Source organism: Lepidochelys olivacea, assembly GCF_965140295.1.
Source record: "Lepidochelys olivacea isolate rLepOli2 genome assembly, chromosome: 6".
NCBI classification, from domain to species: Eukaryota; Metazoa; Chordata; order Testudines; family Cheloniidae; genus Lepidochelys; species Lepidochelys olivacea.
This window is the reverse complement of record NC_140416.1, coordinates 112,153,093-112,225,004: the sequence shown is the minus strand read 5'-3', so window position 1 is coordinate 112,225,004 and position 71,912 is coordinate 112,153,093. Positions and strand designations below refer to the sequence as shown.

Below are 71,912 nucleotides of genomic sequence, written 5' to 3'. Positions count from 1 at the left end.
CATAAAATCCCTCCTTTACCTGTCAAGAGTTAAGAAGCTCAGATAATCTGGTTCGCACCTGACCAAAAGGACCAATAAGGGGAGAAGATGCTTTTAAATCTGTGGGGGGAAGGTTTTTGTTTTGTGTTTCTTTGTGTTCTCTCCAGAGACAAAAAGAAAGACCAAGCAAGTAATCCTAGCTCCTATTGAATGATACATCTAAACTTATAGAAATAGTAAGTAATAGCAAGGAAATGCATTAGAGTATCTTTTGTTTTAGCTTGTGAATTTTTCTTGTGCTTAAGAGGGAGGTTTATCCCTGTTTTTTGTAAATTTGAAGCTTTGCCTAGAGGGGAATCCTCTGTTTTAAATCTTATTACTCTGTAAAATTACCTTCCATCCTGATTTTACAGAGGTGTTTCTTTTTACTTTTTTTTTTTCTTTATAATAAAGTTCTGGGTTGTTTTGTTTAAGAATCTGATTGGTTTTTAGTGTCCTAAAAACCCCATGGTCTGGTCTGTGCTTACCTGGTTTACCTATTTGGTTGGTAGATTATTTTCAAGCCTCCTCAGGAAAGGGGGTGAAGGGGCTTGGGGGGAGATTTTAGGAAAACAGAAACTCCAAGTGGTCCTTTTCCTGAATCTTTGTCTAACTCACTTGGTGGTAGCAGCAGTACCCATCCTTGGACAAAGAAGGATTTATGCCTTGGGGAAGTTTTTAACCTAAGCTGCTAGAAATAAGCCTAGGGGGTCTTTTATGCAGGTCACCACATCTGTACCTCAGAGTGGTACCTGACAGGGGCTCAGACCCATTCTGGACCTGTGAGGTCTGAACCAGTACATGGTGAAACTCAAGATCCGCATAGTTTCCCTGGCTTCCATCATCCCCTCCCTGGATACCGGAGACTGGTATGCTGCCCTCGATCTGCAGGATGTATACTTCCACATCCACATATTCGAGGGGCACAGGCTCACTACCAATTCATGGTCTGTCCACTGCCCCCGGTGTTTACGAAATGCATAACAGTGGTAGCGGCCTACCTCAGACGCCCGGGGGTCCAGATTTTTCCCTATCTGGATGATTGGCTGGTTAAGGGTACCTCCTGGTCACAGGTGAGGGATCATGTGGCGCTCCTACTGTCCACGTGCACTGCCTTGGACCTGTTGGTAAACAGCACCAAATCCACATTAGTCCCGGTCGAATACATAGAGTTTATTGGGGCACTCCTGGACACAGCGTGGGCCACAGCCTCTTTCCTGCCAGGCAGATTCGAGACCCTGAAAGGTCTCATCGACTCTGTGACAACAGCCAGGGTTTGCCTGCAGCTCTTGGGTCACATGTCGGCGTGCATGTACGTGGTGCATCACACCAGACTCGGGATGAGGCCCCTCCAACTCTGGTTGGCCTCTAAGTTTTCCCAGGCTACGGACAGGATGGACAAGGTCCTCACCATGCCGGACTCTGATCACCTCCTTACGGTGGTGGTCCGACCCCAAACAACATGCTCCAAGGGGTCCTGTTCAGGGACAGTGCCTCATTGTTGGAGCTGGTGTCAGATGCATCAGACCTGCGGGGGGGCTCATGTGGGGAACTTTCAGACCCAAGGCCTGTGGTCGGCCCAAGACCTGACCCTACATATAAATGTCAAGAAACTTAGGGCGGTGCGGCTGGTATGGCCTTCCACTCGCACCTGGAGGATCCTCACGGACAACATGGCCTCAATGTTCTATATTAACAGGCGAGGCAGGGCCCGATCTTCTGCCCTCTGCCACGAAGCCCTCAGGCTGTGGGACTTCTGTATTGCCCACGCTATCCACCTGAGGGCCTTCCACCTGCTGGGCGCCTGGAACAAGAGAGTGGATCGCTTGAGCAGGGATTTTTTCCTTGCAACACGAGTGGTCCCTCTACCTGGAAGTTGCCCACCGGCTCTTCCAAAAGTGGGGAACTCTCCAGGTGGACTTATTCATGACTCGGCAGAACTAGCAATGTCCCCGGTTCTGTTCCGGGGCTGGCCTGGGGAGGGGCGCTATCTCCAATGCCTTTATCCTGTCCTGATCAGGCCTGCTTCTCTACGCCTCTCCCCCACCCCCAATTCCCTCTAATCAGCAGGGTCCCGGAGAAGATAAAGAGGGACAAGGCCCGGGTCATCCTGATTGCCCCGGCGTGGTCCAGGCAACGTTGGTACGGGCCAAGCGGTAGCTCCGCCATGGCCGTTGACGCTCCGCCCGGACTGCTCTCTCAGGACTAGGGCCGCCTCCTCCATCCCAACCTAGTGGCTATTCACCTCACAGAGTGGCTGCTCAGTGGTTAGGCAGAGAGGAGAGGACGTGCTCAGAACAGGTTCAGCGCGTCCTCCTTGAAAGTAGACAGCCCTCCACTCTCTGCGCTTATTTGGCAAAGTGCCCCGTTTTTCTAGATGGGTGGCGGACCATGGTGTCTCTCCCATGACCGCCCTGATCCAGCTTATTCTTGACTACTTCTGTCAGGGTTCCCTCCCCACTCTGAACTCTAGGGTACGGATGTGGGGACCCGCATGAAAGACCCCCTAAGCTTTTTTCTACCAGCTTAGGTTAAAAACTTCCCCAAGGCACAGATTCTTCCTTGTCCTTAGAACGGTATCGCTGCCACCACCAAGTGATTTAGACAAAGATTTAGGAAAAGGACCATTGGGCGTTCCTGTTCTCCCCCAAATATCACCCCAAGCCCCTTCACCCGCTTTCCTGGGGAGGCTTGAGAGTAAACAAGGTGAGCACAGACCAGACCCTTAGGTTTTTAGCACACTAAAAACCCCAATCAGATTCTTAAAAACAGAACTTTTATTATAAAGAAAAAAAAAAGTAAAAGAAACACCTCTGTAAAATCAGGATGGAAGGTAATTTTACAGAGTAATAAGATTTAAAACAGAGGATTCCCCTCTAGGCAAAGCTTCAAATTTACAAAAAACAGGGATAAACCTCCCTCTTAGCTTGTGAATTTTCCTTGTGCTAAAACAAAAGATACTCTAATGCATTTCCTTGCTATTACTTACTATTTCTGTAAGTTTAGATGTATCATTCAGTAGGAGCTAGATTACTTGCTTGGTCTCTCTCTTTATCGCTGGAGAGAACACAAAGAAACACAAAACAAAAACCTTCCCCCACAGATTTGAAAGTATCTTCTCCCCTTATTGGTCCTTTGGGTCAGGTGCCAACCAGGTTATCTGAGCTTCTTAACTCTTGACAGGTAAAGGAGGGATTTTATGCTACCCTTAGCTGTATGTTTATGACAACCTTCTCCACCTGAGAGCCCAGGGACTGGCGCCTTCGTCAGTCAAGGTACACCTGGCAGCCATATCGGCTTTCCATCCGCCGGTGCTGGGGCCCATGGTATTTTCCCATGCTATGACTGGCCAGTTCCTCAAGGGGTTGGACTGTCTTTTCCCATATTCTAGACCCCCTGTCCCACACTGGGACCTGAACGTGGTGTTGGCTTGTCTCACAGGGCCCCGTTTTGAACCATTGGCCATGTGCTTCTGGTCTCACCACTCATGGAAGGTGGCCTTCCTGGTTTCAATCACGTCAGCCAGGCAAGTCTTGGAGCTCAGGGCCCTGACCTCCGAGCCGCCGTACACGGTTTTTCATAAAGATAAGGGCCAACTCGGCCCACAGCCCGCTTTCCTCCCGAAGGTGGTCTCCACTTACTACGTGGGTCAGGACATTTTTGTACCTGTCCTCTGCCCCAAGTCCCACGCATCCAGTGAGGAGCATCATCTCCACACGCTCAATGTGCGACGGGCTCTGGCTTTCTACCTCAAGTGGACTAAGCAGTTCAAAGTCCTCACCACTGTTCATTGCCTCAGCCGAGTGCGCAAGGGCCAGCCGATTTCCACTCAGTGGCTTTCCAATCGGATCACTTCATGCATCCGCTCTTGCTATTGTTGGATCATATTTAAAATGAGTAACTGTATTTTCTGCTACAGGGCTCAACATACCACCAAGCAACCTTAACTCTGCATAAATGTAGGTTTATTGCATTGAATTTCCCAGTTTTTTGGAAAAAGAAAAGATATGTTAGTAGTTATTCAGATAGTTCTACATATCATATCCTACCCTTAGCATACAGAGCCAGCCAGCCTCCTCCCCACAGCATCAGCTGGGCTGCATTAGCACCAGCCCTGCTTTGGCACATGGCCCCAGCCATAGTCCTGACCCATTCACTAGGCCTCCATCCTGGCCCCCTCTCCACAATGGTACCCAGCACCCCAGAGTAAGAAAGGAACACAACTCCCTAAAGTCTTCATTCCCTGGTACACAAACATTTTATTGCCATTCCTCCCTCCCCACCCATAACCCATCTCACATGCAGAGTCTGGAGCAAAGGAAAGCTATGTTACAGTGGAATAGTCTTCCTGATCATATTTCAGAATGGCTGGAGGGTGGAATTTGTTGCAGGGCCAGTGAGTGGAATCAGACCCTATTTCTGTTCCAAAATACTGTCAATTTTATGTTTGAGAGAAAGATCATCTGACCCTTAGCCAATGGATGTACCCCAACTTTGAGAAACAGTGAAGGTGTCAGTGCTTGTAATCTTTCTATAAGTACAGTATTATATAGTACACATTTTCTGCTCAGCCATGAACAGAACAATAGCCTGACTAATGTTCTTCTAGAGCTTATTCATTATAGGCACCGACTTCATGGGTGCTCCGGGCTGGAGCACTCACAGGGAAAAATTAGTAGGCGCTCTGCAATCACTGGCAACCAAGCTCCCTCCCACCCTACCTCCTCCTCCTTCTTTCCCCCCACCCAGCGTGTTGTGTCCCCTGCTCCTCCGCCTACCTCCCAGCGTTCCCCACCTGGCCACTGCCAAACAGCTGTTTGGCAGCATTTTAGCATGCTCCTGGAGGGGGAGGAGCAGGAACGTGGTACGCTCGGGGAGGAGGCAGGGAAGAGGCAGGGCCGGAGTGGGGATTTGGGCAGGGAGTTGGAATAGGGGCAGGGAGGGGGCAGAGTTCGGCGGGGGCTTTGGGGAAGGGGTTGGAATGGGGGCAGGGCAGGGCCTCATGGAAAGGGTGGAGTGGAGGCAGGGTCAGGGGCAGAGGCAGGGTTGAGCACCCAGGGGAAAGCAGGGAAGTCAGCGCCTATGTTATTAATAGCTTTCAAAGTGCTGCTGTACCAGTTATTCAGATGCTCAGCCAAATCAGAGAAGACTATCCCAGTGTCTTGGACACACATCTCTGATGTGGTCCAAATCTGCTTCTATACATTGTAGGAGATGTACACCAGGAATAAGTGTGATGCTTTCTGGGTGTACCCAGGGTTGTGTGGCACCTCACTACCATCTGCCTTTAGCTTGAGGAGACTGTTCCAGCTAGGGGTCAGCTCCCCAACTCCACCAGCCATGGCCAACACAAGCACTCCTCTGTAGGCCTTGCAGACACCACTGTCACTCCAAGTTAGGATGAGCACAGGTCCAACCCTTGTCCTCTGAGCATCTCCCTAGTAGTATCCAGCACCTGGTCCACTGAATGCTCGCAGTATTCAGAATTACTACTTCCAAAGCAACAGTACACCCCAGCTTATCAGTTCTACCTCAGAGGAGCGCTCTGCTTACTCATAGGACTTAGATAAGCTGACCGTGAAATCAAGTATAAGTTTATTTAACAAGCTATAGAGATTCAAGAATTTTTGGAAGCAAATGGCTACATATAAAATAAAATCATAAGCATTCTAGAGCCAAGACTTTAGAAGATATGAGAGTAGTTTGTTGAACGCTGCTCACCCAAAATCCATGTAGCACTTTACAGCAAGTCTGGCTATTATTATTTGGCATATGCAATCCGGTCTGGCCAAGCCACAGCGTTCTTATCAACAGTGTTCAAGGCACAAAGACCTCCAGGAAATTGAGTCATTTTGCAGTCCTCAACTGTGTGTGTCATGGTTTGTGGCTGCCCACATTGACCTATGGACTGTCTATAAAATGCCACCGAAATTCTGCTGCAGCACAAATTCCATGTCCGGTACAAAACTGGTTAAGAAGGCTCCATTGCCTTCATGGTGAATCAAACCTGGGTTGACATTGAGTGGGGTCCGAGAGAGAATTTGTAGCTTTCTTGACAGACCATGAAGCTTGCCATGCATACTCTACTGTAAATCCCTCACCCGGTAAACTTATCCACAGCAGGTGCCATGAGGGCAGATGACCATGTGGTGGATTAAACAAGTCTTTAGTTAATGGTGGATGTGGCATATTGCGCAATTTCGTCACAAGGTTTGCTACGTTTTACTCCATGCGAACAGTGGGTGGAGCAATATTGCAGGTGTAGAACTGATCAATGAAATTGTTTTTAATTGTTCACTTTATTAATATAACTTCATAAGCAAAGTTCTATGAATGAAACAACATTCATTCATAAAACCGGTTACCCCAATAACTGGCTAATTGAGTTTCACTTTCAATCCAATTGCTGCTTAAATCGCTGAAACATGCACTGTTTCAACATTCTAACTTCTGCTCCTGTTTGTCATTTATTATACTTGTCTTTATTGGAACGTCTGTTCCCTGTTTGCCATTCCTTACACTTGTCCATATTGTAACTCAAACTCCATTTTCACTTGTCCCAAACTCCATTTTGTAAAAGCTTGCTGCAACCTTCATTTTTACAAAACCCTGCTGTAATCTTATTAGTTTAGTTTAGATGTGTGAATGAGGTCTGGATGGATAATGGAATCAACCTCCAGCCCCAGCCTGTCCTGATGAAATAAAGTGTAAACACCAACAGCTGAAGATGCAGACAACAGCCCTGACAAAGCAAGAAGAGTCCACCCTAAAAAAGAAAAGAACAAAAGTACAACTGAAGAAAGTACAAAGAAAAGAAAAGAACAAAAGTACAACAAAGCCAGGTCCTACGCTGAAAGTCACGTCTGCAATTGACGGGTGATCAATCACACCGAACCCAGAGGCAGCGTGACACAGCGAGACATCTAGACTCTGGATTCAAACTAAAGCCTACAAAAAGGATGGGTGAGAGGGAAGACTTTGGAGGGTAACATTCTGCTGCCAACATGGAAGGGCATCAGTGGATGCCCAATAGAGACCCAGCCCCTCCTTGTGCTTGGCTTTCCTGGCCAGTTAGCCGCCACAAGCTACGAACCCAAGCCACGAACTCAAGCTACATTCAGGACTGGTAACTCTACAGCAGCTGCAGAACATTTGGGGGTGTGTGTGTGTGCGTGTGTGTATACATAGGTATCAGATATTAGTTATTGGTCTTAAATCAAATTGTGTTATTATAATAAACATAACACCTTGTCTTGTCCCCTGAAACGATCCTGAGCAGTTTTGTCTGTATAACATAGGGAACCAATAACCATGGAAGACCAGTAGATTTAAGTGTGCCTGAAATAAGACGTATGGTGGAATTAAGTTGATCATCCTTGTGTGAGATCAGTCAGTCCACACTGGACTGCAGTACTCCGCTGCTGAGTAACAAAGTGCCACGTATGAGGTGCGCAATGTTTGGGCATTGGAACTCCATGTCATTCTGGCCAGTTTATCGAGCTACTTGTTGAATGTTTTGATCTCACTTGCCGTCTTAAAGATGGTCACAATATATGTGAGTTCTATCTTGCTATGACCCTCCTCAATGTCAGTTTGCCTCCTCTATGATGGACCCCGTGTATCTTCTCTGTCCCCGCATCCACTTCACCCACCCACAACGTCCTCTGTCTCTGGCTGCTCTGCATCTGCTATAACAAAAATTTTGGTTAGACTGGCTGCTGACTATTCTGCTATGTTCACAAGTAAATCTCCCCATAAACTATCTTGCATTATGTCATACATATAAAGGGAAGGGTAACCACCTTTCTGTCTACAGTGCTATAAAATCCCTCCTGGCCAGAGGCAACATCCTTTCACCTGTAAAGGGTTAAGAAGCTAAGGTAACCTCACTGGCACCTGACCCAAAAGGACCAATGAGGGGACAAGATACTTTCAAATCTGGAGAGGGGGAAAAGGGTTTTTGTCTGTCTGTGTGATACCTTTGCCGGGAACAGATCAAGGATGCAACCCCTCCAACTCCTGTAAAGTTAGTAAGTAATCTAGCTGGAAAATGTGTTAGGTTTTCTTTGTTTTGGCTTGTAAATTCACTGTGCTGGAGGGAATGTGTATTCCTGTTTTTGTGTTTTTTTAACTTAAGGTTTTGCCTAGAGGGATTCTCTGTGTTTTGAATCTGATTACCCTGTAAAGTATTTACCATCCTGATTTTACAGAGGTGATTCTTTTACCTTTTTTTTAAATAAAATTCTTCTTTTAAGAACCTGATTGATTTTTCATTGTTCTTAAGATCCAAGGGTTTGGGTCTGTGTTCATCTGTACCAATTGGTGAGGATATTGTAATCAAACCTTCCCCAGGAAAGGGGGTGTAGGGCTTGGGGGGATATTTTGGGAGAATAGGACTCCAAGTGGTCCTTTCCCTGTTCTTTGTCTAAATCACTTGGTGGTGGCAGCATACTGTTCAAGGACAAGGCAAAGTTTGTACCTTGGGGAAGTTTTTAACCTAAGCTTGTAAAAATAAGCTTAGGGGGTCTTTCATGCGGGTCCCCACATCTGTACCCTAGAGTTCAGAGTGGGGAGGGAACCCTGACATATTGTAAGAATCAACTTCTAGCAAGCAACATGCATTATTAAATTATACAGGTGTACGAAGGTTCACCCTACAAACAACAGAGGTGGAGTGTTCATTGGGGCAATGGCATTGGCACATTCCCTCAAACTACCCAGGAAAGCATAAAGTGGATGAATAGAAACCCTCTCATATGTTTTCTTTATTGATGCATGCGTGATGTAATCTTTCCAGACTGCACATTTGTGCAAGTAAAGAAATGAATATGTTCTTAATTTCTCAATTTGGGTCCCTCAAAGATTTAGTAAGTGCCATGCACTACCTTGGATAAAACTCAACAGATTGAAACCATTTTAACTTACATCACATCAAAAGTTTGAGCTGTAACTGCACACACAAAAAACACCTGCAAACTTTTTTGAAAATGGCTATTTGGCGGTGGTGACTTATATCGCTGCAACCCATAGCCAAATGATCCTAAATTTGGATAACTAACCTTACCCTGCATCCTCCCGAAGCACACCAAATTTCAGAGGAATCCAACTAAGCATGTCAATTTTAGGGGACTTAGGTCAACATTTAAAGAGAAGTCATGACACCACCTTAACTATAATGATGCCATCACATCACTGTCATTGAAATATTTTTGTGATGCAAGTATCTTAGTCTCAGTCAGACTACCGTACACCTTCACCACCCCATAATAAAAAAAAACAAACTTCCACATCTACTAGGAAAAAATGCTTCATATATAACTTTACCTATCCTAATGGATTAATGTCTATGGATTTTTTTTTTTTGTTGATTATTGTGTATGGTAAAATTGACATTTACAGACATTTACCAATGATCTAAGCCTACCTAACAGTAAGGTTCCAGACCTGTTTTTTCAGGGATAGTCCCTAGCATGTGGTAGAGGTGTATCCTGTTAATGCTTCTAGTTATCCTTGTGACAAGGTGGGTGAGGTAGTATCTTTTATTGGACCAATTTCTGGTGGTGAGAGAGACAAGCTTTCGACCTGACACAGAGCTCTTCTTCAGGACTGGGAAACTAACTCAAAAGGTCACTGCTAAATACAAGATTTGAACAGATTGTTTAGCATAAGTAGTTAGCACATATTTCAAGGTGAAATGGCATGTTAACTTCCCTCCAGTCATAAAGAGGAAAGGAAGGGGGAGGGGGACAGCTAGGGGGGTTGTCAGTGAGTTACAAAGTACACCGGACCCGTGCTAGAATGTGGGGTTCGAGATCCAGGTGCGGTACCGCGTTAACACATGGACTGCTTTACCATGGATCCCACTTTAAATATTTAAATTTGGGATCCATTGCCGCGACCACGCTATATGCGAATCCGCGTCCAGCGATGCACGCTCTAGCTAGGGTCCGCTGTATTGTAATCCATAAATCCAGTGTCTTAAGACCACGATTTTTAGTGTCTAGCAAAGTTATGAACTTAAGATCCCAGGTTCACCTTTTGAAAGTGTTGTACAGGTTTCCCTTGAGGATGAGAACTGACAGGTCAGATATAGAGTGATTGCTTTGTGAAAAGTGTTCACCCAAGGGTGAGATGGTGTTTTTGTCTTTTATCATTTTCCCGGGTGAGCTCATTCAAAAGCATAGTGATTGTCTGGTTTCACCCACACAGTTGTTTTTGGGGCATTTAGTGCACTGGATGAGATCCACCACATGTTGTGACAGGCATGTGTAGGACCCATGGATCTTGAAAGGAGCGTTGGGGTAGGGGGCGAGGGGCACGGAATGTTGGTCATTGTAGCAGTGGAGATATGTCTGCAAGTTTTGCATCTGTTGTTCTGGCAGGGTCTGGTGCCGCTTTAAGTTGATGCGTCCTGATCTGTGGGGAGCTTGCTTCTGATGATGAGCATGGAGAGTTGGGAGGTTGTTTGAAGGCCAGAGGCGGGGGTTCAAGACAGATTTCTCTCAGGATGGAGTCCCCATTCAGTCTGGGTTGTAGTTTGATACCCTGTATGGGTTCCAGCGTGGCATGGTAGGTGACAACTGTCTTGTTCGGGCTGCCATCTATTCATCTTAGAATGAGTTTCTTCTATTTATGTTCACCTGTGTGGTGAGGGGGAAGCTGTATGGATGGCAAATGCAGCTACTTCCCCTCAAAGCTGCCACCAGTTCCTCTGCATATACTCAATGCAGCACATGGACTGTGGGGGAGGGGGAGTCACTGAACAGCCATTCTAAGTGGCATGTGCCTCTCCAATACTGCCCAAGTAGTGTGTCGAAAAAGATTCATTAACGTTGCTTGCAGCAGCATTTACTCTCCTTCTGTGCTCTGTGACCCCCAGCAGCGAGGTCAGAGCACAGCTGTGGTCCAGGAGGAGCCAGAGGCATGTTGAGGGGAGAGAGGAAGCTGAAAGGAACCTGGAGGGACAGTTCTTCTGCCTCTGACAAGGGATTTTACCTGGTTTGGTCATGGTTTGCTGTGCCTCTTTGGCCTCTGCCCTTCTTTCAGGCCACAGCCCCGGCCCCTCACCTCACTGTTGCCCATCCAGAGATGCAGCAGGGGTAACAATCTGCTGGAGCAGAGGGTCCTGCAAACTGTCTATTGTCAGAGAAATCCCAGTTTGCTTACAAACTTATCTATTTAAAAAGTTTAAATTTTTTTAAAAGATTTCTTTAGCGTTGTATTTTGGATCTGAATCAGTTTCCTGGGGCTTATATCTTAAATGTGAGCAGTGTTGCTTAGCTGTAATTTGTAAGGTAAAGTCATAGTATTGGTTAAAAGAACTTCAAATCGATCTTTCAAAACTGCACACGCAAGTACTTCTATTTGCTTTGCACAAACGTTTGTGCCAATATACCTTGATTACGCAAATGTTCATGGAAAACAAATATAAAAGACGCGTGAGCATGTCCAAAGAAAACTCATTTTAAAAAATCAAGTGAATGTGAACGGCTTTTGCAATATTTGCCCAACTCTAGCTTCATCCCAGAAGAATGTGGGTGTCTTACTCCACTGCACTTACAGAAAAAGGAAGACTACTAATGGCTGTTTACTGACACCCTTGCTATTCATTGAATTAGTGATCATGCTTAGTCATGGCTTGCTGCCCCTAATTCTGTTCTTTTCGGATTTGGGAAGAGACAGTGTTGTTGGGGAGGCAGTACCAGTCAAAGGCTGTGTTTTAGGTAAGGTCAGAAGTTGGCATGTGTTTCAGTAGTTGTAACACTAACACTGTAAACCGATTTTAGTACAGCAGTTGAGGAGCTTTGGGTGTCGTTCAGGCAGAATATCACTGCAGCCTTTGTACTTCTGCCCATTAGCCTGTACAAATAACGCCCTAACTCGCTACCAACTACTTACAATATGAATAGGGCTGTCAATTAATCACAGTTAACTCATGCGATTAACTCAAAAAAATTAATCGCGATTAGAAAAATTAATCATGATTAATCACACTTATAACAATAGAATACCAATTGAAATTTATGAAATATTTTTGGATGTTTTTCTCCATTTTCAATATTGATTTCAATTACAACACAGAATATAAAGTGCACAGTGCTCACTTAATATTATTATTTTTGATTACAAATATATGCACTGTAAAAATGATAAAGAAAAGAAATAGTATTTTACAATTCACCTCATACAAGTACTGAAGTGCAGTCTCTTTATCATGAAAGTGTAACTTACAAATGCAGAATTGTTTTGGTTACATAACTGCACTCAAAAACAAAACAGTGTAAAACTTTAGAGCCTACAAGTCCACTCAGTCCTACTTCTTATTCTGACAATCGTGAAGACAAAAAAGTTTTGTTTGCATTGAGGGGAGATATTGCTGCCTGCTTCTTATTTACAATGTCACCTGAAAGTGAGAACAGGTGTTCTCATGGCACTTTTGTAGCCGGCGTGGCAAGGTATTTACATGCCAGATGTGCGAAACATTTGTATACCCTTCCATGCTTCGGCCACCATTCGAGAGGACATGCTTCCATTCTGATGATGCTCATTAAAAAAATGTGTCAATTAAATTTGTGACTGTACTCCTTGTGGGGAGAATTGTATGTCTCCTGCTCTGTTTTACCCCCATTTTGCCATATATTTCATGTTATAGCAGTCTCGGAGGATAACCCAGCACATGTTTGTTTTAAGAACACTTTCACTGCAGATTTGACAAGACACAAAGAAGGTACCAATGTGAGTTTTCTAAAAATAGCTACGGCACTCAACCCAAGGTTTAAGAATCTGAAATGCTGTCCAAAATCTGAGAGGGACAAGGTGTGGAGCATGCTTTCAGAAGACTTAAAAGAGCAACACTCTGATGCAGAAACTACAGAACCCAAACTACCAAAAAAGAAAATCAACCTTCTGTTGATGGCATCTGACTCAGATGATGAAAATGAACATGCGTCAGTCTGCACTGCTTTCGGTCGTTATCAAGCAGAACCCAGCATCAGCATGGACGCATGTCTTCTGTAATGGTGGTGTTCTCACTTTCAGGTGATGTAAACAAGAAGCAGGCAGCACTATCTCCTGCAAATTGTAACCAACCTTGTTTGTCTGAGTGATTGGCTGATCAAGAAGTAGGACTGAGTGGACTTGTAGGCTCTAAAGTTTTACACGGTTTTATTTTTCAATGCAAGTTTTTTTTGTACATAATTCTACATTTGTAAATTCAACTTTCATGATAAAGAGATTGTGCTACTGTACTTAGGTGAACTGAAAAATGCAATTTTTGTTTTACAGTGCAAATATAAAATGAGCACTGTACACTTTACATTCTGTGTTGTAACTGAAATTAATATATTTGAAAATGTAGTAAACATCCAAAAATATTTAAAATAAATGGTATTCTGCTGTTCTTTAACAGCGTGATTAATCACGATTCTATTTTTAAATTGTGCAATTAATTGTGATTGATTTTTTTAATTCCGTGACCGCCCTATATATGAATAACAACTTTTCAAACATATCTTCTTGCAAGCCCTGTATTTGTATCTACCCTAGGTTTGTAGCAGCAATAATTTTTCATATTATGACTTTTTAATGTTTTCAGTTTGCCTTTAACAAGGGCGAGCATTTATAAAATTGTGGAGCTCTTTTTAGAGGCAGGAGGCTTTTTATGGTGACAGAGGTGCAGCACCAAAAGTAAGTGGAAGGAATGTCCATTAAACTAGATCTTATGCTGCTGTATTACTGTGGTGCCATTACCTGTTAAAAAGGTGCCTGGCGCTGAAAAAGACGCGGAGGGGCCCTAGGTCTAAAGGGCACCTGGGCTCTATGGAAAGGAGGGCCTTTGCATTGCCTTTACCAGCCAGGCGTCCAAAAGCCCCCACTCCGGCGCTGCTGTAGCTCACGAAAGCTCATGCGCAAATAAATTGGTTAGCCTCTAAGGTGCCACAAGTCCTCCTTTTCTTTTTATAAACCGTTAGTAAGAAGAGGTGGGTGGGTCCTTTTGCCGGTTTGCTTCAGTGTCACAAGCGATGGGCGGATCTTGAGGCTGGCTAATGTATGGGGCAGCAGATCCTTACGGGAAAACGGACGGGGCACCCTCAAAGAATGGGGCTCACCTACCCTCCGCCTGAAATCAGAGGCGCGACAGCCTGCGTGCAGCAGCCGGGGGCGAGCGGCGAGCAGCAGCTGGAGGGTAGAAGTACTGCTCGCCCCCGCGTCGCTGCTGCCTGCTACGCGCAAGGCACCCAGCTGCCGCGGGGGCTCAGCCGGGCGCTAGGGCTGCCCGGGGACTGCTGGCGGCACAGCCCCGCGCGCCGCGCGCGAGAGCAGCCGCCTCCCACCAGGAGAGAGGAGCGGGCGGGGCTCGCGCTGCGGCAGAACTGCGGCTGCGCCCATTCCAATTGGCCCAAGGGGAGGGGGGGAGCCGCCCCCTCTGGCTCCGGCGGCTTTGGTCGCTGCTGTTGGGTCGGCAGAGCCCACCCCCCCAAAGCTAGCCGGCCAGTGAGAAAATGGTTGCTGGGCTGGCTTGAAGAGCCGCTGGCCAATGGGAGCAGGGCTAGCTGCCGGCGGGCGAGGCGCGCGCAGTTGCTCCCCACCCCCACCCCCCCGCGGGCTGGCCGCGGTGCTGCGTGCGGAGGGGAGGAGCTGAGGTGGCCGCGGCCCGGCGGGGGTGGCGCTCGCCTCCTCCTGGAAGGCGTCCGAGTCCCAGCCCCGCTGAGGGAGCCCGCCCGCCCGGCTGGCTGGGGAGGGCAGAGCAGCCTGCGAAGGAGCGGGCGGCCCCGCTCGCTCTTCTCCCAGGTGAGGGACCGGCTGGAGCGGGGCGACTGAGCAGAGGCCGGGCGCGGGGGAGAGGTGCCGTGCGGGGGGACTTGGAGGGAGGGAGGGAGGGAGTGGGGGGCGGGGGGGGGGACCTGATCTGTGGGCGGGGAGGACCTGGGTGGATGGCTGCGGGGTGGGGCTGGGACCTGCGGGGGGGCTGGGTGACTGGCTGGCTGCTTGCAGGGACTCGGGCGGGTGGGAACCGGGCTGGCTGCGGGCAGGACCCTCTGGGAGGGGACACCTGGCGGGCGATATTCAGTCGGGGCTGGGCTGAAGCGCTCAGAGCAGTTATAATTAGCCTGGCTGGAATCTCTGGAAGTCGGGGAGGAGAGGAACTTTTCACAGTTCAGGAAGCCCAAGGTTATCTTTGGTTTTACTGCTGCTCATTGCTGCTGGGGGCGGCACAGGCAGCCGATTTCAGGAAGTACCCAACTTGTCTAGTCCCTTTTCACGAAGGCCAGATGGTGGCAGGCTCCCCTGGGCTTTATTATAAATGGTGTATTTGCTATAGTAGCTGTAGGGATGGCGGCAGGGAAGAGACTTTCTTGGTCCCCGTCTGTGTGTGCTCTATCATTTGCAATTATTTAGCCTTCTGAAAAATGCTAGTTGCAGCCGCTACATAACTGCTTGCACCTTTGTCGTATGTCTTCTCGTGTCTATTTTATAAGCTCCCAAGTTTGCCTCAGTTTCCAGCAGATGGCTCATACTTACTTCTCATCCTAGTCTCTTATATGAATATTGCAAATTTGCCGCACTAACAAGCGTGAGCAATAATTTCTGCTCAAGATAGGGCTGGAACTTATTGAGAGAGGCTGCAGCCATTTAGAATTGAGGTGCCTTCACAGAGCTATATGAGAAGCTTGCATGGTGGCTTTTTCTTTTATATCCGATTCAGCCAAGTGTTAGATCTCTCAATTCTGTGGGCACTAAATTGAGTTCAACTGAGTTGAAATAATATAAAAAAATAGATACTACAGTGTTTTTAAGTTAAAAGTGGACCACAAACAAATTGGTACTGAAAGAATGAACATAGAGTTGGAGGGGGACAGAAAAAAGAGGAATATATTTTTATAGTCTATAAAACTGGTAACTATTTACAGAATAAGCAGTTAGGTTCCCAGCATATGCTAAAAATGAATGCTTTCTAGTATATAGGCCACTTGTGTTTGATAGTCTTTTTGGTATTTTGTACTGTCTCTCATTGCATACCAGTGTGAAATGAACTAAGAATGGTAAACTGGTGGCTTAGAGCATGAAAATGAGTTGTAGTTAGGAAAAAGATCCTTTTTCCAATTAGCTAATCCTCTTTAAGGTCTGTATGTAAAGACATTAAGATCAATACATCTTGAATTCCAACAGTCTTTCCAACCAGAGATCAAATTTTAAAGGACATTACATATTTTTCACTTTTGTTAAAAATCACTGTTGCATTATGAAAACTTTTTATTAATCTCAAGTTTGAAACTAAAATCCATTCTGACATGAGTGTGCACACTCGTGTTTCCAGAGTGAAAGACTATAAAGACTATGAGGAGTACTTGTGGCACCTTAGAGATTAACAAATTTATTTGAGCATAAGCATGGCCTATCAACCATGTTAGTGCTTTTTTAAAACAAAAAAACTAGTCATGCCTTTTAATGTTAAACGCCTACCCAATGTTAAAAACAACTCTCTAGTTGTTTTTAAGCAACCTATTTTAATTTCTTGTCAAGAATGGCGCAGACCTTCAAAAAGCCAATTTATGTGTGTAGTAGGGAGTTGTATCTGAATAGTTGTCTTACTGTTCGGTCAAATTGGCAGCCTCAAATGGAGGGTATCCTCCTGCTGGATTATTACTTCTCTTTTTACCAGCTGGTCCTGTGTGGTGGAATTTTGAGGTGGAAAGGCAAACAAACCCATACGTTTTACAGAGCTCTCTGTTGCCAGATGCTAATAAAGTAAGGTGTTCTCTGTTAATAGAATATTAGAACTAATTACTAAGTTAAATGTACTTACAGATAACAACAAAAATATTGGTTTATGAATAATTAAGTATGATTGTTGAAATGAAGATTTTGAACTGAAAAGCTAGTGCTTGATTACAAAGGAATATGTTTTCAACTACATATAGTGTTGATATTTACTCTAGTGCCGAATTTTCTAAATAGACAGACTTCTGTGGCTAGGTCCAAGTTTGAAGAAACATTACAGCCACAGGCTGAAAAAGCACTCTGCTACCAACAGCACATGGGATTCCAGGGGGCAGATAGCCGAAGTCAATGGAATTATGACAACTTACATCAGCAGAGGATCTGCTCCCAAGAATAAATGAGACTATCAGAGCACCCAGTTTGTGAACCTCAGTGGAGGCTGAACAATCCCTTTTACTACACCCTCAAGCCTTCGCCTAGTCCACTAGCATCACTTGAACTTCAGCCACCAAGTTGCAGTTTCTGTTGTGCACTGACGAACCGTGCACACTGTGCTCTCTGGATATGATGAAAATAATACTATGTTGTGTGGTGTTTTGCAAATTTATGGCTCAGGTCAGTTCACTGTATTCCCTAGTGGCCTCATATGTACTGAAGATGAGGAAATTTGGGTAATTACTGTGAAAAATATTTTCATTAAACTAAAACTTAAGAAAATCCAAATCTGGATGCCTAATGTCATCTCCCAGTAGATAACAATCAGTTTTGAAAATGTATGTTGTTCAAAAAAATTTACTTAACTTGGTCTGCCTGTTGTCTTTATGGTCATATTAGAAATCCTCTGAAAGAGAGCAATTTGTTGCAGCATGTTGGATGAGATGATGCAAAATTAATATAGCTGAAACTGGTACTTCGTGGTCAGTTTTCTTTGTGTCATGTTTAATTATGGAAGGTGATTACCATTTAACATCTGCTGACAAAATATAAATTAGAATTTTAAAGTATGAGCCCAAGGCATCGGATGAACTTAATTTTGACTCTTATATCAATTCAGGTTTTTCAGTTTTATAGTTGTCCTATTAGCACTGACTATCTAAAATGTCAGTTTAAGAAAGTTGTCTGAAATTTCATGCCGGTTTGTCTTTGTTTTACAAAACAAAGTCTTAATATACTATGTCATAGTAATAGAACATTTTTATAATTCTGTCCTAAAGTTGCATCATTCTACTGAAGCGGATGACTTGGGCTGTTATCACAGTTGTATAGTTCAACACCATTTCGGATGAATGCGCTTTAAACAAAATCTAGAATCTTCCTACCTTTCTAGCTCTTGTAAAGGTAATGTTTTTTCTGTGAAATCTTATTTTTACCTGCACAGTTTCTGTTATGCTTGTAGCTAGACTCTTAATATCCAGCTTCTGAATAACTTTTTGTGGTAAAATCAACAGTCCAAAATGACAGTGGGCTTCTTTACGCTTAGTGGATAACGTAAAATCTTCAGATTATTTGCTTTGAATAGCATGTTTTATGTGAGGTTTCTGTTCGGTTAAACATTATAGTGTTACAATAAATTGTTTGCATAAGACCCCATTTTTCTGGGTTTTAATAACTAGGGCCCAAATCCTGCAGTGAGCTCCATGGTGCATGCTCGTTGGCTTCAGCTGCAGGAATTGGAGGCCTTATGGGGTAAGTCTACAGTGCAAAAAAATAAAAATAAACTGTCCAGGACTACAGACTCCAGCTCACACTAGAGCAGTGGCTCTCAACCTTTCCAGACGATGGTACACCTTTCAGGAGTCTGATTTCTTTCGTACCCCCAGGTTTCACCTCACTTAAAAACTACTTGCTTAGAAAATCAGACATAAGAATACAAAAGTATCACAGCACACTTACTGAAAAATTACTTACTTTCTCATTTTTACCATATAAAACAAATAGATTGGAATACAAACATTGTACTTACATGACAGTGGATAATATATAGAGCGGTGTGTGCAAGTCATTGTATGAAATTTTAGTTTGTATTGACTTCCCTAGTGTTTTTGTGTAGCCTGTTGGAAAACTAGGCAAATATGTAGGTGAGTTGATGTACCCCCCGGAAACCTTTACATACCCCTGCTTGAGAATCACTGCCCTAGAGCAGTAAAAATAGCAATGTAGATGTTCCCCCTTGGGCTCAGAAACTCAACTCTCTTGCTTAGTTTCAGAGCCCAAGCTCCAGCATGACTACAAACATGTACACTGCTATTTTTAGCTATGTAATGTGAGCCCAAGTCTGTAGACCCAGGTTCTGAGGTTTGTTGTTGTTGTTTGTGTTTGGTACTGTGGACATACCTATGTTATGTTATTACTGCGCTCTCTTGTGAGGCAGTATTTCTGATATATGCTGCTCTACCATGAGATCTTGGGTGTGATTAAAAGAATGAATCCCAGTTTGGCCGGATCAAATGTTTTAATGCACTTTAGTGAATTATGTGAAATATTGAAATGTTTCTCCTCATACATAAGGCCATATGCTTCCTTCTCCACCCCTCCGATCAGTTGCATTTATTTATTTTGGTGGTGGAAACTTCTCTGATTCTCTGCCAAATCCACATACTAGCATTTCATCATTCTGAATAATCTGAATTCTCTTGACAATGGGTTTTCATCTGGATCACTGAAACTTATATGCAGTTTCTGTCTGTAGTTTTACATGTGTGATCACATGCAATAGTTTTGCATCTTCAGTAGATAAGTGACTTGAAGAAGGAGCAGGTTTTTTCCAACTGTTTTCTATCAAGTAAGAAAAACTGGTAATAGGCATTACATCAAATCTGCTGATCTTTTAATTAGTTTGTCAATCCAGCTGTATTTTGCTTTGGTGAACCACAGTTAAAAAGTTAAAATTTAATTAAACTTTTGCTGCAGTTTCTAGATTTACTAACTTTTGATCATGTTTGGTTCAGCTGAACTGTTCTGTTATGCCTTAGCTTAAATGACAGCCCTCCCCTTCTTCCTGCTGAAACCCTTCACCCAAAATCTCAGCTGAAATGTAGCTGCTGCAACATTTTATATACTAAGGGTACATACTTGCAGGGTTCACATCTGAAAGTGGAATCATACACACAGATGACACAAGTTTGGGCACAACATTTTTAAAAGATGGTTATGTCTTTTTTTTTTTTTTTTTTTTTTTAAAAAGCCATGCTACCTCATTACACTCTCCTGCAAGTGACTCTAGTGATAGATGTTAGATGCTAAGAGTACTTCTTGTTTGTTGCTATAAGCAGTCGCAGAGACATAACACCATGCTGTTTTAGCAGGTAAAAATACAAATCCTGACAGAGCTGCTTCTTTCCCAGAATGAAATACCAAAACTAATAAGGAGCAGTAAGTGAACAGCTGTTCGTTTTCTGTACACAGAAAACTGATTAGCGTTGCTTTACAAAAAATGATTTGTGAATGACGTACCTTTTAAGTGTAGAAAGTCTTAGCATAATCTTTATTGCTATACTTTTCCTTTTCACCTCTTATTTTTAGATGAAGGTAAAACTTTTCACTTGAGTAGCACTTTCTATCCAAAGGACCTTAGTACTTTACAAACACTAGTTTAGCTTTGTAACACTCCTGTGAAAGTCTGAATTATCCTGTGTCTACAGATAGTGAAACTAATGCAGAGAAGTTACGAAATAGAACTGAGGATTCCAAACTCCCAGTCCTGTGCTTTATCAAGGCTGTCGTTTCTCCGTTTATTTCATTTAGTGCTCTTTAGACTCTTGCTTCTATATTAAAAACATTGTTTGGAAGGTGGATTGTCCTTGTTTGTAGTTTATGAAAATCTTAACAATCTCTTGTTGTTGTGTTCAGATAAGTCCCGCTATTACTATTAAAAGTTATATGAAGCATCTGTCAGTATTTGGGGACCAAAAATATGTCCTGTTCTAAAATCACTTCACATTATCTGTTTCCCTTTTTGAGGAGCTATTTCCTTTTGGATTCTAGCTCCAGTAAATAACTTCACTGCACAAGAGCTTAGATTTTTGGAAGTAACAAAGATTCAAGGCAGTATGTGTCAATATTCCTCTTTAAACCATTTCAGACATGCATACCTCCTATCTCATCTCATACCGGTTAGCTAAAATAAAAAGCAAAATGCTTTTAAGTAAGTCTCATTCTGTCCATAAGGCTAGAGTCATAGCTTATCATTTAGTATAATATGTTGAATCCTTCTTGTCTCACTTCATAAAATGACCCAGCCCCATTGTTAATAGAAACCTGAGTTGAACTGTAAAATCCTCAGGAACCTTGGCTAGCAGGGCACTAGTTGTGATTATCCAATCATGCCTTGCTGTGTTATGTAAGCTATTTTGGGTTGTCAGTGTAAATCCATTCCTAATGTCCAGCCTGGTCACTTCTGTTTTGTCCCTTGATCTCTGCTCCATTAACAACACTAGCTTCTCTACCTCTTTGCTGCTCTTGTCTCTCTTTACAGGGGGGAAGGGAGGGAGGAGCCATTGCAGGAATACTCAGCCGCCAGTTGTCGGGACCTTACTGTGCTAGGTGCTGAGATAGAATGTGGGTAGATATGCTCCCTTACCCTTGGATGTTTACCGTCTAAGACTGGATGCAACAAGTACATTAGTTAATACATTAAAGATTGTCATGCTCAGATACTACAGTGATGGGAGCCAGAAAAGTACCACATATTGATAGGTAAGTGGCAAATAGTAGGCAGGAAGGAGAAAAGATGAGGATGACAAGTTCACACAGTTACATATACTAGCTGTATGCACAATTTGGTTCTGAATTATAACTATTTCTAAAAGTCACCTACAACAAACTTCCTTTCTAGATGCCCACTGTTAATTTGCTGACTTACTGTAGGTACCTCTATGTCTCTGTCTCCATATCTCCTTCTATGTTGTTCCTAGTGCTTGGAACACCACTCTTTCAGAATCTATTCAAGCCCTTAACCCTCACCTAATTCAAATTATTGCTAAAATCTCACTTCTCTAGTATTGCCTACGTTAAATGAGTCTTTACAAAAAAGAAGTATGAGAACTTAAACTGGGTCATCGTGTAAAATCTCCATAACCTGTGCCCTTTCTTGCCCTATCCTCTTGTCTATCAAGTCTGTCACTTATGTTGTAAGTTTGGGGCAGTGAGACTTGTCTTTTAGGTTTTTTATCTTAAGTGCCTCATACAGTCATATGGGCACTCTAAAATCTGACATTTTGAAAGCATATCAGTCAAACTATATGCCGTATCTGAATGAGTCAACAACATGATGCAGTTGTGAATAAAGCTAATATAATTCTGGGGTGTATTAGCAGGCGTTTGTATGTAAAACCTGGAGGTAATTGTTCTAATATGCTCGGCACTGCTGAGGCCTCAGTTGGAGTACTGTGTCCAGTTCTGGGTACCATACACCAAGAAAAATGTGTACAGATTGGAGAGAGTCCAGAGGAGAGCAACAAAATCAATAAAAGGCTTAGAAACCTTTCCTATGAGAAAAGGTTTAAAAAAAAAATTGGCCTGTTGCGTCCTGAGGGGGGGAAAAAAGATTGAGGGAGGATCTGATCAGTATTCAAATATATTAGGGGCCGTTACAAAGAAGACTGATCAGGTGTTCTCCATATCTGCTGAAGGTAGGCCAAGAAGTAAGGGACTTAATCTGCAGCAAGGGAGGTTTAAATTAGATATTAGGCAAACTTTCCAAATGTAAGAGTAGTTAAACTCTGGATTAGGCTTCCAAGAGAGCTTGTGTAATCCCCATCACTAGAAGTTTTTAAGAAGGTATTGGATGAACACCGGTGAGGGAGGGTCTAAGTTTACTTGGATCCTGTGTCAGCATGGGGGGCTGGACCTGATGACTTTTCAGGGTCCCTTCCAGCTCTACATTTCTGATTTTGACTTTCTTGGTATAGTTATTCTACTTTATTAAGACTTGGAAATAAGAAGGGCAAACATGAATGTTGTGGCTATTTCCACAAGGTAGTATACCCGACTTAAGCCTGGTCTACATTAGAGTTAGGTTGACATTAGCTGTCTTACGTCAACCTAACTGTGTAAATGTCTATGCTGCAATGTTCCGCCCACCGATTAACTCGCCCGCTACGCCGACCTAATAACTCCACCTCCATGAGAGGGGTAGCGTTTAGGTTGGTGTAGTTAGGTCGACACAGTGTCTGTGTAGACACTGTGTTGCTTACATCGCCTGTTGCTGCCTTTGACAGATGGTGCCCTGTCAGCCCCGGGACTCCGGCTGTTGGCCCAGGGCATTGGGGCTCCGGTTGTCATTGCCCCATAAGGCCCCACTAAAGTTGGTGCAAGTGCTTCTGGTGAGGACATGCACCACCGACAGAAGGAGCGTGGTGTGGACACAAAGACCTGATTTAATTACTGTGATGGTGTAAGTGGACCTAACTTAAGTAGACTTAATTTTGTAGCATAGATATGCCCTTAAACAGGCATAAGTACAGTAAAAATGATTGTAAAAGTAACCCCTCACCTGTGCAGAAAGAAAAGCACCAGGAGATCCAACAAAGCCAAGTCAGATTCTAAAGTCAGAAGGACCCATTGTGATCAGCCAGTCTGACCACCTGCATAATGCAGGCCAAATGCTTCCTTCGAGATTGTGTTCATCAGCATGAAACTGTAACAGCAAATAAATACCAGTTAGCTCCAGTGCTGGGTGTTGTTCATGAGAAGGAAAAGTGTGCACACGTATACAGTAATAAATTCTATAAATTCACTTTCTTGGATGCTTTCTCTCGTTAGAACTGCATGTGGTGCAAGTTTCAAAGTTTAACAGTGTTGCATACATCTAGTAGGATGTTTTATGAAAGGTGTAGAAAGAGGAAACAAGGAAGTGGGCTTGCCCAAGCAGAAGTAATGGGAGATTCTAACTCAGTCATTCACTGCTTTCCTCCTGCGGCTGTGTCCAGCTGCGCTTCCTCACCACATGTCAGGAGCAGCTGCTCTGCAGCATCAGTCCCTGTGACAGATGGAGCTGGTGTCTTCCTCTAAAATTGTAGCACTTGTATAATCTGCCACAGGCTTCTCAAGGTTAACATTTGAGAGCCTGGAGTGTTTCTTTTGCATCGCTGCCTGCTCTAACCAGGCTTCCCATTTGGCATTCTTTGCTGATGGTTGATCAGTGACATGCCTCCCTGTCTCCTCCCACTTCCTTCATACTTGAGTACAGTTTAGAATTGTGGCCCATGGTTGCTTTCTCCCAACCCAAAGGGGCAAAATTCCTGTGGAGCTACCATGGGGCTTAAGTGAGAAGCATGCTGCTCAGCCAGCACCTACTCCAGACTGGATCTGTGGATGTGAGCTCCTCTCTCCTTATTGACATGGATGGGAGTGTTTGGCCCTCTTAACAGTGAAAAGGAAGCTGCTTTTGATTTGTTAATGGTCAAGAAGCAATTAGGCTTTCAAAACTCTTAATGTAAGCTTTCCATGATAAATGACCTATAACTCAATGTTGGTTCACATTGTATGCTAACTTTGGTTAAGTAGATGTGAGGACAGTACCCAAAATACATAAGTGTAGAATTCCCTATTTTTAATTGTTCTTGTGTGCATGATGACCAGGGTCTCCAATGGAGACCCTAAATTATTTTCTAAAATGTGTTCTAGTTTTTATAGATAACTTGTCCTTTCATTTCTAACTGGATAAGTACAAATCTCAGGTTTATGTTGACATAGGCTTTAGTCTGTGCTCACTTTGTATATTTACAGTACAATTTTGAAATCGGTACGCACACAATCATTTTGCTAGGGCCCTATTTTTGAGTGTTGAGTAGCTTCCTGGAATTAGGCTAAAGCAAGGATACACTTCACAGCAGTTTCCAGAAGCTCCTCCTACAATTCTAGCATGTCCAGTTTGTGCTTCTCTGTTGACCAGATTGTACAGTTCTGTCAGCTGTTTGAAAGGACTGACAACTGGAGAGCAGTAACACAGGATTATCTGGGTATGGAATTGATAGAGGTTGGTTCTTCGTCTGTTCCAAAAATTATAGTGGGAAGTGGATTACAAAATTAAACAACGTGGTCATAGTTCCATGCTGTGTAATGGAGCAGTACAAAAAAAGTACCTGAAAAAAATTACAGTTCTCTTAAAAGTTAAGTTACCCATAGAAACCTGGAGCAGCTGTTAAAAATATACTCTTGTGACAATTTGACAAATTATTTTATACTAGAAAGTAAAGCAAAAGGCCTGATAAAATGTGGTTTATTTGGTAAGAGGGGCTTCATGTCTTTTGTAGGTCAACATTAGAGTGTATTTGACACAGAATTGAAGTGTAAAATGACAGTAGTATCATGGTTACTAGTGGAAATGTTAGCTGCAGAGTTATAGCAAGCTGCTTTGGTTTTATCATCATCTTTAAAATTTCCATACTTATAAAATTATCTAGCTTCTAAAAACAGACTTGCAGCATTAGTGCAGTTAGGCAGACAGCCACATTAAACAGGCACAGTTAAGGCTGCTGCAAATAAGACTAGGTATTCTAAAAGTCTCACCCCTTCTATGGATTTAGAAATAGATTTGATTAAAAACAAATTTGCTTTGCTCTCAGTCCTCTTCATGTACTAAAGAGTTTTAAGTCTAATGTTTAGAAAGCTACAGTGACTAACTGTATTATTCTTAAACATTTCTAGAACAGCTAGTATTAAAGAGGTAGAACTTATTTTGTTTACCTATTGTGGGGGGAGGTAAGGGAGGGCATTAATGCATGTGTGTGTTGGTGTGTTGGAGTTTTTAGTGTGATAGGCACACTGTGAAATGAAAAGTTAAAACAAACTATATAAAACTGTTTCATGCAACTTTAAGGTTTTTAATGCCCATGTCTCTGAAAGTTTCAGCGCCCTGAGCTGGAATTTAGCTGAGTGTCTCCTACCTAAAGCGGATAGGTTTGCATTAACTAAAACACCATGCACCTCTCTGAGAGAGAATGTAGGGATTAGCATTTACCTATATTAGTGAAATTGATTAGACATATAAAGGTTCCTGGATTGACAATGAAGCCTAAATATGTATTGCAGAAAAATTACATTAAAATAACTTGAAGGTTGTGAAGTCAAACATTCAAAAGTTAGGAAATGCTAGATTTAGGTTTCCTGTACAACCTTAATTTGGCCCTCTTTTACATATGTATTAAGATACTGTTTTTTTCATTCAGTGTGCAGGATGGATGACGCTCCCTGAATGGGTAAGCTATTCAATATTTTTTATCCTTGTTCAGCATGTGGTTCCAGGCCATTTTGCTGCACATTATCTAAACCCTGCACTGATTGCAGAATTAGATATTTTCTCATGGCTTTTCTATGACACTCTTAACTGTAGCAGATGGCTGCTTTGCAAACATTAATTAAATTACTTTCACAATGCTCCCATGGGATGGGGTAGTGACATTATTCATAAAATAGATTTCCCCCCACAAAGATTGTGCCCCAAATTGCCAGAGTATTCTAATTTTGGTTGTCCAATTTGAGATTATGTAGGCTCTGATTTTTGAGTATTTCACATTATTTTTGCATTTTATATGTTCAAAGCACATTTTCTATAGACTTGATCTACAGTTAAGAACTCAGCATTTCTGTAAATCGGACTCCAGATGTCTTAAGTTGAGCATCCAGAAAAAGAGAGAGACAATTAATGACCACTTTTAAAAAGTTTGATTTAGGTGATTTGCTCAGTATAGTCTCTAGTCTTGTTCTTTGAAACAATTGAACTATTTCTGTGAAAAACTTCCACCCAGATAGTTGAAGTTTGGCAAAGTTAAAACCAACTGAAAGCAACATCTTTGTAATGGAAAGTATTAGGCAACTTAACAATAGATAGAACTACTAGCCCCACATGTAACTTAAAACTTCATTTTGAATGGCAAATTTGATTTCCTACAGGAACATCCTAAAGTCTGTATCTGTGTATATTGATGTAGGAGTCTCACTTTCATTCCTTTCTCACCTTCCTGGCTTCCCCCCCACTCCTTCCCCATCTGCTCCCCACCCTCAGTTGTTCCTGAGTGCTGCTCCATCTCTTGCATCCTGTTACCTTAGAGGAGACAGCACTCTTCAGTTATGGTCCAGTTCAGTTCAGCTATGACGCAACACAGAAGATGAGTACTTGTGGCACCTTAGAGACTAACCAATTTATTAGAGCATAAGCTTTCGTGAGCTACAGCTCACTTCATCAGATGCATATCGTGGAAACTGCAGCAGACTTTATATATACACAGAGAATATGAACCAATACCTCCTCCCACCCCACTGTCCTGCTGGTAATAGCTTATCTAAAGTGATCATCAGGTGGGCCATTTCCAGCACAAATCCAGGTTTTCTCACCCTCCACCCCCCACACAAATTCACTCTCCTGCTGGTGATAGCCCATCCAAAGTGACAACTCTTTACACAATGTGCATGACAATCAAGTTGGGCTATTTCCTGCACAAATCCAGGTTTTCTCACATAATGCCTGCTGACTAGGTTCAGCGGTGGCCTAGAAGAACTGCATCATGCTACTGAAGATGCCATGGCTTGGCTAGACGACTCTGCACACGCTAAATAATGTTATGGTCCAGGCAGATGGATGCATCGGAAGGCCTGCAATATGTTCTGAAAATCTGAGATGGGATCATTCTCTGTGGTGAAGGGGGGCTTTCTTCCTGCCATCCCCCTCTACCCAGAAATCTAGCAGCAGGTTGTCTTAATGGAAAATGTGTGGTAATGGACTGTCTGCTAAAGTAGTCAGCTGGACTACTGCTGGTTGTACGCAGTACTCACATGAAAGGGAAGTTGGGAGGCCTTCTGCCTTGTGCTGGGCTTGGATCCTTGCGTGGTAAGGATCTGGCATTAATCTGCCAGTGGATTTCTAATTTGATTGTTTAACGTTCTGTGTTTTTGTGTTGAGTCTGGGAGTAAACCCTTTCCAGTTGTATGGGCAAAACCAGGTCCAGGCTTTACCAATGTCTTCAGCAGAAACTGAAGTCCTTTAGTTTTTCTTTTCTCAGAACTGCATATTATAGCTGAGTGTTAGCCACGCTGTGTTCTCGCTACAGTAATCAGTTGTCCCTGCAACCGAGTAGAAAAAATACGCTTAACTCAAATATAGAACTGCTTGTTTTTTTTAAATGTGTATAGTAGTAGGACTGGTTAATATCTAGGCATTGTTGTTTTGAGCCACTTCATAGAATCAAAGTATAGGACTGGAAGGGGCCTCAGTAGATCACCTAGTCCAGTCCTCTGCATTCAAGGCAGGACTAAGTAATAATTAGACCATTCCAGAAAGGTGTTTGGAGGTTTTTAAGAACAGTTAGACCAGGGTTTCTCAAAGTGGGGTCCATGGACCCCGGGGGGTCTGTGAGGGTACTCCAGGGGATCCACGAGTCATGTCCAGGGCCATTGGCCCTGCTGATCAACTCCTCCCCCTCCCTCCTAGCACCTCCTGCACACTGCTGAACAGCTGTTCCACGGTGTACAGGAGGCACAAGAAGGGAAGGGGAGGAGCGGGGACGGGGCACGTTTAAGGAAGGGTGTGGGAAGAGGAGGGGCGGGGGTGGAGCAGGGACAGGAAGAGGTAGGATTCTACCACCCCCCTAGGTAATTTGTTCCAGTGCTTAAAAATTCCTGTCAGGGTTTTTTCCTAATGTCCAACCTAAACCTCCCTTGCTGCAATTTAAGCCCATTGCTTCTTGTCCTACCCTCAGAATTTAAGGAGAAGAATTTTTCTCCCTCCTCCCTGTAAAAAACCTTTTATGTACTTGAAAACTGTGATCATGCCACCTGCCTGCTCCCCCCGTCTTCTCAAGACTAAACAAACCCAGTTTTTCAATCTTTCCTCATAGGTCATGTTGTCTAGACCTTGAGTCATTTTTGTTGCTCTTCCCTGGACTTTCTCCAATTTGTCCCACATCTTTCCTGAAATGTGGTGCCCAGAAGTGGACACACTATTCCCGCTGAGGCCTTAGCATGAAATAGAATGGAAGAATTACTTCTAGTGTCTTGCTTACAACACTCCTGCTAATACATCCCAGAATGATGTTGGCTTTGGTTTGCCACACTGTTACTGTTGACTCACATTTAGCTTGTGATCCACTATAATCCCCAGATCCCTTTCTGCAGTACTCCTTCCTAGGTGTCATTTCCCTTTTTTTTGTGTGCATGCAATTGATTGTTCTTTCCTAAGTGGAGTACTTTGCATTTGTCCTTATAGAATTTCATCCTCTTTACTTCAGACCATTTCTCCAGTTTGTCCAGATCATCTTGAATTTTAATCCTATCCTCCAAAACACTTGCAACTCCTCCCAACTTGGTATTGTCCACAAACTTTATAAATGTACTCTCTATGCCATTATCTAAATCATTTATGAATATATTGAACAGAACTGGACCCAAGAACAATCCCTGTGGGATCCCACTCAGTATGCCCTTACAGTTTGACTGTGGTGATTACTCCCTGGGAATGGTTTTCCAATGAGTTATGCACCCACCTTATAGTAGCTCCATCTAGGCTATATTCCCTAATTTGTTTGAAGGTCATGTGAGACAGTATCAGAAGCCTTACTAAAGTGAAGATATACCATATCTACTGCTTCCCCCTATCCGCAAGGCTTGTTACCTTGTCAAAGAAAGCTATTAGGTAAAGCTATTAAGACTGTAACTGTCCCATGCACTTCACATTTTTTATTTTCCTTTTGCAGGTCTTAAGATGATGCACCAACAGTGACTATAAAAAATAAAAAAATAACTAATATCCAGCATCAAAGGGGCTTCCTTGAATATCTGCTGTTAACATTTCAAACTTCTTCCCACCCTAATCTGTGTTGATGTAGGCATTGAATATTGATTTTTTGATTTACAATTAATTGACTATTCTTATCTATTGTTAGGGAGTAGCATTTACAAATTCCCATACCTTACCAAAAAGTCTAAAGGATGGGCAAGTCACATCTGACTGATTTATTTATAGTATGCAGAGTTGTTGTAGCTGTGTCAGTCCCAGGATGTTAGAGACACAAAGTGTGTGAGGTGAGAGACAAGCTTTTCAGCTACACACAGCTCTTCCTCAGGTCTGGGAAAGGTACTTAAGGTGTCACAACTAAATACAAGATTGAACAGATAGTTTAGCATAAGTAGTAAACACATATTCTGAGGTTCATTCCAGGTGAAGTGTCCAAACACTGCACCATTAACAGCCTCCCTCGGAACACCATCCATGCCACTATGCATTTCACTTTCCTATACATCTACATCCCCCATAATGACTACATAGCTGTCTGCCTCAAATATTTACAAGACAGTGGACAACCCTCAGATATCCACTACATTGTTTTGCCAAACTCCTCCATTTCATGGTCAGCCATAACAATTTTACATTCAACAACGAACACTTTGTCTAACAATTGGAACAACCATAGGTGCTAGCATGGCTCCCCAGTATGCCATCCTCCTCATGGGACCTTGAAGAAGAATTTCTGGGTAAATGCACCACAGAACCAAGGATATTCTGAGGACACCTCAATGATATTTTTCGTCCTCTGGACAGATTACTTAAAATTCCTTCTAATTCCCACCACAATTTCAACCACCACCACCCATCCATTAAACTGTCTCTGGTATGCTCCCACACTAACATCAAATTCCTGGACACCACAATCAGCTTCAACAATGGAACCTTACAGACAACTACATTCAAGAAACCCATGGATCAGTACACCTATCTTCATAGATACAGTAACTACCCCAAATGCACCAAGAAATTTATCTACAGCCAGGCATCCAGATACCACAAAATATGCTCTGAGGAGAAAGTTCAGAATACACATTAGCGCACTCAAAACCACTTTGACCAAACAAGGACACTCTGCCAGAAAAGTAGCTCACATCATGGAACAGGGCACCCAAATACTCCAAGAGAACCGGCTTCAATACAGAAATAAAACCCCCTCTGACCGCACAACCCTAGTTGTCACCTACCACTCAACACTGGAACCCATCTCGGGTATCATCAAACTACTACCACCCATACTCAATGGAGACCCCATCCTGAAATAAATCTTCCCTGAACCCCTTTTTCTGGCCTTCATACAACCCCCCGACCTCTCCAAGATCACCATCGGAAGCAGGCTCCCCACAGACCAGGACACACCAACTCAAAGCAGCATCAGGCCCTGTTAGAACAACAGACACAAAACTTGCAGACATACCTCCACTTCTACAATGATCAACAACTCTCCACAACACACCTTCCAAGATCCATGGGTCCTTCACATGCCTATCACAACACGTGGTGTACCTCATCCAGTGCACTAAAGGCCCCAATAACAACTGTGTGGGTGAAACCAGACAATCCTATACTGTTAAATGAATTCTCATAGGAACATAATAAAAGACAGGTCCGGTATAGAGAGAGCGCTTTGTGAGATGGTGTTCCTATCTGTCCTCATCAAAAGAAACCTGCACAACACTTTCAAAAGATGAATTTCAGCTCCCAGGCTCATAACTTGTGCTAGACGCTAAAAATCATGGGCTGAATAATGACCGGATTTATGGCTTATTACAACAATCGTAACCCACTAACTGCCCTTTTTGTCTTATGACTAAAAGGGTATTAATGGGCTACTTCACCTTGAGTGGTCTCTTAGAATATGTGCTAACTACATATACTAATCTATTTGTTTGATCTTGTATTTAGCTGTGACACTACCTTTCCCAGACCTGCTCTGCGTAGCTGGAAAGCCGCCCCCCCGCCCCCAACAGAAGTTGGTCCAATAAAAGATATTACCTCACCCACCTTGTCTCTGATTTATTTGCAGGCATTTCTGTGGTGTTGTCTGCCACAGTTTGACTCTCCATTTGCGTGCTGTAAATGTGAGAAATTGTCTGTTTATAGCAAAATGTGCTGTTTATAAATTTTATAGTTAGTGTTATGTTGAGACTTTCATTATAAAACATTACCTCCCTTTTTAGCTTTCTGAAAATCTTTAGATACAATTTTCTGTATGTGTTCTCAGGCTGTAGGTGAATTTGGGGAGAGGGGGCTGAAGGAGAGAGTATGGAGCAAAATCTATTCACTTTTTGAGATGAAAGGGTAGAGGGAGGACTTTTCTGGTGTAAGATTTTATGAAGTGTACTCGCTGCTGAATTTCTCAAGCTGAAACTTTGCAATTAGTTCTTACCAAGGACTACTGCATGTTCTCTTCTCCCACCAGAAATGGAAAAGTAACTTTTTTACACATGCAGTACAAAATTCCTAGTATGTTTAGAGCTATGAGGCTGAAATAGTCCAGAGTACAAAGTTTACTTTCCCCTTCAAGTAAAAAGTAATTTAACAGTGAGGGGTAACTAACCAGAGGAACAATTTATCAAGGGTTGTGGTGGATTCCAGATCACTGGCAATCTTTAAACCAAGATTGGATTTTTTTCTAAGATATTCTCTAGGCATCACTTCAGGGAAGCTTTCTGGCTGGTGTTATTCAGGAGATCAGAAGAGATTATCACAGTGGTCCCTTCTGGCTTTGGAATCTATAAATCTGTGAAAAATCTGTTTTGAGAAGTAAGAACAGATCCAGGAATTTATGGGGTTTCATATAAATGTTGGCAGTTATGGAACAGTTTTGAGAGGAAGACTGAATTCTGGGTGCTGTGTGTAGGTGGGCTGTTTGGGGTGGGAGGGGGGAAGAGCTGCATACCTACGCTGTGGAGCAGTGTTTTCTCTAATTTTTCCCACCCATGTGCAGAATGAATTTTATGTGCACCACTATAGCCAATCGGTCGGTGCACATAACAAAACTCATATGGTGGGGGTGCTGCCAAGGGGTTTGGAGTGTGGGAGGGGGCTTAGGACTGGGGCAGAGGGTTGGCGGGGGGGCCTCTGGGGTGGGGCATGGGATGAGGGGTGCAGGAGGGTGCTCTGGGGCTACGCCGGGGTGAGAACTTCTCCCTAGCGCTCTCTTCCCTACAGCAGTGGGGGTAAGGGAGAAGAGAGAGAGAGGCGCCTCTCCCTGCTGTGGCAGCTCCAGGGCAAGGGCCACAGGATAGGCGCCCCTCCCCCAGCCCCTGCAGGTCCAGGGTGGAGCCAAGCCATGGGAGGGACACCTGGGCTGCAGCATAGTTGGGGCTGGAGGGCTGCAGCGGTAGGTTGGGGGCTGGGTTAAGTTGGGGAGAGGGGCACCCCAGCTGCAGCAGGTCCCCGGGCAGGTTCCCTTGAGTGTTTGCATGCTAAATATGGGTGGGTTCCCTGAGCGATAAATAGGCTGCTGTGTGGCCCAGCAGCATGTAGGGAACTTAGCTGGGGAGTCCAAGATGGATACCTCTGTTTTCAAGGCCTTAACATCTGTGGGATCATCTACAAGCGAGAGCCCACGGGAGCCTGCAGTTGTCATCTCTGGTGCCATGCAATTCCACTTACCTTCTCTAGTAAGGTCACTGAGAAGCAGCAGGCTTGTTTTTCCCCCTTAAGGGTCTTCAATAAGCTTCTACGTGCTCTATTTCCATTTGGGAATGAAACTGCATGATGCGTTCTACTCCCCACTTAGTTCATTAAGTGAGACTGTAGGCTTCTCGTTTGTTTTTTGTTCTTGGAGTTAGAGAGTAGTCTGGAGTGTTGAAGTCCCCAGAAAAGTTGTTTAACCATAAATCAAAAATTGCACTGTTTGGTGCAATGACTGGCAGGATTCTTGACCAGCAATGGAAAGGGGCTGTCCTGCAGCCAAATTCCCTTGCCTGGCATATCTGGACCCCTTCACTGCTGCCTTTTCACTGCCTGTACTTTTAAATTGTCTGACTATTTAGTCGCATCCACACATAAATGGCTTGAAATCCCTGGTGTAATATCTTAAGGCAACATAAGTGCTGACAACATCCATTGAGAAGTTTGCATTTATGAAGGAATTTAAACACGTTTAAGCCCTTTGGGCTCACTGGTGCTTACTGGCATACATTAAATGGGGTGCACTTCACATGTACATATGTAGGGAGCACATCTACATATGAACACTGACTGAAATGTTGTAGCCATGTCAGTCCCAGGATACTAGAGCTTACACAGAGCTCTTCTTCAGGTCTGGGCTGAAGAATAGCTATGTGTAAGCTCGAAAGCTAGTCTCTCACCAACAGAAGCAGGGCCAATAAAAAACATTGCCTCACCCACCTTGTGTCTCAAACACTGACTGAATACGGTTTTCTATTGTGGGAGTGTAGTAGCTAATTTTCTATTCCTCGCAACTTTATTATATTACCCTACCTAGTGGCTGATCTACTCAGTGAGAGCTACTACCTGTATGTCCTAAGTCTCAAAATCCATCTTGTAAGTTTCATGGCACAGGGAGGGACTGTGCTGAATTCAACTGGGGCAGCTGTGTGTTCCAGTTGGGAGAGGAGGGGAATTCAGGAAAGGAAATTTCTGCTTGCAAGGTATATTTTTAGAAAGTTCTGACCATATAAAAATAAAGGTTAATGAAACCTGTTTAGCAATTTTAACTATATTGTCCACTAACAAGTAAATAATATAATGCAAATTCTGAAATATTCCATATAGCTAGGGCAGTTATAGTAATGAACCTCTGTTTACTTGGCAGGATAGCTGTGACCCTTTTTCCTATCTTTATTGAATTCCTCTATAATTCTGTCTTTCTAGCTTGAAAGGACTGTGAGCTCTATTCCAAAATACTTGGCCTAGTAAGCCTACAAAATGTTCAATTAAGAAGTTCTGCAGCTATAAAAAGCTTCAATAGGTTGGATTTGATTTAAATCACTAGTCAGGAAGACCCTCTATTTAATCATGGTTTTCTACGTAAAAGTGCATTCTTGTTGGTTGGTATAACCTTAATACATATTCTTCACAACTCAGAGGTAGATGTAGGTTTCATTTTTAGAAGGTACACACTATACATTTTTAAACAGTAATTTATTTTGAAAACTTTTCAGATTAGTTTTACAGCTATATCAGAAAGTGAATGATTGATTGGTTTTCATTTACCAAAGGTAATTGAAGCAGATAGTTCACCTCCCAATGACTTCATAAATATCTCCCATTCAGCAGGTTAATCATTAATATTTGGAGGATTTTCCTTCCAGGCTGTATTAGGAGGAGAACATCACCAGACAGGCATTTAAATTGTTTTATTTAACTAAAACAACAGTGTTAAGCATTGTGGATTTTTTCTTCAACAGCAAACCTATAATAGTTTTAAAAAACAAGCATATGTTCCTCTCTTCTCACATTTATCTCTGGACTTTCTCCTTGTCCAGATCTATTCCACCCCAAAAATCTTCTGTTCACTGAACGTTCTGAAACTTTGCACTTTTAGAGAGAGGTAAGGGATTGACTCTATTGTCCGGCTGCAAATTTGTGTACAGAGTTGAGATCTGTCATTTCTCTCCTTTATATATTTATTTTAAAAACACTTTTGCTGTTAACAAGCATGTTACCTCTGGAGAGACACACCCACAGTTTGAGAACTGCAAAACTAAACATCTCTGATGGTATCTTCTAGACTGAGCACTGAGTCCCACTGGGTAGATAGAAAGATTAACCTAAATAATCTATACAGAAGCCTGTGGAACCCCTAATCCATGAACTATTGGAACTCATTTACCAAACTTTTCTTAAGCATTACATGAATATATTATCTCATACTATAGAATTCGAATTTATAATCCCTATTTCCTCAAAAAGCATTTTATCCAAAAAACTTGGGGAGGTTGGGTTTTTTTAAATTAACTTTTATCCATCCTGAGCCTCACTATGGTCCTGTTGATGTAATTTTTTGTAGTTTTCTCTATTGTTAAATACAATTTACATCTCATGATTAAATAGCTGAAATTTTTTTTTCTCCAATCTAAAATTGTAAGGATTATTAGGGAATCTAGTTGGGAAAACAGTACATCTTTCTCAATAGAAATAATTCTGGCAAAGAGAGGGTATGCTCCCTTTTTAATAGCTATGTGTGATCAGCTCTCATTAGCATTGATTAACTTAGATAAACTGTCTCCGTTATCCCCACTGCCCACTGTTAGGGATGTAGTGTTAGGGGGCTTATTCCTTCCCCCACTTACTTCCCTGGTCCTTCTCACATGAACAGAGAGCAACAATACCCAAAGTCCAAAGGTGCAAACAATTCGATGTTTATTGGGGTGAACTTCCAGCAAGCATGATTCCAGTTTCCTTCCTTAGTATCCTCCTTCCCAGCTCTGACACCACAGAGCCTTACACCTGTGTCCCTGATCCCATTCCTACCCTTAGCCAAACATGATTCCATCTTCCTTACTCCCATTCCCTGTTCCCATCTCCCCCTTTAGCAAAACATGATTCCAATTTTCTTACCCCCATTCCCTGTTCCCATCTCACACACCCACATGCCCACCCACACCCCGTCACTTCCTTATTGACTACAGATTATATAGTAAAACTTGAGTTCTGCTTAGCTATACCTTAACCAATCATTTTCCTGAAATTTAACTAACCAATCCTAACATATTGTAACATGATTATGTAACCAATTATATCCCACCACCTCAATTAGTTTACACCCAGCAAAATTAATTATACAGCAGACAGGAACAATCACAGAACCAGACAGAGATTATACAGACAAACAACAGCAAAGTGGGAACTATAATGACAAGACAATACAGAAGTGAGGATTTCACATCCCAGCTATTGATAAGTGAGTTCTTGCCAGACAGGATGCTATCAAACTAAGTTTCCTTTTACATTTTCTAGGCACTTCCCTTTCTCTGGAGGTGATAGGAATACAATCCTGTCCTGATAGTGCCGAACAGCCCAATAGCACCTTATTTCAATGTGACTAGTTTGGAATGTGAGGATGTGACCGTTCGCTTCCCAGCTTATGGCTGCCTCTGCTGCTTAGCCAAAGGCCTGAGCCTAAGCACAGGGCCACAAACTGTCACAGTAAGAGAAGGCCCTTACACTGGCAGACAGTGGTTTTGATTCTTTCTTTTATACCTCTATCACTAGCCAAGTGATAAGAATACACCTAAATTCTTAGAGTATAGCCCTTTACAGACAGGCCTGAATATCTATATCCTAACATGTAGCTTTTGCAAAAGTGTGGTGTTTTCCAGTGATGCTTAATTAAAAGTATAAAAGATTGACTAGAATTTTTCTTTTGCAGGTTCATGTTGGGGAGAGGCCTAAAACGCAAGCTGAGTGACTATGAGGAGAACGTGGCTGGTCTCTCAAGTGCCTTTGATTCCAGTCGAAATCTGCCCTATCCACTTAAGAGGCAGTTAGTGCTGAATATGTGCCTCACTAAACTACAAACTTACAAAATGCTGGTGGAACCAAACTTACACCGTTCTGTGCTCATAGCCAACACAGTAAGGCAAATTCAGGAGGAAATGAGACAAGAGAGTAGCCAGCAGCCAATTAATGTATGCAATGGCATTGCTCCCAATCCTCACAGCTACCCAGGAATTGATTCATCTGGAATTTCTTTACATTTGCCTTCAGGTAGTAACCAGCAAGAGTCTAACTGTTGTAACTCGTGGTCTGCAGAAGGCCCAATTGAAAATAGCCTGCTGATGGTTTCAGATGATGACATGTCATCTGCCATTTCATCTATTCTGAAGGATTTGGACTTCATGGAAGATATAAGTCCACCTACGTCTTTGGTTCCAGCTGGAGATGATGAGCCGAAGTCTCCAGAAAACACATGTCTAAAACTAGAAGATGATAGACAAGATTTGAAGGGAGCAGAATGTGTATTTGGTTCCTTTGAAATTTCGAATTCAACCAGTTACTTAAAAGATTTGGCTATAGATGACATCTTTGAAGATATTGACACTTCAATGTATGATTCAGACTTCTGCTCTCCCCCACTAATAGCACCTAGACCACCTGCTGCTGCTACAGAAGAAACATTGAAAAGCTTCCCATCTTGCAATTCTTCCTCAGCAAACAATATTCCAATATGTAGAACAGATTTGAGTGAGTTGGACCATATCATGGAAATTCTTGTTGGATCTTGATATTTATTTTTTTTTAACCAAAGATACTTTCCGTACTGCCACTTAACATTGGTTTGAGGATAAAGCCACTGGCTGGGAAAGCTGCAAGGAATTTCTTTTAAAACAAAACACAATTGTCCACAAGTAGTTCTTAAAATGTCTCAGTTAAAATCAAAAAAGTGGCAGTTTTTAAAATGAAATTATTTATTTGAGAAATTGTGCAATCCTCTTTTTCCTTCTGGGGGTGCATGTGTGTGTATTGACATAAAAACATGCACATATCCTTACCCGCCACCCCTCACCCCCTTTGAATAAATGTTTATGTGCAATTTTTAATTTCAGAAGAATTTACATACAAAGTGAATTTCATATGGGAGTCTCTTATGAAGCCTAGATTTTATTTTTAATATTAAAATACATGCCAAGTTGGCATACATTGGAGTTGCATATTTTGATTGTGCAAATCCATCAGCATTACTAGAGATATAGGTATATTTTAAAAATATTAAAACAAATGTCACTTCCATTTGGTTGGAAAAGCAGACTCAAGACACTTGTCAGTGAAGTATCTTGCATTTTCTAAAGCATTCAAAACTATTTATTTTTGTAAATTTTATAGTCTTTCTACATTTTACTACGTTGTTTCATCATAGTACAAATATAATGTATTTCTAGCTGGATGTGGCTAGTACTACCTCTATAAGCTGAAATGCTTTGACTCTTTCCAGTGCTTTGTCTAAGATTGCAGGTTGTTTCTCTTTTCCTTTTTGTTTCTCAATGGTATTTTTCTGGTGGGGTGGGGGGGACATTTTTTAATCCATTAATTAGATCCTTTGTTTGACAGTGATCTAGCTGATTTGTGAAATTAAGAGTATTAAATGTTTAAAATTTCTACAAGTATTTGCAAATGTAATTTATGTATATTGTCCAATTTAACATTTTGTCAGTATTATGTGCTTAGATTTTAAATCTTGGCATTCTTTAAATTAGCATTTACTGTACAGATAGCTTTTTGTTCTGTTTGGAGAATGCCATGTTTTCAGTCCTGTTTTCACTACAAAGCTTTTTTTAATGTGCAATAATACTTACAGATACACATTTGCACAGATGATGCAGAAAGAAATGCTTTAAATTTAAATTTGTAAAGTAGCACGTTGGGAAAGGTACCTGAAGAGCCAGTGTCTCTGTATCCTTTTAAGAAATGAGTTGAGCATTTCTTATAGTACTAACATTTACTGTTCTGAATACTCCTGAAATGTTCTTGTAAATGTGGTGAGTCACTGCTGATGACTTAAGTACTATCTTGTGAAAGCTCGGGGGTCAGCTCATTCCGATGCAGTTGCAGGACTGGGGCCTAAGTGTGCTGAAAGAATTTCTGTTTCAGATATGCAACAGAAGGGTTTGGTGGGTTTTTCTTTAAATTATTAATTGAAGATGAGGTTTGTAGTGAGAACTGTTTCTCCATGTGATAGTGGGAAATAATTTTTCCCTCAGACTGGGGTCTTCATTAACTTCTGGAGTTGCTTTCTAAACTACACAACGCTTGTTTTCCCTTGAAACTGTAAAACTGTTTCAATATAGCTGTTAACGCTGCAGTATATTTAGGACAAAAAAAGTCTGTAGAGAGCTTTAAAAGCATCTATAGTTCATTTCACAGTGTCACCATTTCCCATGTCATTCCCTTTTTCAGCCAGTAGCAGAAGTGTAGCAGCAATAATGTCTCCATTTTGGATAAAGATAATTTTCACTCATTTTTTTTAGTATGAACTCGCTCATGTTCACTTCAGTGTCTTTTGCTCAGATCACTGCTTAGCTCTCCCCTAACACCACTCAGTGTTTTTAAAAGATGTTTGCTTTTGTTCCATTTGTTCTTTAACTTTTTTGTGGGTGCAGTATCTGAAAAGAATTATGAAGAGCAAGAAAATGTGCCCTAAGTGTTGCATCTCAAAAACAAGGGGTGAAGTCCTGGTCTTGCAGAACAATGGGAGTTTTGCCGTTAACTTCAGATGGGCCAGTATTTCACCTGGGATTTTTAGTCTTAAATACCCTGCAGCGTCGGTTATCCTATGCTAAGATCTCTATTTCAGACCATGTGAGTTCCTCGGTTAGTCTGTCCCTCAAAACTGTGCAAACCCAGTTTAGGTCACATTCTTTCAGCCATCTGGATTGACAATTGAAGGGTATAAATATATGCGCTCAATGTTAATGGTTCTTACAATCTAGAAATTCTGATGGTATAAAACATTCTAAATCATTGGGTAAGGGATCAGTTTGAAAAATGTATAAACAGCTACTGAGAAGGTACAGCTTCAGAATGTACACAGACTGTATTTTGTATAGACTACTCTGGCTTTTCCTCAATCTCTACTTTTGTATGTAAAGATATGCCTCAATAAATCCTTGAAATATTCCGCACTGTGATGAAGCAGAATTGTGGTTAAAGATATTTTTAATTTTGGTCACAGAAATAAAAATTGTGTCTAATTTCTTGTTTGCATTTGCAAATGTGGAATTTGACAGTGCAGTAAATACCACCCTTTTGATTAGTATTGCATTCATATCACGTAGCAAATCGTTAACTTTAATATGTTCCCACCATATTCACCACCCTGCTCTGCAGAAACTTAAGATGTTGGGGGGAATTAACCTCACATGCAATTGCTGTAAACTAATTTTTTAATACACTTCTTGGTAATTCATACAAATTGTTGCATACAGTGGATGAAACTTCACTCTTTCTGTTGGTCACAGAGCTCTTGCCACTAAACTGTAATTCTTAACTGGTTGCTTAGTATCCCAGTGCTAAAACCATAAACTGATATGTAATGCTTTGGGGGGGGTGATATGGTATTTTGTGTAAAAAGAAAGTTTTTTCATTTTTAATTATGCACAAGTTAATTTTAATTCAGTGTAAAATAAAATCAGAGTCTAGATAGTGAGGTCTATGCAGGTGTTTAGGAAAAATGCAGTAACTTTTCAATTTAGACATAATTTCAAGAAGTTTCCAGTATGAGTGTAACAAATTTACTGACCTTGCCAGTATTTTCTTCATTGAACTAATGAAGATGCAAAATAAATGCTTTCCTAACAGGCTGCTTTTGGGAATCAGTTTAATAAGCAAACTTGCATATCTCTTCACACCCAGACCCCATCTCTCTAAAGCCACTTCTCTACAGAACAGTGGTAGTTGGGCATGGCAATTTCTCCCAAGTCAGTGTGCTGGGAAAAGCCTCACTGCTGTTGATAGTCAAACATCACTTTCCTACAAGTATGAAATGTAGTTTCCCCCGTCTACACAAGAGTACAGCAGTTTTCAACTTTGTTTGCAGGAAACAAGGTCAGATGCAGTTTTCTTGGTGGGAAATACAACCGAGATCTGAGGCTCCCATCTGTGTATGGGGACGAATAGTGCTCTTAACGCAGCATTAGTGGAAGTAGCTGTCATCCAATGGGAGAACAGACCCCATTGATGGGGAATATATCTTTAAATGAGCTTTAAAAATACGTTAAGAGTAACTTCTTATTGGTGAGTTGAGATATGTTAGTGTATGCTGTGCCTTAGAAATGTTGACTGTGTAAGTTGTCTTGCAGATACAGAACATTTCATATCAGGGTAAGTGTAGCGAAGTGATGCTCGCCGGTGCAGCGCCTCCTGCTGGTTGTTGTGTGAATTAGCTTGATTCCAGCCTGGAGCGCCCTCTGTAGGCTGGTGGCTCACCTGCCTCAGGCACCCTTGTCCCTCCCAGACCCCAGTGCCCTTTACCACAGGGTTCTGCCCCAGCAGTGCCCCCATGCTCTGGGTCTCCCCTCCTAGGGGAACCCCTAATCCTCTAAACCAACCTTGCCTCAGTGGCTACTGCCAGACATCTAGCCACTGCTCACTGGGGCAGATGGCGGTCTGTAATGAGCAAGGCAGCCTCTAGCTGGAATAGACCTTGAGATCTGCATGTACTTAATCTACAGGAGTTTGAGCTGAGTCTGCCAACATACTGGCAACATCTCCCCACTCTGAAGTGGCCTTCCAGGAACTGGTGCAGAGCCCAGCTCTGCAGTCTGCAAGGTACCTCTGCATACTGGGTAATCTGCCTCCATGCCGCTAAATCGTTGTGGCTCTGACGGGGGTGGTTGTCTTGGAAACTCACAATATTAATAATGCTTTTAAAAAAAAAAAAGCACTTGGGTAACAAATATTAATACTGTTTGAGCCATGCTACAATGGTAATCTAAATGTATGGTTTCAGAGTAGCAGCCGTGTTAGTCTGTATTCGCAAAAAGAAAAGGAGTACTTGTGGCACCTTAGAAACTTAGGCTCAAATAAATTGGTTAGTCGCTAAGGTGCCACAAGTACTCCTTTTCTTTTTGCTAAATGTATGGCTTATTACTGTAACAATAATCTAACCCTCTCTCTTTGTCCTATAACTGCAGACGTGTTAATGGGCCATTATACCTTGAATGGTCCCTTACAATATGTGCTGAATACTAAACAATCTGTTCAACATTACATTTTGCCGTGATGCTGAGAGTTCCTTTCCCGGACCTGAAGAAGAGCTGTGTGGCTGGGAAGCTTGTCTCTCACAAACAGAAGCTGATCAGATAAGATATTACCCACCTTATTTGTCTAAACCAAGGTTTATACATGTCTAGGGCTTTTATTAGTTAACGTATATTCAGAAGCGTGTAGATATCAAGTAATACCTTTATTGAAATAAAAGCACAAAATATACTTTATTTATTCCTAGATACTTAAGTCAGAAGGGACCATTATGATCCTCTAGGTTAGTTTTATCCCCTGCATGGTACAGGCCACAAAACATAGCAATTAGAGCTGGTTGAATTTTTTTTAACAAAACAGTTTTCTATTGGAAAATGCAGTTTGTCCAAATCAAAATATTTCCGCAGGAATGGGTATGTTGATGAGATTTTAGGGCAAAATTCTAAAATCATTTTGACTTCCTGATTTTATTTTATATATATTAATTAGTGGTGTTCAGAAAAACTTGGATGGACCAGTTTTCCATCAGAATGCAGTTCCAGGTAAATCTAAACACTTTTTGCAAAATTGTCTCTTGTCAGAACCTTGTTTCGGTGGAGAAGAGGGCAAAGGGGGAGGGGAAGGGAGTTCAGCAGTATTGAAATGTCCTGTTTTGACATTTTTTGAAAGAAATGTGTCTTCCTTTCAATTCAAAACAATTTTTTGTTTTGAAGTTTTTGTATTCTGTAGAATGTAAAGTCATAAAATGAAAGATTTGTGAATGGCATTAAGAAGATGGGTTTGAGTTGCAGCCGTGTTAGTCTGTATTCACACAAAAAAAAAAAAGTACTTGTGGCACCTTAGAGACTAACACATTTATTTGAGCATAAGCTTTCCTGAGCTACAGCTCACTTCATTGGATGCATTCGAAGTGAGCTGTAGCTCACGAAAGCTTATGCTCAAATTGGTTAGTCTCTAAGGTGCCACAAGTACTCCTTTTCTTATTAAGAAGATGCTGTACCTCATGAAATCCACCCTCTAAAACTATACTTGTGTAATTCAGTTCCTTATCTCTCCCCCTCTCCTTCACAGAATGGGTACTACTTTATCTCTCTTAATGCAAGGTTGCGAGTCAGATGCTGGGAAGTCACTGATTCAGCTAGAGCAAATGACTCAATGCCAAGGAATGGGAGCCATAAACAAAAAACAAAAGGAAATGAACAGCAAGTATTCACAGGAAATTTATCTGAGGCTCTCTCCCCTCTTCCCACCCTCTCCCAGACTTAGCTTCAGAAAACTAACATGAGGTTGCTTTGATTCTAGCCACACTGTTTTCCTGCCTAAGTTGGATTTTGGGAATGCTTGTATAAATTTACAATGTATATGTTGTCTAAATTAACCCCCCCTTTTTTTTTTGCCAAGACTTTGGAAACTAAACTGAAAATAACTTCTAACTTTAGTTTTTCTAAAAAGGCAACCTTTTTCTTCCAGCTGGCTCCTACCTGTCTTGGCTCAAAGTCCTCTCGAGTTGTGGTGTCCTTGGATCTTGTACTCAGCTAAGTTTGGGGAGTTCTGATGGCCCCAGGTTACTAGAAAATAGAAATCAGTCCCAGTGGATATCAACAGGTTGCCTCCCATTAGCTGAGGTGCAGGCTTCCCACTAAGGGCTTGTCTATATTTAAAATGCTGCAGCAATGTCGCTGTAGCGCTCCAGAGAAGATGCTACCTACACCCAAAGAAGGAGTAGGTACTCCACCTCTCCGAAAGGTAGTAGCTAGGTCGACAGAATTCTCCTGTCAACCTAGTGTTGTCTACACCAGGGTGCTAGGTTGATTTAACTGTCACTTAGGGGTGTGGATTTTTCTGACCTAATTTCCTAGTGAAGACCAGACCTAAGGCAGGAAGCAGGTTGAAACTGTTTCTCTCCCCATCTGCCATATCCTGGCCAGGAGCTGTAAAAGCCTGTCACACTGGGAGTTCAACTACAGACTTGGCGGACTTGTGGCACCTTAGAGACTAACCAATTTATTAGAGCATAAGCTTGGGGAGTTGTCACTTTGGATGGGCTATCACCAGCAGGAGAGTGAGTTTGTGTGGGGGGGTGGAGGGTGAGAGGGCCTGGATTTGTGCTGGAAATCGCTTTGGATAGGCTATTGCCGGCAGGACAGTGGGGTGGGAATAGGTATTGTTTCATATTCTCTGTGTATATATAAAGCCTGCTGCAGTTTCCACGATATGCATCTGAGGAAGTGAGCTGTAGCTCACGAAAGCTTATGCTCTAATAAATTGGTTAGTCTCTAAGGTGCCACAAGTCCTCCTTTTCTTTTTGCGAATGCAGACTAACACGGCTGCTACTCTGAGACTTGGCGGAGCAGAACAGTGGTGGAAATGTGTATTCTGTGAGGCTGAAAGCAAGATAGAGGAGCCTGCTGCCAAGCAGTGACAGTGCAGTATGCAAGATAGGTGATATCACACCTGCCTGTTTTAGTCCAAGCAGCATTTGTGAAAGTACGGATGAGATGTTGGGCTGTGAACTGAAGAGGTGCTGGGCCTTGCAGCAAATGATGCTTAGCAGCTATTCAGAAACACAGGGGAACCTGGTGCTTGAAATGCTGCAAGTATCTGTCCTGAACTTCCTCAGACACACTTTGTGCAGATATTCTGCAAAAGCAGGGGCAAGTTAGGCAGAGAGTGAGGCAGATGATGTTTTACCTAAGACTGCCTTGGACGGTAACTGTGCACATCTTCTGTGACGCGGGGGTTTGGTTTTCACCTGTTGGGATGAGGGAGTCCTCTGTGCCAAAATATATGCCTCTGTCGCACTGATAGTTCTGCATCTCCCTCCTGTATCAGCCTGTCTTGACTCAGCATTCGTGCCTGGTTAGACGAGGGAGATCGTTCTTCCACTCGGACAAGCTTGCAAAGGCCTTGCTTCTATGGGAGAACAGAATTAGGATAGCTGTTGCAGCCTCCTCCAATGCCTGTAACCCAACATGTGGCCACACAACATTTGGCTGTGCACCAGCTGAGGCAGGCTCATCACTCTTGGGATTGCATTTGCTCTGAGCAAGACTCGAATCATCCCTGACTCTATTGTAGAGCGGTACAACAACGGGGCCTATCACTCCAGAGTAGTCAGCAAGTAGTAGTCTAACCAGTGCCGGGTTTACAGCGGCACCATGGAGCCGGGCCCATGCTCCGAAGGGACCTCGGCCTGCTCCACTTGCACTGCGCCCCGAGACCCCGCCAACCTGATGGCTCCCCCCCCCCGTCCCGCCCCCGCCCACCACTTGCTCCGCTCCGCCTGCCCACCAGCTGGCTAAGGGCTACTCTCCACCCTCTGGCCCCACCTGCTGGCTCCTCTCTGCCCCCCGGCCAGACCCTAGTGCACCTCCAGCTCCAGGCAGTCTCTGCTTCCCTCCACCTGTGGGGCCCCGCCTGTCTTCCCAAGCTGAGCTGCTGGAACTGGTGCAGAAGACTCACCAGTTGGGGTGGATGGGGGACAGTGTGGGGGGGTTGGTTGGGCCCCTCCAGGCAAGTGGGTCCTGAGGGAGCCCAGGTGGGACAGGCTGTAGGCTGGCTGATCACACCACTCCCAAGGGGCTGGAGCGGTTTCCCCACCCAGGGACCAGCCCTGGCTGCGCTGCTGGCTCAGTCCAGCAGGCACAGTCCCCTCCCAGCAGGGCTTGTGAGTGCGGCCAGGGGGTGGGAGTGGGTCTCAGGGGGGATCTGGGGTGGTGCTGGGCTATGAGGTGGCAAGGAAGATCTGTGTTGGGGAACTAGGGAGTGGAGGTTCTGTGTGGGGTGCTGGGCAGTTGTGGTGGGGCTGTGGGCAGGTTGCTGTGGGTGTTGTGCAGGATGCTGTGCATTTGTGGAGGGGGGTCAGGTGGGGGACGCTGGGCATAGAGGCTCCAGCGGGGCTCTGGCCAGAGTCAGGAGGGTGTTCATGTTTGGTAGGGGGGCTGTGTGGTGCGGCATGGGCCTGCCCCCAAAGGGGAAGGGGAATGCTGGCACCACAGGGCCGAGCAAGCCACTTCCTTCTGGCATCTGCCAGTTTGTAAATAGTGCCCTTGCACTGGGCTGAGCGGGCCCCCATCCCCGCCATACCATGCCCCATTGCCCCTGACTGGCCCCTCGCTCTGGGGACCAACCCTCCCTCCCCAACCCACACCATGCTCCATTGCCTCCATGGGGGCCCAGAGATATGTTTGGCACCGGTCCCACAAAAGGTTAATCCAGCCCTGAGTATAACTGCACCTGTCAACTGGTCCACCCAGAGCTTCATAAAAGTGTGGGGGGAAAAAAGGTCAGTGACTTTATCTGAGAGACCCCAAACTAAAAAGGCTTTTTTTGGGGTGGTGCTGGAAGACATGCATGCTTGGAGTGTGATACCATAATGGAATACAACTGCCAGAGCAGGGCCATGAGGCTGGAGGAGCAAGACTTCCGCACTATCCCTCCTTGCTAAAGCTTTTGAAGTAGTCATTCCAGAAGTTCCTTCAAATTTACAATGATGTCCAATTCCAGTGTGTCCTTCAAGCTTGCCTGACAATACGCCTCCTAGTAAAAACACCCATTGTTTTCTCTTGCCCCAGTAAACCCAGTAGCTGCAATTTAGTCTTTTACAGCTGAAATCTTTCTCACAAATCCATTGTTTCTCCTTGTCCTTGGAGACAAAGAATAGCTAGGTCTTCCTTACAGGTTGTTTTCACTCTACTTAGCCTGGTCGCTGAAGGACAAACTGATAATAGAGAGCCCTGCCTCCCCTCAAAGTTTCTATGGGAGGACTGACTTATAGCTAATAAAATCATGCCTCCCCCCTTTCCACAATCATCAAAATGGAGAGAGTTGCACTGTGGGACAGCTGCCCTCCATGCATGGCTCTCGTCGGTGGTGGAAGTGCTGCAGATGTAAACACACTCTTCCACAGGCAGCAGAAAGTGAGTACCCAAGCCAGCGCTTCTCTTTCACCGGTTCATGATCACCGTTGAAACTGACAGTGCAAAAACTTTGCAAGTGTAGACACAGTTATACTGGTATAAAGTGCCTTATAACTGTGTAGCTTATTCCCTTTTCCTGTATGGGAATAAGTTATACTGGTATAAACACCTTTTTTTTTTTTTTTTACTGGTATAACTGTCCCCACTAGTGGGGTTGTCCATTTTAATTATATGGTATAATTTAAAGCCGCACAACTCTTTGTGTAGACAAGCCTTTACTATGCAGTTAGACTGGCTTTCAATCAGTAATATGGTTATTTACCAATGCCTGCAGAAGTTTATGGTTTATAATCCTAGGCAGCTAAATTGTTTCTATTGGTGGCGTTAAATCAATGGAACAAGAGCCACCTTCTCCCTTCTTACAGTCTCGCCTTCCTGATAAAGATCTAACCATCACACTGTTGCTGCATCCCTTATCAGGGTCCTCTGCTGCTGTTACTATTGTACAGTTTGTAGTGATTTGTAATACAGAGGTCCCAGCCAGGTTGGGGCCCCAGTGTGCTAGGTGCTGCACAGATGCATCATAGAAAAAAGTCCCTGTCTCCAATTACAGCTAATCTTAGCTTAAGCTAAGGCATGTGGCTGAAATAAGTAGGGAAGATGGCACTTCAGCCTGGTTCTTGGAGCCCCAAGTCTTCCAAACTCCAGGGTTCTGAGCCACAGAGAAGGGCCTCTTTCTTGCTGCCATAGTTTCTGCAGGTTAAGAGCCAAATACTCAGGCTAACTTTTCCCTTCCCCAGCTACTGCCAGACATGTCTTTAACAGTTCCTGCCCTCTTATTTAACCAAGACTTTTTTTTTTAGCTAGCTTTTGTCCTTCACAGTCTAACAGTGCCTCTTGCAGTTAGAAAAGCCTTGAAACTCTCTGCTTAGGAATTTTATTACTGCAAATGATTCTTATGAGAGGGGCCCAGGAAGGGGGCCTAACAGTTGTAAAGTTACCTTAGCTCACTGGTTTTAAACTTGTGTTCAGGAGTCCTGTTTGGCAGAAGGGACTTGTCCTCTGAATATTAGAGCTCACTGCTTGGCCTTTAGCCACTTGCTGAGCAGAAAGAGTAGAAGTAGCCTCAGTGAAGTTTCATGTAAATCTGTGTAGGATCTTTCCAGCATACTTCCACCCAGCATTACTGTGTAAATATGTGCATATGCACAGATGGCTTTTGATTGATTCCCATTACTGTAGTATTTGAGCATCTCCCAATCTTTAATTAAGAGCTTTTAAGCATTGCTCTTATTCCTGAAGGCTGTGGGAGATCCATCTGGGAATTTTAATAAGTAGCGGCCCTACAAGTCCTCTGTCACTGAGGTAGATGTTTGCGGATGTCTATACTAGAAACTGGTACAGCGTAGACACTTATTACCACGATGGAAGGTGTTCTTCTACCACTGCAGTAAATCCACCCCTCCGAGAGGTGGTAGTTAGTTTGACAGAAGAAATCTTCCATCAACCTCGTGGTGTTTACACTGGGGGTTAGGTCATCTTAATTACATCACATTGTGCGTGAAATTTAATTAAATTTTAATTTAATTTATCTCTTGGCAACAGAAATTCACAGTTTGTCGTACATTAGAGATGCATTTACAGGTAAAAATTCTAATCTAGGTGTCAACAGAAAAGTCTTCTGTATGCCTAGCTCACATGTATGCTCATGTGTAGTGACTGGGGCTAGCCACTTGAAGGAATCATGATCATATGCCCTAGGCTGTTATACACATTACTTCCCGCAGTCCCCATTTGGCCTGGAGTGGCAAACCGCAGCCAGTGGGAGCTGTGATTGGCCGAACCTGCAGACATGGCAGGTAAACAAATTGGCCCAGCCTGCCAGGGTCCTTTCCCTGGCGGGCCACGTGCCAAAGGTTGCCGATCCCTGATCTAGTAGTTGGAGCAATGGCCAGGGAGTTATGATTTCAGGTTTGTATACCCAGCTCCACAACTGATTTACTGTGTACCCATAAGCAAGTCATTCAACCTTTGTAAAAGCTTTCCGCATCTGTAAGATAGAAATTCTTGACCACATAAAAGGGTATTAGAGGGACACTGCCTACTTAAACATTGTATTTCTGCTTTACTATCAGTAATCCTAGAATCAACCATAGAATATCAGGGTTGGAAGGGACCTCAGGAGGTCATCTAGTCCAACCCCCTGCTCAAAGCAGGACCAATTCCCCAACTAAATCATCCCAGCCAGAGCTTTGTCAAGCCTGACCTTAAACACATCTAAGGAAGGAGATTCCACCACCTCCCTATGTAATGCATTCCAGTGTTTCACCACCCTCCTAGTGAAAAAGTTTTTCCTAATATCCAACCTAAACCTCCCCACTGCAACTTGAGACCATTAGTCCTTGTTCTGTCATCAGCTACCACTGAGAACAGTCTAGATCCATCCTCTTTGGAACCCCCTTTCAGGTAGTTGAAGGCTGCTATCAAATCCCCCTCATTCTTCTCTTCCGCAGACTAAACAATCCCAGTTCCCTCAGCCTCTCCTCATAAGTCACATGTTCCACTCCCCTAATCATTTTTGTTGCCCTCCGCTGGACTCTCTCCAATTTATCCACATCCTTCTCGTAGTGTGGGGCCCAAAACTGGACATAGTACTCCAGAGGAGGCCTCACCAATGTCGAACAGAGGGGAACGATCACGTCCCTCGATCTGCTGGCAATGCCCCTACATGTACATCCCAAAATGCCATTGGCCTTCTTGGCAACAGGGGCACACTGACTCATATCCAGCTTCTCGTCCACTGTAACCCCTAGGTCCTTTTCTGCAGAACTGCTGCCAAGCCATTCGGTCCCTAGTCTGTAGCGGTGCATGGGATTCTTCCATCCTAAGTGCAGGACTCTGCACTTGTCCTTGTTGAACCGCATCAGATTTCTTTTGGCCCAATCCTCTAATTTGTCTAGATCCCTCAATATCCTATCCCTACCCTCCAGCGTATCTACCACTCCTCCCAGTTTAGTGTCATCTGCAAACTTGCTGAGGGTGCAATTCACACCATCCTCCAGATCATTTATGAAGATATTGAACAAAATCGGCCCCAGGACCGACCCTTGGGGCACTCCACTCGATACTGGCTGCCAACTGGACATGGAGCCATTGATCACTACCCGTTGAGCCCAACAATCTAGCCAGCTTTCTATCCACCTTATAGTCCATTCATCCAGCCCATACTTCTTTAACTTGCTGGCAAGAATACTGTGGGAGACTGTGTCAAAAGTTTTGCTAAAGTCAAGGAACAACATGTCCACCGCTTTCTCCTCATCCACAGAGCCAGTTATCTCGTCATAGAAGGCAATTAGATTAGTCAGGCATGACTTGCCCTTGGTGAATCCAGGCTGACTGTTCCTGATCACTTTCTTCTCCTCTAAGTGCTTCAGAATTGATTCCTTGAGGACCTGCTCCATGATTTTTCCAGAGACTGAGGTGAGGCTGACTGGCCTGTAGTTCCCCGGATCTTCCTTCTTCCCTTTTTTAAAGATGGGCACTACATTAGCCTTTTTCCAATCTTCCAGGACTTCCCCCGATCACTGAGTTTTCAAAGATAATGGCTAATGGCTCTGCAATCACATCCGCCAACTCCTTTAGCACTCTCTGATGCAGCGCATCCAGCCCCATGGACTTGTGCTCGTCCAGCTTTTCTAAATAGTCTCGAACCACATCTTTCTCCACAGAGGGCTGGTCACCTCCTCCCCATGCTGTGCTGTCCAGTGCAGTAGTCTGGGAGCTGACCTTGTTCGTGAAGACGGGGGTAAAAAAAAGCATTGTTCTTGAGGCTGTGAAGCCAATAGTTAAAGTTGCTCATGGGTATTTAAGCACCTTATTAAATCAGCACTTTAATGCAATGATTGCATTTCCATTTCAAAATAGATGAAAAAATACATACAGCAGAAATCTGTATCTAGAACATTCTATTAAATACAACATTACAAAAATCAGTGCAGACTTGTTAGCTCTTGCCAACTTTTTACTATAAGAAGGTTTCTGAAGCTAGGAAGTTCAGTGTTTCTTTAAAGTTATAAGACTTTCAGCCCTGATCCTACACCCACAGAAAGCTTTGGGTGAAGCCACACAGAAGTCATTGCAGGATCAGAGCCTTAAATTCCTGGCCATTTTAAATGGCACCTATTCAAATAAAAGACTAACTGTTAAGCTAGACTGTTCCCATTAACTGAGTAGGCATTATGCAAACACTTTTTCCTAAATTAATAGAACTGAGGTATCCTGAAAGTTACTACTGCTAGTAAATGTATAACTCAGCTCTGATTTTACTGCTGAATGGAGTTTATATAGATTTAGGCCTTTATTCTGCCAATACCTACACACTTCATTTTAAGTGCAGACTATGCATGTCCTCAAAGTTAAGCATGGGCATAAGTGTGGCTAGGCCTCAGTGAGGGTCTCATTTAAATACAGGTCCTAACACAAAGAAAGTGATTACTTTTTAGTATTTAAATTAACATTTAAAACATTTAATTTCAGATTATCCAGTTTCTCTGTCACATGCCTTTACAATTCAACTATATACAATATACTTGTACAAAACCTCTTGTTATAATGCTGTACAGTTATCTTCATAAAGTCACAGTAGAGGCATATCTGGCTTGTTAGAATAAAAACAATCATACAAAGTTTTCACATTTATAAGGGACAAAGTAACGAAAATATTGATATAACCTGCATGTAAAGTTCTTGCTAATGAGTAATGTAACTTATACACCAAGTGAAGATGAATATTTGTCAGGAGCGAGCCATAGATTCTGTGGCTGTTATTAAATATGAAGTGTACCTGACTTGGCCCTATGGGACTTGTACATGCAGGACAGTAGGAAAACTAGTTAGTAATTAGTATGAAATTTAAAGTCTTAAAAACAGCAGCCTCCAGCACTGCACAGGACAAAGCCTTGACTGCACAACTAGCTTCTAACAGTTTTACAACCATGATGACTAGGCCCAGTTTAAATGGTTGGGGGCTGAATGTTTCTAAAGTCATGTTACAACTGCATTCAAAAGATATTACAAGCAGAGACTGATCCTAGAACAGTTTCTGAACCTGCTTATAATACTGACTCCATCCAGGCTAGCTGGTTAAACTGTGTTAAAACACCACTCAGTAAAAATGCCATTCAGTGGTAGAAGTAAAACTGTACAAGCCATGGTTATAAACAGAAAGCGATGTGAAAATCATAGCGTGTGTGGTGGAGTTGGAGAGGGGTTCCTCAGGTTAGGGGATCAGCAGCAACACCGTACCAGACCCAAGGATAGTCCAAAACAAACCAAGTCAAGGAAAAGAGATGGTAACACCAAGGCACACCTTACAACACACCGAAGATGTGTTCAGATTTTTGGGGGGAGGAGGAGTTTGAATTAAAAAGATCTATTTAGACCAAAAGGGAACAGATGTTAAAAGCTCACAGAGAGATGACCAAATGCCTTTATATGTAACGCTTGGTTCTAGCTGGATTACCATACAAGATATGACTTCATCATTTACCATGACTGCCACCAAAATTTACTAGGACAAAACTAGAATCTAAACCTAAATTACAATAAGTACCTTTTAGTAAAAGAATTGCTTTAGGTGCAACATACAGCTATTATATAAGATTTTTTTTTCTTCACAAAAACATCTCTAGTCTTCAGTAACAAAATGAAGGTAAACTGCACTTTAAATGAAAGAAAGATAGGGACTTTTGCTTTAGCAAGCATCACTGTTGAAAATTTTCATTTTTAGACCGTGTGTACTGAAAATCCTCTTCTTTCTTGGGACAGTTTTAAATTGCATATTTCCATTTAATGGTGTCCTCTTCAAAAACAGGTTATAACTAAAGAAATGACCATGTCTGGAATCTGGTGCTACAGGCAGCTGAGTCAAATGAGGGGGGGGGGGAAAAAGTTTTTAATAGTTTAATAGTTTTTCTGCAATTAAAACAGCTTACATTTTCGAACAGATTGTAAACATTTCAATTTGGTAACTTTATTTTTGTCAGTAAGACTAATAATTTCACAGTCAGGAACATAAATGTACAAGAGGCCTATTAGTGCATTTAGCCCATCCCTAAGTGAGTACATGATTGTTTACTACAAGACACTGCCTAACATGTATTCTAGTTTGCATTATCTTGCTCTGGGACTTCCTGTTTCTCCTGAGAAGCTATTCCAAAATCCATTAGATCTTGTTAAATAAGATTTTCCTATTCAGCCTACATTTTCCTCTTTAATTTCATCCCATCATGTTGATTTTTACCTCTTGATTCACTCCTCCCACAAAAAAACCCTGCCTCTTACAAATGTTCAAGATGTGTGGCTAGCAAAGATCTCCCCACCCTTACCAAATAACAAAATATCTGACGTTTATACTTTCATGAATCAATCCTACCAGTTTCTCTGTCCCACGTGTTTCTCTTCTCTAAACTCCCTCCTGTTTACATCTTTCAGGTACTGAGGTGTCCAAAATTGAACACAGTTTAATATTCAGCTTGTAAAGTGGACTAAAAACTCGCATGCATGTGTGTGCGTGCATTTTGCATTACCAGAGCAACAAGACCGTTTATGTTTTGCTCAAAAGAAAGGGAGCTTTTGTTTGACATTCTCATCTAAACATTACCACAGCTTATTAAAAAAACAAAACGAGGGCCTTTTCTTTTAGAGAAATGAACAAGAATGCAGTTTTGTAACATTTATTTCTAAATGTGAAGTTTTCCTTCAAAATGAACAAAATTCCTGTAGCAAAAAACTGATGGAATTTGCAAGGCTCACTAACAACTGCCCCATAGCGCGTAGAAATGCTGACTTGAAATAGAGACTAAATTTAAGGGCAAAGTACACCGACACCAGAAAATGTTATTTTCAAGTGTAAGTAATTACCTGATTAAACTAGCTTGAAGACTTTAAGTATTTCCAGTTACGTCTCTCTCAGCATACTAACACAAATGGGCTAAGTCCTAGTAATATCCTTTGTTCCCGAAACCCCAAACTCTTAGGGCAGTTCCATTTTACTTTATTTCAAACAGTTTGCTATTGCGTCTTTTGTTGAGAGTAGTTTTTGTTTACTCTGTTCTTTCCCTCCCCTGAAGAAGCCTAAACTCTGATTCACTCTGAATACCTGAAATACCAGTTGGACACAACTGCCTCCTCCATTCTTCTTCCCTTCCTCCCTCACTGTTCTGTAAGAGTGAGTCACGTCTGTCTTTTTATTCACGCCTTCATCCCATTAATCCTGTTGTATGGTGACTGGACCTCCTCAGTCATCAAAGTGTCATCAATCAATATTACATGTTTGCTAGTATCTTAGCACAGAGCCCATACTAATCATGCAACTTAAGTTCCTTAAATAACATATGACCTGAAGTTCTAACTCTCCCAATCTTACATCACTTTGCACTTGGTGCATACATAGTACTTAGTGCACGATTTCCAGGAGCATTTGAAAAGCAAAATTTGGCTGAAGAACTGCCAGGTCCCACTAGAAAGTATGTTAAAACATGAGTGGGGGAGGGGAAATGCTGACAACTGTCTGTACAGCACCCAGGGACATATAAAATATGAGACCTGTATCTCTCTAACGTACTTGCCTCAGAACTCTTACCTTGGTTTGAATTAGTGCTTTACAGTTACTAATATTGAATCCATCTTCTAAGTCTTCATTTATTTTAACGTTTGTCTCTTCCAAACCGTCTTTGCTGTCTCCTGAGAAGTCCTAATCAACAAGTAGCATAATTTAAAACACTCTTCATAATATCAAGTGTCCATCAATGTCAAAAATGCTTTATTCAACATAAATGGGCTTTGGCCCTCCGAAAAAGGTCCCCCTCTCAGAACTAATAAGCAAATAAGCGTTTAACTTTATTTTTGGAAGTTGCAATCTAAATCCCTGTCCTATAATCAGCTCTGTAATGTGTATCCCCTGCCACCACCTACTTCCCATGGACTTCAGTGCAGTTCTGTGCAGGGGCAAGATTCTGCCCACTTGGATCACACAGCTGGATTGTGGCCTAAAAACGTCACTTGGAGACACTCTTACTGTTTTTTTTAGGGGGGAGAGGGTTTGGGGGGAAAGGTTAGGCCTTGGGTACATGAGAAAGTTGTTCCATTTTAACTGTACCAGTATCAGTAAAGCAGTACCACCCCTACTGTGGATGCTGTTATATAGTATAATGTGAGAGAACCTGCTTGAATACAGAAAAAACCCCTCCAACCACACACTCCTAATTGTCACCTACCACCCTGCAATGGAACCTATATTGGATATTATTAAACAATTCAAATCCATACTTGATGGAGACCAACTCAACACAGCACCCGATCCTGCCATCAGTGGCAGATTCACAGATAGGCTCATGCCTAGGGCCCCCAGCCAATTTGGGGGCCGCCACAGGAGCCTGGGCAGAAGTAGGGGTGCAGCTGGCACCAGAATGGTGGCACTGCCCCCTGCATCTCCTCTTCCCCCTGAAGCCCTGCCTCCTGGCCAGAAGTCAGAGCCAGGCAGTGGTAGAAGTTGGCCAGGGAGCCTGGGCAATTCCAGGAGTGTGGGGCTCCAATAAATCTTAATCTGCCTCTGCCTGCCCTAACAGATGCAAAACCTGCAGATAAATCTCCACTGCTATACCCCGACAATACACCTTTCAAAGTCCACAGGTACTGCATATGCTTATCCCAACATATGGTGTACATCATGCATAAGGCCAAGATTTTATCAAGGATATTTTTAATAAAAGTCAGGGACAGGTCATGGGCAATAAACAAAAATTCACAGAAGCCGTGACCTGTCTCTGACTTTTACTAAAAATATCTGTGACAAAATGGGAACCCGCTGGGTAGCTGCAGGGGCCGGCTAAAAGCCCCAGGGACCCCCACTACCTGTGAGGGCCCAGAGCTGCAGGCAGCTGTGGGGGGTCCCCCGTGGCAGCAAGGAGTTGCTAGGGTCCCATGCTGCCTGCGCTGGCCAGGGCTGCAGGGATCCCCAGCCAGGGTTTCCCTGCCTCCCACAGCTACAGGGGCCCCTGTCCCCCATGGTGGTAGGGAACTACGGAGGTCCCCTTGCTGCCCATGGCAACTGGGGACTGTGGGGTACACCTGACCCCGGTGCAGCAGCGGGGAGCTGCTGGGTACCCTGGCTGCCACTGGTGGCTGGGAGCCTCAGGGCCCTGCCACCTACCCCGCAGCTGCGGCGGGCTGAAGTCACAGAGGTCTTTGGAAGTCAGGGATTCTGTAACAAAATCGTAGCCTTACTCATGCAGTGCACTAAGTGCTCCAACAACTAGGTAGGTGAAACTAGACAATCGTTACATTCTGAAAAGAACTCCCACAGATAAATAAGACAAAACCACTATCACGCGTGGGTAAACACTTTTCACAGAATGCTCACTCCGTATCTGATCTGGCAGTGCTCATCCTCAAAGGAAATCTGCACAACACTTTCAAAAGATGAGCCTGGCAGTTTAAATTCATAACTTGCTAGAAATCATAAAGACACGGGATTTATGGCTTACTACAACACCCTAAAGCCCCCTAACCCCCCATTTTTTGTCCTTTGGCTGCACAGGAAATAATTAGCCACTTCACTTTGAATGGTCCCGTAGATCAGTGGTGCTCAACCTTTCCAAACTACTGTACCCTTTTCAGGAGTCTGATTTGTCTTGCATACCCCCAAGTTTCACCTCACTTAAAAACTACTTGCTTACAAAATCAGACATAAAAATAGAAAAGTGTCACAGCATACTATACTGAAAAATTGCTTACTTTCTCATTTATACAATATTATTATAAAATAAATCAATTGGAATATAAATATTGTACTTACATTTCAGTGTATAGTATATAGAGAAGTATAAACAAGACATTGTCTGTATGAAATTTTAATTTGTACTGACTTTGCTAGTGTTTTTTATGTAGCCTGTTGTAAAAGTAGGCAAACATCTAGATGAGTTGATGTATCCCTGGAAGACCACTGCATACCCCCTGTGGTATACGTACCCCTGGTTGAGAACCATTGTCTCAGATATATGTTAACTACTTATGCTAACCAATATATTCCACCTTGTATTTAGGTGTGACACTGGGTACCTTTCCCAGACCTGAAGAAGAGCTCTGTGTAGCTAGAAAGCTTGTCTTTTTCACCACCAGAAGTTGGACCAATAGAAGATATTACCTCACCCATCTAGTCCCTCTAATATCAGCATAAAAACATCTTATACCTGTATATTTAGTCCTGTACAGAAATAGGGCTAACTGTACCAGTATAAGGTGCTGTGATGGGGTGTACCTATCCTGCACCAGCCCCAAAAGGGTTAACTGTGCTTTGCAAACTGAGAAAGCCCTGCCCCTCCAATTCTGCTGGGCATGCTCAGCCTGGAGGCAGAGTATAAAAGAAAGCAGCACTACTCAGTCTGGGCATGCTGCTGAAGCGGGAGGATACAAACTACAGGCTCCAACTACACAGCTATGGCATGCAGAGTTTCAGATGGACCCCAGGCTGTCTGATGATCTCAGAGAAGAGATTGTGCTAGCAGGAACTATGCCATCCAAGGACCCCAGAGACCTGCGGGAACGGTGGAGCACCACTGAGGGAGAAAGGGTCAGCCCAGGGGAGTTAGACTCTTCTCTGGTGAGTGAACCAGGGAACCAGTCGGTGTGTTTCAGGAGGATCCCTGGTGACTTGGGGGTGAGCACCCTAGCACTGCCTGGGCTGAGACAGGGAGGAGCAGAGAGGGCCCGAGTCCCCCTATCCTGGGTGCCATACACCCCTGAGTAGTGCCCATTTCTCCAACAGATCACCTAATTCCACAGAGCAGGGTGACTTTATTGACTCTGGCCATTGGGTCACACCACCCTGGGCAGGAGGGCTACACTCTTGATGCTGGCCACTAGGCCCTACTACCATATTTATAGTAAGGGACATCAGCATAAGACCTAACTGGCTGCGGTACAGTCTTTTCCTTTCTTTATGACTACACGTGACTAACACCCCATGACGGGTGTGTTAATACTGATATAATTGCATCCACACTAAGAGAATAGTAATGCCCTAACTATACCAGTTAAAAATAAAATCACCCCTCTAGCCAACACAGTTATACCAGTATAACTCATGTGTAGACCAGGTCTTGCATGACTAACCAGCACTGCAATTTTGTTTGATTAAACTCATCTGAAAGGCTGATTAATCCAGGTAACACCAGGAGTTTCAAATAGGCAACCATCAGGAAAGCTAACAGCAGCTAGTAATAAAGATAGTTACCTCTGAAAAGCAGAGCAAGAAGATTAAATTTGTGCTAACCAAACAAGTAATTATAATAAAAATCTACCTCCAATTAATTTTTCCAACATAAAAAGACAGAATAGCAACATTCTGCTTTGGGAGTTTAAAATGTTGCATTTTTAATCTCTGAATTTATTTAAAATATTTTTTTCTGTATTATTTTTTTACTCTGAAATGAGTGAAATGATTTGAATAAAGGCAAACTGAATACTGTGTTCCAACCTGTATAGTTAAGCCAGATATTCAAGCATACAGAACTTAATTGGACCAACTGATTCCATTTTTCATAAAGAGCAGTCCAATTTTCACATAAGTCAAGTCAACTGCCTTCACTGGACTGAATCCATAATGTCTTGTATAAATTCTAATAACTCCTCCACCTCAAAGTAGGCAACCCTCCCCCCCCCCCTTACATTTGTGGAACTCTACCAACAAAATCAGAAATCGATTCAGTTGTAATGACCGTATGTCACTTCGTTTGGATTATTGAGACTTCAATACATTCTCCACTATAAATTGGCAAAGACAGCCAGAATTTGGTCTTTGCATCATTATAATATCTTAGCAGAGAAGCCTTAAACTAAGGGCTTGTCCACACATGACAATTCATCTGGAATAAAGTAGAGTGTGAATTTAAGTGGAACAACTATTCCTGATTTACTCCATTATTTTGGAATAAGTGTGTCCACACAAGGAACTAATCAGGAATAACTTCCTGTGTAGACAAGCCTTTACATCATCAAAAAGGACCTAGCTGAAGATATTAGAATTTGTGACCCACCAAAATACACTTCCTAGTGCAGCTGTGTGACAAGTCTTTTTTTTCTGCCTAGATGACTTTAATGACTACAAGTTTAAATCGAACACTTACACTGATGTTCTAGCCAAACATATTTTTTAAATTACCTTTTGATTTACATCTATTCCAAGAGCAGATAACAAGTTTTCCTGGCAATGGGATTTATTCCAGGGACATCTTAAACCCGTGGTGCTATTGGGGTCTCTAAGAGTTCTCCAGAGGTTTCCAGAGTCCATGCTAAAAAGAAATGCAATTTGAAATTGTAGTTCATAGAAAACTTCCAAACAAAATCCATGATCTTGAGCCCATACCTCCTATAAAACCATTATCTAATTTTCAATTCTAATGCAACCTCCCTGGAGACAACTGTACAGGGGTACACCTTGAACCACCTACTATGCAATCTGACTTTCTTAGAACTGTTTGTCCAAGTCATCAATCCAACTTGCTAACAAAGATGCATGATGCCCAATGATATAAGCAATGGCAAAAAAATTGTGCATGCTTTTTTTCCCCATCAAATAAATAGCCATACAGCAAGAGCATGTCTGAGAGAGCTTTATATGCCTACATATCTCCAGAATGAGTAGAAGTGGACAAGAAATATGCATTAGAAAAATCATGATCCAAAGGTGGTGATGTCCAATTCATGTTGTGGAGAGCAAGCAAGTACAAAGCAGAGTTCTATTTATTTATCTTCAAAGGCAGCTAACCTACAGTTTGGTTAGTCTGTCTCTCTCAACCCTCTTCATTATTTCAGCTTTCGGGCTGCATTGAGCCAGCCTGATATTCACATGGGTTACCTTTCATATTTGGTCTCATCTGGGTAGGTGTGATTTCCTTCTCTGTGATGCTCAAACAGTATTTAAAGCAAAGGCCCAGCTCCAAGGAAACACAGAGGAAAAGAATTAGGCATCTAAATCAGGATGTCAAATTGCAGAAGCCTAACTACTTATTCTATTCAGGTTCTTATGCCATGTTCATCACCACACTATCTGTGTGCCTTCCAGTAGTGCATTAAGTGATGTGGCTAACATCTGTCATGGGTAGTTTATCACATAGACTATCTAGGTTCCTTGTATGTTACACAGCACCATAATATTGGTGTGCCTCCCAAGAATTAAAACATAACAATCTCTCTCTCCCCACCCTCTTTTCTTTCCCAACAGTAAGTTACCTGATCAGACTGGTGTGCATGTAAGGAGTTTATTGAAGGGAAAAAATAAAAACATTTATTTTATTGCATGTGTTAATTCTTGGACCTTCACTAATATGCAGTACAAATAACTAAGCCTACTTTTTAGTTACAATGTTCCAGATGTGTGCAGAAACCAGAACAGCTACTAGTGCAGATACACTAATCCTTTCAAAACAGGTAAGGAGTTGATCAGCATTCCAGCAGACTTAACAGCCAAGTTACCCATTTCAACTGCTGTTAACTTCATAATCTCCAGGAAGGAAACCAGATGCACCACTGATTAGGGAGAGCATGTAGCTTAACAGGAGGAGCAATAATTACTGGGAGAATTGGGAGGCTGTTGTCAGAAAAGTACCAGTGATTGGGGAAAGAAGAACCTGTGTTGCTACTCTTGATGAAAGAGAAACAACACAAACCTGCAGGAAAGAGAAGGAATGCTGACAACAGAAAGAACACACACGCTCTGTCTGTTGGTGTCCAGCATTCCAGGAACTTAGCAATCAGAAGTGCTACCAAAAGTAGTAGGAATTCTACAAAAAGAATGAATAGCAGCGATAGGTGGACTGTTATACTTTTCAGGGACTAGAAAAACAACCGCATTTCCCTTCTGAACCCAATAATCTGATAAACTTCATGTACTGATTAAACAACCAAAGATCTGAAATAGCATATTTTAAATTGAAACGAGTAAGTTCACTCTCCTCCCCGCAACTTCTTTCAGAAAAATTAACAGTATTATTGCTAGGTGTTTGACTGTTTACTTAAATTCCTTACCAAAGCTGTCTCTTCGTAAATTCAAGAATCCCAATGTCTTCATTATCTGCGTCAAGAACTTGATCTAAGCTTGTTATGCTCTCTGTGGACTGTGGTACAATGACTTCTGGAAAACTCAACTTAAAAATATCTTCATAGTTGAGATTGGCCTAGAAAAAGCAGAGTTTTATTACAAACCTCATTAGGCCAATCCTGCAGTTCACACAGGACCTGATCCAAAGCTTACTGAAGTCAATGGGAGTTTTTTTCCATCTACTTTAAGCCTGACGCAAAGCCCCTTAGTAGTAGCACACCACACGCTCAAATCTACAAGTATTTTACTTAAATGAAGGATTGGGGTCAGAGTACGTGACCGATGTAGATATGCACACATCGTGTTTATACGTTCAATTAAATGAGGTATAGTCACATTATATACGTAGTCAATAGTTAACTCTATGCACACAGTTTACAGGATATCCAATAAAGCTGAAATGAATCTTTGTTTACTTGTGTGTGCACCATAAAATGGTGTGTTTCTTTAATTGCTGGTATAGAACCATGAGAGAGAACTTACACATTTGTTCCTCCTATGCCAATAATGACTGAGGATTTGGAGGATCAGGTCCTTATCCACATGAACGACTCTTACTCATACAAAGAGTCCCAGTGCAATTAATAGGATTATTTGCAGGAGTATACTCACATGAGTAAGGATATGCAGAATCAAGCCCTGTTCTAGAAATGCTCAGTCCATCTGCTCCAAAGTTTTGATTTTGACCATTTTAATTCCATTTTTGCCCAGAATGATAGAATTTATTTATTTTTAAAACGTACTTTTGGATTGCAATATTCCTTTAGTGTGTTTGCAACCCAAATTCTGTAGTTGCATGAGAACCAGAAAGTGGAACTCTCTAGTCTGTTTTCATTGTCTAAGATGAGTAAAGTAGAAAAATGAAAACATGTTTAAAAAAAATGCAGTGTTAAGTGTAAGTAAATACAAGTCCAGGGACTTTTCAAAATATGAACTCTTACTTGACACTATCCATTTAATGTTTTTAAATTCAGATAGTTGAAATCTACAGCTGGCTTGCTACCAAATTATAATATTCTCCAAGCTGGTCTAATTTTGGGACTAAACTATTTAGTTGTGTCCTTTTTAAACCATCTCTGTGTGCGGAAGATAGGGTAGAGGAGCATCTTATATCATTCTTTACTGCATTCAATGACGGGGTGTGAAGGAGTTGGCATCTTAGCCACACTTCTGTAGAATAGTGACACCTTGGAAACCAGGAATGTAAACTCTGGAGGCTTTTTTTCTACATTATTTTACAGCTATCGAGCAGGAGATTGGTCTTGGTCAGACAGGACAGGTTCAATCCCTCTCAGTGGGGCTGGTGGAAGGCTTATGTAGGGGATGAGCCTGGACTGCCCAGAAAGTCTCAAGGAATGGTGCTGAGTCCTAGGTTGCCCACAAACTCCTGATACTGTCAGAAGGGAGATTTATTCCTAACGTACGAGCCCAGAACCACTAACTTTCCTGAAGGGTTATTGTTGGGGTGTCCAAACCATCTATATAGACACACATGTGGCTCGGGAAATTGTTCATGCTGTTGTGCATGTGTAACAGCACCGCTATGGCTGACCAAGTGTCATGTGCCAGAAGACCTCCTGTAAGAAGGAGCCTGCTCAGAGAGGGAGAGAGTGGGTCAGGAAAGACTGGGGAGGAGCTCTGTATCCATCAGGTGGATGGGCTGGTAGGGGGGATAGCTGCAGGGATTAGCGGCCTTACCAGGGAGAGGCTTTAGGAAAGGCCAGGCAGCAGGTCCTGACTTCATGAAGGAATGAGAGTATGAAAGGTGTGTGTTGAGTTGATACTGAACTCTTTTTGTGAAAGAAAATGCTGAAACTATGTCACTGTTGGGAGCTTTCTTCAACGTGCTGGCCCACCAGTCTACAGTATAATCAGATAAAGATTAGTTAGTATAAATATGTTGTTTAGCATTTTCCTGGATGGGAATCTCTCAGTGTATAGTCGTCTTATCTGCTTAGTTACATTATTTTTAACACTCAACTCCAGCCTATTTTCCCTCATCTTGTGGCTTTGTCATAATGAATGTCTAATGCGTGTCAGAGTTCAGATCTGTTATTTTGTTAAAGCTAGGTACAAAGGAATTACCATAACAGACTAGTCCTGTGGTTCTCAAACTTTTATACTGGTGACCCTTTCACATGGCAAGCCTCTGAGTGGGCCCCCACTTATAAACTAAAAACACATTTTTATATATTTAACACCATTATAAATGCTGGAGGAAAAGCAGGGCTTGGGATTGAGGCTGACAGCTTGTGAGCCCCCCCCTCCCATGTAATAACCTTGTGACTCCCCTGAGGGGTCTGACCCCCAGTTTGAGAACTCCTGGACTAGCCCAGTGGTCTTTCTAGTCCAGTATCCTGTCTGACAGTGGCCAATAGGAGATCTTTCAGAAGAAGGTATAAAATGGCGGGAGGGGCAAGCAGGAAGTCTCTTCATAGGCCCAGGAAGCTGCTGTTTGACTTACATCCTGAGGCCTAAGGGCTCTGTCTCAAACTATTACTATTTATTATTGGCAGCAGTGACAATGTGCTAGGTATGTTCCACACACAAGATGTAGTGTCTGCCCCAAAGACCTTACAGTTGTAGGCAAGCAATATACCAAGGAGGGGAGTGAGGAATAAATTACATTGTTTTCGTATACATTATATATACAAGGGGAATTCCCAGTAGTCCATCACTGTCTTTCTGCCCTGAAACTGAACATACCTCATAGTTGAGTGGCATACCCCACTCTGAGTTGCATCTGATACATCTCTTTGCCTTGGTTAACCATACAGATTATAGTAGGATGTTGGTAGCAGAAGAGATTTAAATGTCTCTTTTAGAGAGAAATCCAGTGACTTGGTATGGTCTGTTTTGGCCAGGAGTAACTAGTAATGTGTATTTATCTCTTCATGTGCTCCCCTCTCTTCTGTCCCACCACACCCAGGCTTCTTGTCCTCATTTTCAAAACCCTCCACAATTTAGAGCCTCCCTTCCTATACATCCCAGTGTCTTATCACAAGGCAACTCCCACCTTTCTCTGCCAATGATTCCAGCCTCAATCTCCTCCCACAAGAACCTTTGTGCTTTCTCCCAAGCTACCCCTTGCTCCTGGATAAAATTTCCAGCCAAAATCCATAAAGTCACCACCCCACTCAATCCCTTCTCAAAACTCACTTCTGAAATAGCACATTCAGAAAACAACCATCTGATAACATGTAGGTAGGTGGTGAGTTGTAATTACTGATATAATTGGCTAAGAATTATGCATACTACTAATCTCTGCTTTTAAATATATAAAATGTTTTTAACCCTGTCCCACATATTCTAGCTATTGTCTTTTAGATAAGTCCCTCCCCCAAAGCATGTACAGTAGCTTGCTTTGTGTTGTGCTAGGCATCATATCAACATAATCTGACTGTGGCCTCTAAGCATTACAGCAATAAAAACAAGACTAATCTACAGTATTTCATGGAAAAGAATCACATTTCATAATCTTCAACTTTGCATTTAATTACATTATCCTCCCAAAAGTGTATCCTCCCAAAGTACAGTTTGCACAAAGTGCTTTCTAGTACCCTAAAGAAACTGTAGCACAACAATTAAACTTTTAGCAGTCTCTGACTTACTAGCAACACATACCTTATCCAGAGAACTAGCACTAGGTTCCCTCCCATTGTGTACAGATGGGTTGGAGCAGTGATGCCCATGAGAAGTGTTGCAGTGTTCTCCATTTAACTCCACATCAGAAATTTTTGTTTCTGCTGAATTCACCAAAACTTCAGGACTGTGACTGATGCGCTCAGACTTGACTAAGGATTCACTGAAACTTTCAAAGTCACCCCAGGAACTGTTGGATTCTGATGTACAACGAATGCTTTCAGAAAACCCTTCACAGTTTCTTCCTCTACTGTTCCCCCAGGGGAGGCTCTGATACATCATTTCAAGTTCCACTATATCTTCCTTAGTTCTTCTTTCATTTATGTTACATTCCTTAATTCCCTCACTATTTTGACTGAGAGACATACCACTCACTTTGGCCGTAAGATCTTTCAAAGACTTCCAGCTTAATGCTTCAATGGTGCTAGGACTTTCCACCAAGTGCTGGTCCTGCATTTCTGTGTTACTGCAATAATATGAGATCACTAGGAAAACTTATAATGTAGAAAACAGAAAATGTAGTCTAAATGCTTAAATTCTAATGTTTCCAAAGCAGAATAAAGATCTTCATTTTGTCTTAAATAGTCTGTAATAATGATGCTAAAAAACAGTATGTCCTTCACTCTCTCCCCCAGTGATCAACATTGTGTGTGTTATTCAGTCTGACTGTCGTTCCACCGCGGATTTCAGTCTGCAAAGGAAGGATTGTAAATAAAGACAGCCGTGATAATGCCTGTCTAAAGCTAAGAAAAGAGAACTGATAAAGCAAGGAAAAAAAGTTCATGTTTAAACAAATACATTCCACTATTATATTGTTGAAAACAAACTTAAAGACACTGGTTTAAAAATGATCCATCTGAGGTTTATTTTTTTCACATTTGATAATACTTTGTGCCTAGTCAGTTTCACCATGTCTCCTGGAGTCTGTTTTGCCTTTTGTATCTGTCCTTCATAGAGCAATAGTTTGAAAGATAATTTTTTAAAAGGGTGTGCAGGGGTGAGACAGGATTGTAAAATCACAAAAATTGGCAGTGGGACTCCAGCGGAGGTACAATACCTTTAATTATTTTTTTAAATTGCTTAGAGGCCACTCTGACTTCTAAAGGAGTGCCTGAAGGTGTAAGGCTGAATTTGGCTGGATATTAATGTTTGAAAGCTCTGATTTAATCTTAAAATGCTTAATATGTGCACATTCAAAAGATAAAGAACTCTAAAGTGAAATAATAATGGAAAGATTGTTCCCAACAGAAGACTTTAGTGGTGCTCAGTCCATACTAGTCTTGATATTAAAGCTTTATTCAGAAACTTGACAGTGAAAATAGGTAGTAGTAAGCCACAAAAATGGATATTATCAATACAGACTACTGACAAAAAATATAAGCTGTCTTGCATGCTCTGTAGTATAGTGGCACCAAGTTTGCTCAGGTATATTTCAAGTGATGATCAAAATGCAGGGAAATAAGTTATGTGGTGAAATTCAGGACTGTGTATGTGTGTAAGGCTTTTCTGGTCCTCCCTTTTTTCCTTAGTTGCCTGTCGGTGGCTTTGTGCATGACAGCACATTATTAGCACTCTGCCCAACGCATCAGACTCCTGCTCACCCACAGGAATAACCCCCGGCCCAGCCTCTCCAACGCCGGCAGAAAGTGCCCTATATAGGGCTGCTCGCTCAGGCCTGCGCCCTCCTTTATGCGCCGTGTGCGCAAGGGCAGAGGGGCAGGAACCCAGAGCCGATTCACTGTGCCCGGCTCCACGCCTGTCCGTGCCTCAGTTTCCCCAGCTGTCCCGTGGAGGCGATGGGAGGTGGGGCCCCTCCGCGCCCGGGCTGGGTGCCTGTCGGGCGGGTCCGGGTCCGGGCCCGGGCCCGGCTCTGAGCCGTGTCCAGCGGGCAGCCCCCCCCCCCGCGCCCGGTCGGGCTCCGGGTGAAGCGCTGGCCCCGGAACAAGGTGCCGAGCTCGGCATTGGGCCGGGGCCGGCGCGCTCCGGGGCAGCCGCAGTTAGCGCCGCTGGGGCCGGATCGGGGCTCCCACGGCGCAGCGGTCCCCCCATCACAGCCGCCCCCCCCATGGACCAGCGGGTCCCTCCCCCCGCCCGCGCCGCCCAACCCGAGAGCGCACCGGGGCCGGGGGACGGACCCCAGGAGGGACGGATGCCGGTCGCTGGCCCCGCCCCGCAGGGGCTGAGGGGAGCGGGTCGGACCCGGCCTGTCCCCGCCGGCCCGCCGCGGGGAGAGGGGCAGCCTTACCCGCACCGCCGCGCACGGCCGGGCCCGGCCAATGACCGCCGCTGCCTCGGCCACAGCGACTGAGGGGAGCGGGAGCCCCGGCGCGAGCCAGCACCGGCCGGCCTGGGGGCGGGGCCGAGAGGCGGGGTCAGAGGGCGCGGAGGAGAGGCGGGGAGGGGGGGAGCGCAGCCCGGGAGTGAGGTCACTGTGAGGGGGTTGCACCTACCGTCGCTAGGGGCGTGGCTACACTGCGGGGGCGGGGCCTAGGTGGCTGCCGCGGAGTCTTCGTTCTGCCTGCCTGAGATCAAAGCTGGGGGTCAGTCCCCCAGGCGGCTCTTAGGCAGGTCCAGCTCAGCCAGGCCTGCAGTGCCCACCCCTGCCACCCCCTTACTGCCCAGGCAGGGGTCAAGATATGCCAGCCCTGCAGCCCCAAACAGCTCCTAACAAACAGTGGGAAAGGCTTACAGGGACACAAGGGGCAGTCCCTCTCCCCCAGCTAAGCTGCTTGCACCATGTGCTGGGCCAGGTGCAACCACCCTCCCCGCTCCTCGGGCCCAGGAGAAGTCATTGCTGGTTTTCAGCCGGTGGATTGGTGTGAACTTGTATCCTTCCTAGGCTCAAGCCAGCTGAAAGTTCTGCCTGCATCTCACCTGCCATCAGGTCCGGTTAGCCGCAGCAGATAACATCAACTATCCCAAAAGTGGAGATCTAGCAGGCGTAGTTGTCAATATTGTCAAAATGTTGCCAGGGACAATGCTGACAAGCTAAGGGCCTGGGGGATGCTAGGCTGCTGGATAGCTGTGGGCATGTTGGGTGAATTTTTAGGATGGTTTTCATATGAATATCCTAATTTGGCAGATTTGAGGGTGACTCGGGCATCCATAGCTAATGCTGTAAAGGCCCAAACAACCATCTAGTCACTCAAACCCCTCTCCTAACAGGCTTCTCCCCAGGGCTTAAATCTCATAGAGTATTTCCCAGAGCCCGCTGTGACCCCCGCCCCATTCTCCATGGGGCATGTCAGGGCTTGGGGCTTCAGCCCCATGGGAGCGGGTGTGCACGAGAGTTCAGCCCTGCAGGGCCTTGTGGACCCCCTGAAATCAGCTCGTGGACCCCAAGAGAGCCACAGATCCCCAGCTGAGAACCACAACAGCATCAGGCTGGAGTCAAAGTTTGAGAATATTTACCGGAGCTCGGCTCCAGACAGCTCCAGCTGAATTTAAGCCTCGCTTCTCCCTACCTCTCAATGTCTTGGAGTGGGAATTATCTTAAGGTGAATATATCAGGCAACTTCTCTCTTCCCCCAACATCTCCCTCATTTTGGGGGTGGGCATAGGTCTTTGTATCTCTCTAGTGGCCTTTCCCATGAGAGTATGTGGGGCTTCTCCAACTGATAGCACCCATTTTCTCCAGTTTCTCTTGATTTTTAAAATCCTATTCTCTCTCCCCCTTCCTGGGTCCCCTCAATTTTTATCCCCTGGGTCTTTATGTGCCATTATCTTTCTGGCTCACTATTGCCAACCCCAATCAGGAGTCAGGTCACAACTTGTGAGATTGGCTTTAAAATAATGGAATTTCAAAAAGTAGTAAATGTTGTGTTCTTTTTATTTATGTTTTCCAGCTTTTCTTCACAATCAGGAGGGCTAGAAATATATATATTTTAACCCAGCTGAAATGAACACATAATCACAAGATTCCAGGAGCTGGAGCTTTAAGAAAAACACACACCAACATTGTGAGACTTGGGATAAAATCCAGTGAGTTGGCAATGCTGCTGTCTCTCACTGCGTGGCTTCTTACTACCCCTCCCCCCAGTTTTGTCCTCATTTCTCCCCCCACCCCTCTTGTTTGTCCCACTCCCTTTGCCTCCTCAATTTTTTATTGCAGCATTGGGACTGGAGAGCTGAGTCTTCCATTGTGCTTGTTGATCCTGCTGCTGTGCAGAGCCAGCTGGGACTGAGAATCCTGCCTCACTTACTTTCTCTCTAGCAGTTGAGTACACAGGAGCTGAAGCAGGATGGAGGCACTCAGCCCAAGGCTGCTGCTGCTGCTGGCTGGCTGGCTCTGCTCTCACGTTCTGTTGGCAGGAACACAGATTTGAAACAAGCACACAAACAAATCCCTGCTCAGTCTTTCCTTAGGCCTCTGGGTGTAGCTCACTGCCCTCAGTGCTGGGTTTAAAAATCTCTGGCAGTCCTAGCCAGCCTGGGACAGTTGTAAACGGGAGGAAAGAGGTTTTCTGGACCAGGGACTAGGGAGTACTGTCCATGCATTTCACAAGTATGCATCCCACACATCTTACTCCTGTTCCAGGCAGGGACACTGTACTTGGGGTGAGAGGCTGAATGTGAGGAAATGCCCGGCTGTGCAGCCAAAGCAGCGGAGGGCCTGTAAACCAGTTCCCCACCCCATCACTGGAGCCATTTCCTGTACTTCATCATCACCCCACTATGCCAGGCTGAGGATTTGGGGAAGGTCAGTCAGATCATTCTTTGAGACACATCCCACATGTAGCTGACTCGTGTGGCGCGGTAAGCATCATGTTTCCAGCCCCCTTCCCACCCTGGCCCTGCAGCAATGGCACTGAGCTGCTTGTTCCTTCCAGCTCCTGAGATTGGTTTGCGATGCTTCACATTTTCAAGGCTGCCTTCCCAAGGCAAAGGGCAAGGAGCTTCCTAACCGAAGGCTGAGAGTCTTCTTTACATTTCAGCCTCCCTGGGTCAGATGGGCCCCACAGCCATGGGCTTTACAGGGCCCAAAGGCCTGACAGTGGCCAGCTGGAATCTGATGCACGATTAAGACTGGGGGTGGGAGAACTGAGGAGTGTCAGAATTTGGCCCAAACCCTTGGTGTAGGGGAGGAGAAGATCACAGTGTCTGTCCTCTTACTGTAACACTAGCAGCCTCGCTAAGAAGACTCCAGAACAGTGAGGAAACAATGTTCTTTATTTATCTCTCCAGAGCACATAATAGCCCACTGTGGGAACAGCAGCTGCTGGCTCTGGGCTCCTGTGTCACAAATGAGATGGCAGATTCACACAATAAGTTGGGCTCCCCCTAGTCTGACCCTCAGAAGCAAAGAGGCCTAACAAAGCCATGCCATCTAGTGGAAGTAACCAATAAAACCTCTCAGAGCCCGTAACATGGGTATCAAAGCCCTGAACAAGGCACTGAAAGAATAATCTCTGTAACAATTGCTGCTTGTGCAAATTTTAGGGCTGTCCTGGGCTGTGTCTTCAGTGCAGAGTTCTCTACACTCCCGTTAACTCCTCCTGAGTTAGCCTAGTTCAGGTGAGAGCGGCTACTGTGTGAATAAGAAGCGAGCTGCACAGAGCATAGTGCAGCACAGTGCTTGGGGTTAGCATCTGACGAGTTGTGCTAACTTGAGCTTTAGCCTGTAACCCCTCTCCCCTGCCACTCAAATTAAAAGCCTCCCTACACTCGAATTAAGGGTTTTACATGTAGCCAGGACTCAAGTTACAGGCAACCTTCAAGTTATAACATTCTGTAGTGAAGACAAACCCATATCTAGTCTGACTCCTGCATAACACAGGCCATAGACCCTCCCCCAGTAATTCCTGCACCAAGCCCATAACTTGCTGTATCGTATCTTTTAGAAGGGCAGCCAGTCTTCATTTAAAGACTTAATAGCCAAACGTTTCAAACCTGGGTCCCTAAAAGTAGACTTATAAATCCCCATTTAGACCACTAAATAAACACCTGCTGTTTCTTCATTTCAATGGGTGCTGTGTGTGCTCAGTCCTTTTGAAAACCAGACAATTTATTTAAGGACCTAAATATGGACTTTAGGTGCCCAACTTCAGGCACCCACGTTTGAAAATTAGGGCTGTAATATACAGAGTGGTTGCCATTAAAATCTTGACACTGTGCCCCAGCGTTTGCCCTTTTCTCTGTCCATAGCTTGGCGGATACCAGGGAAATGTCAACGTTTTAATGGCATCTGCTGTGCAAGAGAAGTCTAATTGACCACAGACAGGCTTACAGTTAAGAATAGATCCTTTACCTCTCTGGAATAACAACAAATATAGCAGTGCAGAGTCAGTGTTCTCTGCTGTTAGGAGCAGGGGACTAGGAGCAAGAAGACCTAGGGTCTGTTACAATCTGCCATGCACTTTAGAAAGTTGTTATTTGTACTGTGGTGGCACCTAGATGCCTCCATCATGGATCAGGGGCCCATTGTGGTCGGTGCTGTACAAGCACAGATGTTCCCTGCCCCCAAGAGCTTACACTCATGTCATTTTACCACTCTGTACATCTGTTCCCAATCTATAAAATGGGGGTGATAACGTAATGTTGAAGTCCTTGAAGGGTGTTGTATAAATGCAGCGTACTCAAACCACAGAGCGTCAGCAGAAAAGAGCAATCTTACATTCTGGGGCTGGGAAATCTGACCCTATCTTGCATTAGAGGGAGGTAGTTTGCCCTGTGGCACTCTAGCTCGTATCTCTCCTCCCTAGAGAAAAGCTGTATGCATTTTATCTATGTTTGAAACCTGCCTGGGAATCGATAAGGGTATAAAGTTGAGTCAGTGTGGGATATGAGTGGGTGTATTCATTCTGAGTGAGATTATGGTTGATGGATGATGCAGTCGTGCTGCCACACCATTATGTCCATCAGCTGCTGTAAGTTATTGGCCCTCTATGTCTTCATATAAAACTGATTTGGTCAAGGTGAATTACACTAGGGAGAGCAGTTTCTCATCTCTGTGCTAAACCTTTAGCCAAAGAGTTACAATCAGTGTTTATTTGCAATACAG

General features: G+C 43.4%; 2 protein-coding genes across 9 annotated transcripts; one reads left to right on the top strand and one right to left on the bottom strand.

The window, feature by feature from the left end:
* Positions 1–14,629: 14,629 nt before the first annotated feature.
* Positions 14,630–40,112, top strand: LOC311522001 (SERTA domain-containing protein 2-like). Of its 7 annotated transcripts, XM_084630807.1 has the most exons (4): positions 14,630–14,808; positions 17,955–18,078; positions 25,911–25,940; positions 36,867–40,112. In XM_084630807.1, the coding sequence occupies exon 4, from the start codon at positions 36,871–36,873 to the stop codon at positions 37,720–37,722; it is 852 nt and encodes a 283-aa protein (XP_084486933.1). In that variant the 5' UTR covers positions 14,630–14,808; positions 17,955–18,078; positions 25,911–25,940; positions 36,867–36,870; the 3' UTR covers positions 37,723–40,112. The 7 variants fall into 7 exon arrangements, with proteins under 7 accessions (XP_084486933.1, XP_084486932.1, XP_084486934.1 ...); XM_084630806.1 differs by lacking the exon at positions 17,955–18,078; XM_084630808.1 differs by lacking the exon at positions 25,911–25,940.
* On the bottom strand, positions 27,777–67,280 carry CLBA1 (clathrin binding box of aftiphilin containing 1). 2 transcript variants are annotated; one of them, XM_084630802.1, is made up of 7 exons: positions 67,158–67,280; positions 64,895–65,603; positions 61,198–61,346; positions 59,333–59,462; positions 54,755–54,865; positions 44,946–45,106; positions 27,777–27,801 (listed from the first exon to the last, which is right to left on the bottom strand). In XM_084630802.1, the coding sequence occupies exons 2-7, from the start codon at positions 65,366–65,368 to the stop codon at positions 27,792–27,794; spliced, it is 1,035 nt and encodes a 344-aa protein (XP_084486928.1). In that variant the 5' UTR covers positions 65,369–65,603; positions 67,158–67,280; the 3' UTR covers positions 27,777–27,791. The 2 variants fall into 2 exon arrangements, with proteins under 2 accessions (XP_084486928.1, XP_084486929.1); XM_084630803.1 differs by lacking the exons at positions 27,777–27,801; positions 44,946–45,106 and adding an exon at positions 52,739–53,032.
* Between the last annotated feature and the right edge of the window lie 4,632 nt (positions 67,281–71,912).

Excerpts from the sequence above, each read along its gene's own strand:
- CLBA1 (XM_084630802.1), bottom strand. The coding sequence starts at position 65,368 with ATGCAGGACCAGCACTTGGTGGAAAGTCCTAGCACCATTGAAGCATTA. Across the intron at positions 61,347-64,894 it reads GTGCTAGTTCTCTGGATAAG|GCCAATCTCAACTATGAAGA; the intron begins GTATGTGTTGCT and ends TGCTTTTTCTAG. Across the intron at positions 54,866-59,332 it reads GAATAGATGTAAATCAAAAG|GACTTCTCAGGAGACAGCAA; the intron begins GTAATTTAAAAA and ends CTTGTTGATTAG.